The sequence below is a fragment of the Schistocerca americana genome, chromosome 4, assembly GCF_021461395.2.
Source record: "Schistocerca americana isolate TAMUIC-IGC-003095 chromosome 4, iqSchAmer2.1, whole genome shotgun sequence".
NCBI classification, from domain to species: domain Eukaryota; kingdom Metazoa; phylum Arthropoda; class Insecta; order Orthoptera; family Acrididae; genus Schistocerca; species Schistocerca americana.
The window spans coordinates 533,551,352-533,623,440 of NC_060122.1; positions in this window are offsets into that span (position 1 = coordinate 533,551,352).

Below are 72,089 nucleotides of genomic sequence, written 5' to 3' on the forward strand. Positions count from 1 at the left end.
CTAGACGATAGAAATGCGGGCATAAAGCCTACCATGCCAATGTGCTGGTTGGGGATTTAGCGTGCTGCTCGTGACTGCCACAGATGAACAACCAAGGAATTATACTTGGAGATTCGTGACATACTCTGTAGCTGGCATGTGTTGGGCGACGGAATCCTCAACAGGAACCAGTCCTGGCTTGGTCATATTACATTGCCTCTGGAAAGGTGTGCTTTGATCGCGAAAACCGCATCACATAGAGAAGGAAGTTGCAACTATAAATTTATTGTCGCGTACAGCCATGGCTAACCCAGTCTCTGGAGTTTCAGTGAGGTGTAATGAAAACTCGGAGGTCATGTCGTACGGTGCGCACATCACTGTCGTCAATAGCGGCGAGCAGCGAGACATCTCAACGTAACAGGAATTATGTAAGAGTGTTGTACAAGGTAAACAAACAAAAAAAGAGGTACGATATACTAGGATAAGTTAAACTGTAGGATTTAACAATAACTAGATTAATATTGTGGGGGTTTTCTACCACAAGTGTTTGGCGCGCGCCTGTTTGGATGTTATTTTTCAGGTCATCAAATCACAGACCCAAGATGGAGGGACGACCGGCGAGCGAACGTAGAATAGTTGCTTGTTCTTTATAAGCTCAGTAAAACTTCGACCTGCATAATAACATAATTTATTTAAAAGACATAGAATGTAGATCGTTAGCAAATGGTAGTTAATTCTTGAGCATGTCTACTGTCGATCTATATAATTAATAGTAATATTAGTGTAGGCCCGCACATTTAGCTGTTCATCCAGTGTAGCATCACACACCATGTACAGTAGTGAGACCGGTCTCTACACAAATATCAAGATAAATTATTTCCATGTCTAAATTTGATACACCAAGATTTTGTTATAATCATAGCCATAGATTAATAACTATAAAAGTAAAATAAGAGTGTCTGAAATGACAGACCATCAATGTGTCATTATGTAAATTTATTATAACATAGAAGGTCATGGGAAAAAGTTAGGCATAAGATTTTTGTCAGAACTGTGCAGATGACGGATATCGTGGCAATGCAGAGGCCAGCCAGCGCAAAAACAAGAGGTCTTCGGCTACCTGCAGGAAGGCGAGCGTCCGGTCCTGCAAGCTGACAGTCACCGGGCCGTATACCTGAGGGATTAGGCGGGATCCTCGCCGGGCCACAAGCGCAAGTGAGGCTGGCCATTGACACTGACACGCGACCCACACGCGACAGCCTGCTAGCTCTCCGGACGTGGCAGCCGTTTGGAGGGATTCCCTGCAGCAGACCACGTTGTCGTGAGTACATGAAGAAGATCACATATCGTGTCAGAACCTGCGCCTCATGTGCCTCAGGACAGAAAGGGACGCTATATACTCACCTGTTTGGGTTTTTACAACTCACTAGCATTGGCCGATCTACGTACACAAAGCAGTATCGTGCCACACTAACAAATGTATGGTCTCATTTCTAACTTCTCCTCTCTATTAGAGAGCAGTTTTAGCAATCATCGCTCCTAGTTCGATCCTGTATGGATGACTGCACACACTTGTGGAGTCACTCCACGTGCCATCATCCCTCATCGAACTGCAATATTGGGAAACGTAAAGTACTGTCCAGCGAGAGAAGAGACCTAGACTAGTGATGTATCCCAACAAGTAGACCTCAGAGACAATTAATCGACGTGAGGAGAGCCTATCACTGTGTCTTCCTACTGTACTGCCGTGATCATATGCGTGGGACTTGGTGCAATCTCAACAGAGTACTGCAGATGCTCCAGCACACCCTATTGCCGTTGCAACAACGTAGCAACAACACCCTATGTGATGTCAGTACTGTGGAATTTGTGAAGTGCTTCGAGTATTTCTAACAATGTGATTTAGTGCCTCATTCTCAGCACAGTCGTGAACTTTGTGCAATGTGCACGCACAACTTGATGCCCCATGAACCTTGTTTTTTTTTCTTAAATTTCTTTCTCTAGTGTTGTTTTTGTAATTTATGTTATACCTTGTATGTGTTTGTGTTTTACACTGTAATTCTTATTACAAATTACTGTATTGTTCTCCACACCATGTTTTTTTTTGTATTTTGTATTTATTGTTGTGTGTATGCAAACAGTGTGCCTGAAGTCCTCATAAACTGAAGCAGATACCACCACTGTCATTGTGAATGGACCATCAGTTCAGGGAACATTTTGTAAAGGTTATTCTTGCTGCAGGGAGACAGAATGAATCGGAGGTTGTAATTAGATTCTGAAAGCTCAACTTATATAGTATCATGTGTGAGTGAGTTCAGGTTAGTTTAATGATTAAAATTGTTGTAACATCTTGGGCATTTAATTGTGGAGCACTCCAACTCTGATTGTAAAGAATAAATTGCTCCATATTTGGCTCACATGCCCGGGCCATATTGTCTGTGTGAATCGGTGTTTGGAAGGGGCTCCCTGGGTATGGATGTGTGATGTGAGTGTTAGTGTTCCATATTAAGAAGGTGAAGTTGGCTACATCATAAATAATCCTCCCTCTATGAGCTGCATTTTTCAGTTGCAGTGATTTTCTTTATAGAGTGCGGCATGTGCAGCCAGTTTGCGAGATTGTTCTTGGGCGATTGACTCACTACCTTGCTCCTAAGTGAGCCAACCGCTCACCAATTACAATCTAAATTGGCGTAGGGGCTATGAGAGGTGGCATGAGCCCCCTCTCATATTTCTATCTTACGATTTTCCTCTCTAATTACATGCAGTGAAAAGTCGCTATTCCTTCACACGCGGACTTCCCACGCAGCGTCTCTCGTCACCCGGGTGGTCCGGTGACAGGCGGGATCTACTGATCTGGAAAGGATTAAGCCGACGGGTGTGAGGAAGTCGAGTGAATGCTTTTGCAGACGCCGACATGGTCAAAAGACACGCCCGGAGGGGTCTGAAGTAGCGGCTGGGCTAGAGGTTCCGTTACTTCGCAGAAACTTAGCGGAAACACTTTCTGGCGGGCTACCAGCGAGGCGTGGGAATGACTTGTGTACCCAGGCAGTTGTGGCGGGAAAATTCCCGCGCTTTCTGCAAAATAGTAACTGTGATTGGCTTGCTCAGGGCATAGCTCCGTGACGTAGCAAAATCAGCGCAGAAATTGGCGCCAAGAATCTCCATTGGTGGAATGGTAGTGCTCCAGCAATAGAGTGGAATTTTCCGCCGGTTTTCGAGTTGCTGATTGGAACGTTTAACCGCGGCCACTGTCGTGGGGGCGGGAATGTTGTGTGTTCAGCCTGTATGGGTGCTCTAGGTAGTTGGCTCTTGCCTTTCGGTCGAGGACGTCGAAGCAACCAGCCATCGCCTCCGGTATGCCAAATCGTGTTCTTGCAGTTAAGAAGACAGATTGGTAAGGTATGTCCGCAGCACCGGCAGACAGGGATTTTCCTAGGTGATAATCAGAGCTCAGCAGAGCGCGCCTGTTCGTCTTTTTCTAACTTTGTTCTGTCTTGGGTAGCAGCAATTAATGTTGGGTTGGCTATGTGTTTTCTCTTAAGATTTGAGTTGCAAGGAATTGGCTCCACATACCACTTCGTCATAATCCTCACAATCTAGTTTAGGGACAACTTCACATTCACAGCATTTGTTTGAGTATCCAATTTGAGCCAATTTGATGTATTGTAAATGTTTCATGTGTTTTTGTTTATTATTTTGTGTTTAGTCTTAATAAATCATATTGTTATTTTGGACAGAACTTTCATTCTGTTAATCGGTAGAGCAACCCTATCATTCCTCACTATGTTAATGAAACCTTCGTTTATTTAACTTATTTATCAAATTGAATTATTGCAGGTGCCAAACTCTCTTCTACTCCACTGGCAGGGTTGATTAGAGTCAGTTCACGTTTTTTTTTTTTTTTTTTTTTTTTTCGTCCTTGTGCAACAGCAAGTCGGAGTTAGAATAGGGGGGGCTTAGAGCATCATTTACATATGTAGATTCTAGAAGAATTTAGTGTTAAATACACTGCTAGCCCCGGCACTTCGCAACTTATACAAACCTGTCTACTTCGTCCAGAGACTAAAATTTCACCAACAGTTCGTTATTGGTTTCAATTTCTTACGTTTATAATCACGCAGAATATTTGGACTATTTGTTTTCGAATTCCTTGGGCCTGTTCGTGTATCATGTTCCCCTTCCTTTCTGACCCTCAGCAGCCACTCAAACTTCCCTAAAACCTACGCTCCCCCTTTTAAATTCCACGCTCGTTTCTGTCGATGTCTCTGCCTCGCTGCCGCAAGTCAGTGGCGGTATTTCTACTTGGTTGCAAACAATTTTTATTTATCTCCTTAGGTCTTCTTGTGTCAACAGTCAGTCTCGTGTGATGCAATTCGTCATTTCCTTCATTCCTGTGGCACCTCTTCAACTTCAAGAAGCTCTCGCAACCAACGTCCGCGAATATTTATTGAATGTGTTCCAATCTTTCTCCTCCTGAACAGTTCTTAGCCTCTACGTCTGCCTCAAGCCCATGGAAATTATCTTGGCACGCACTTTACGTAACGCGGCGGACGTGTTTTATAATGTCAATCACATTTCCTAATAAGTAATATGGTTTGGAGTCCCAACATTTTGTTACAAACGAATTAAATGATGTCACACGTAACAGAAAACACTCTGTTTCAAAGTGTGTTTTAAAAATATTGGTTCAAATTAGGAAATACGATCTGCTAAGGTTAACCGAGGTGATATCAACGATTTCAGTGAGTTCTAACAACACTTCATTAGCATAATGAATTACGTAACAAAACAGTATTACGAAACTATATACAAACGCATACACAAAAATATAAAAATGCAAAAATTAATTATCAGTATAATAATGGAGATGTTTTGTAGTCAGTCTAGTGCTAAGGAACGATTATGGTAGCGTGGGAACAGTAATTCTTTGAAAATGAATTTGATTTCAATAATTTTAATATATTCATTTGTAGGCAAACCGAAATTCAGATATCTAGCTGCCTTTAAAAAATATTAGGTGTACTTAACTTTACAGAAGTTCGGTGCACTGGTAATGTTCACATCAATTTCGCACTGGCATACCAATGAAAAAATTCTCTCACTTGTCCAACAACAAAAACAGGGTTATTGATTTATGTAGTACAGTTCTCTCTCTCTCTCTCTCTCTCTCTCTCTCTCTCTCTCTCTCTCTCTCTCTCTCTGTCAAATGCTAACCACACTGCTTATAAATGAAAAATGTACTTTACACTACACATTCTACTATTTTCATATTATTCTAACCATTTAATAAAATAATCAAAAACGTTTCACAGAAAAGTAATGGCAGCAATTGTTATTTCGCAAAGCCACGACAAAATCTGAAATAGTTCCACACGCCACTAAGAGACGGCACTGGTTGTTCCCTTCATAAAACATTGGCACATATATTGAAATGTTTCAACGTAAATTATACACTCCTGGAAATTGAAATAAGAACACCGTGAATTCATTGTCCCAGGAAGGGGAAACTTTATTGACACATTCCTGGGGTCAGATACATCACATGATCACACTGACAGAACCACAGGCACATAGACACAGGCAACAGAGCATGCACAATGTCGGCACTAGTACAGTGTATATCCACCTTTCGCAGCAATGCAGGTTGCTATTCTCCCATGGAGACGATCGTAGAGATGCTGGATGTAGTCCTGTGGAACGGCTTGCCATGCCATTTCCACCTGGCGCCTCAGTTGGACCAGCGTTCGTGCTGGACGTGCAGACCGCGAGAGACGACGCTTCATCCAGTCCCAAACATGCTCAATGGGGGACAGATCCGGAGATCTTGCTGGCCAGGGTAGTTGACTTACACCTTCTAGAGCACGTTGGGTGGCACGGGATACATGCGGACGTGCATTGTCCTGTTGGAACAGCAAGTTCCCTTGCCGGTCTAGGAATGGTAGAACGATGGGTTCGATGACGGTTTGGATGTACCGTGCACTATTCAGTGTCCCCTCGACGATCACTAGTGGTGTACGGCCAGTGTAGGAGATCGCTCCCCACACCATGATGCCGGGTGTTGGCCCTGTGTGCCTCGGTCGTATGCAGTCCTGATTGTGGCGCTCACCTGCACGGCGCCAAACACGCATACGACCATCATTGGCACCAAGGCAGAAGCGCTTCTCATCGCTGAAGACAACACGTCTCCATTCGTCCCTCCATTCACGCCTGTCGCGACACCACTGGAGGCGGGCTGCACGATGTTGGGGCGTGAGCAGAAGACGGCCTAACGGTGTGCGGGACCGTAGCCCAGCTTCATGGAGACGGTTGCGAATGGTCCTCGCCGATACCCCAGGAGCAACAGTGTCCCTAATTTGCTGGGAAGTGGCGGTGCGGTCCCCTACGGCACTGCGTAGGATCCTACGGTCTTGGCGTGCATCCGTGCGTCGCTGCGGTCCGGTCCCAGGTCGACGGGCACGTGCACCTTCCGCCGACCACTGGCGACAACATCGATGTACTGTGGAGACCTCACGCCCCACGTGTTGAGCAATTCGGCGGTACGTCCACCCGGCCTCCCGCATGCCCACTATACGCCCTCGCTCAAAGTCCGTCAACTGCACATACGGTTCACGTCCACGCTGTCGCGGCATGCTACCAGTGTTAAAGACTGCGATGGAGCTCCGTATGCCACGGCAAACTGGCTGACACTGACGGCGGCGGTGCACAAATGCTGCGCAGCTAGCGCCATTCGACGGCCAACACCGCGGTTCCTGGTGTGTCCGCTGTGCCGTGCGTGTGATCATTGCTTGTACAGCCCTCTCGCAGTGTCCGGAGCAAGTATGGTGGGTCTGACACACCGGTGTCAATGTGTTCTTTTTTCCATTTCCAGGAGTGTATAATAAAATGGAAACGAAAAGAAAGCGAAATTAAGGTTAGTATTCATGTCTTGAATTTACTGTGTCATTATAGCATCGTCCTTTCCCTCTTCTAATCAGTTGCTTTCCCGATTGATCCTGCGAAGGACCACATTCTTAATTTTTAGCATCCTTCTATAAACCACTGCCATACAGTGATCCAGACATACATTCTCAGGAATTTCTCTCTCAAACTCAGGTCTTTGATACTAGCATGGCAAGCCCTCACTGCCTGTATCAATCTGCGTCTTATATCCTCCTTGCTTCGTTTGTGATGGTTTCAAGGGAGCAGAATTCTTTCACTTCGCCTCCGTAGTGATAATAAGTTTTAGTGTTAAGTTTATCGCTAACGTCATTTCTGCTACACCTCATACTTGCGTCTTTCTTTCGTTGACTCTTAGCCCATATTCTGCGCTCGTTAGACTGATTCTTCGATTAAACAAGCTGCCGTGTTCCTTCCCCACTTTCACTCAGGATAGTAACGTCATCAGCGAATCTTATTATTAATGTCTTTTAGCCCTTAATTTTAATTCGAATAATAAACCTTGCTTTTATTTTCGTTATTACTTCTTCGATGCTCAAGTTGAAATACACGGCAGAAACAATACATCCCCACCATACGTCTCCTTTAATCCCTGTACTCCTTTCATGGTCTTCCACTTTTATGCACATACTGAACATTGTCCACCTTTCTTTACAGCTTATACTTTATTTTCCAATTATAGGTTGACAAATCCTATGAATGTGTGAGGACTTTTCTTACGTATTTCCTCCATTATGAAGGAAACGGACGTAACGTCCTTGGTGCTCTTACTTTTCGTATAGCCAAACTGATCGTCATCTGCAGATCCTCAATTTTCTTCTCCATCCATCTGAATACTGTTCTTGTCAGCAACTTAGATACATGAACTCATGCACTTGCTTGTGTCTGTCTTTGATTTCTTCTTGTAATCAATGGAACGGAATATTGTTGCCATTATAAACAATGTACCAACTTGCAACACATTTGCCAATCGCTGCAACTTGAGAAGTAATCTGTCACAAACACGCACACACATCTACTGACAGGGGAAAATTAACATTACCTTTCTGTCTTTGGAAAAATTTAAACAATGCCTTCGTTGCAGGGAAAAGGGAGCTTCCTAATGTTCGAATGCGTGTGTAATCTTATAAGACTTAACTGCTAAGGTTATCAGTCACTAAGCTTACACACTACTTAACCTAAATTATCCTAGGGACAAACAACACACACACCCATGCCCGAGGGAGGACTCGAACATCCGTCGGGACCAGAGGGAACTTCCGTAGAATTGTAAATTTTATTTCTTTTTTCTTTTCCACATTTCGATTAAATAATTTATTGGCTGCAAGAGATTCATGAAATCTGGGCGCCCTACAGACTTCTTTCCACACAAATTCCTTTCAGTACGATATGGATATTACCTATTTGCATCTAGATCAATAATCTCAGTGGGTTAAAAGGCGCAATTTGCGAGGATTCTGGCGATTATCCCTCTAGGCGAAGAAAGTAACGATTATGTTTAATATGCCAAAAGATATATGAAATGTAGAAATTAAGTGAGATGCCCTTTCTTGTTGTTAAGTGTTGGATTAAGATACCGCAACTCCATTTGTAACACAGTACATCACCTATATACAGTGTGGAGAAAAATTGTCACGAAATTTTAACCCTGGGTAGCTGATGCCAGTAGGAACCAAAATTACTACTGTTGTGCAGGTGCAAAAGGCACAATTTTTTAACTCCGGAATCTTGGTGCCATGCACTGCGATTGGCTGTGGGATTACGCTGTTGCCGTTCGTCGGTTGACGGACAGCACTATGGTTATCGATTCACACATACAAACGTCCCTCCCCCCGTCACTGCCCCAACGTGATACGGACACCTGTCAAATAGGTCTTGCTGTTTGTCTCTACCTCACGTCAGAGGCATTCATACGTAAGATTCGCTTCGGAGCACACATACGTCACCTGCGATTTAGTCATACAGTAAGCATGGCGGCACAGTAGTCGTTTTAAGAATAACAAGATACGGTTATGTTTATGGACTAGCCGACGATAATGCGCATGAAGCTCGACGGTTGTATGAGGAACGGTATCCAGCAAGACGCGACCCACATCCACAAACATTTACAGCAATTCACCGGTGACTTGGCGAAATAGGCTCGTTAGCGGGATATTGTGATGTTGGAAGACCTCGAACACGACGGGATGCTGTATTTCAAGAGACTGTTCTCGAGCGCTTCGAGGAAGCACCTACGACAAGTACTCGAGCGGTTGGACACGACATGGGGGTCACTCATCGGTTAGTCAGGGAGGTTTCGAGGGATGGCGGCCAGAGTTTGCACTCTGTCCAAGAGATAAATCCTGTAACTTCCTGGTAGATTAAACCTATGTGCCGGACCGAGACTCGAATTCAGGACCTTTGCCTTTCGCTGGCAAGTGTTCTACCAACTGAGCTACCCAAGCACGACTCACGTCCCGTCCTCAAAGCTTTACTTCTGCCAGTACCTCGTCTCCTACCTTCCAAACTAGCATAAGCAAAGCTTTGAGGATGGGGCATGAGTCGTGCTTGGGTAGCTCAAATGGTAGAGCACTTGCCCGCGAAAGGCAAAGGTCCCGAGTTTGAGTCTCGGTCCGGCACACAGTTTTAATCTACCAGGAAGTTTCATATCAGCGCACACTCCACTGCAGAGTGAAAATCTCATTCCATAAATCCTGTGGCGGACTATGAACACAGGCTAGGGTTTTGCCGGTGGCTTCTGCGACGTGTTGCACGAGATCCCTACTTCCCCGCCATTGTGTTGTTTACCGACGAATGCACCTTTCATCGGGATGGCCTTTACAACATTCGAAACGTTCATTACGGGGCAAGGGGAAATTCTCACGTCACGTACGTCCACCGACACCAGGAACGATTTTCGTTCAACATGTGGCCAGGAATCGTAGGTGACCATCTGATTGGGCCGGTCCATCTACCTCGTCTACTTACTGGGGCAAATTACCTTCCCTTTTTGCAAGAAACTCTACCCAGCCTGCTGGAAGATGTTCCGCTGGACATACGCGTATGTGATTGCAGCATGATGGGGTGCCCGCACATAACGCTAGTGCTGTGTACAGACATTTAAATGAACTCTTCGACGGCCGGGTAGTTGGCAGAGGTGTTCGTAGGATATATCCCCCGCGATCACCAAACTTCACGCCACCTGTGGGGATTCTTCAAGGTTCTAGTTCACCCATCCAGTAGCGAACCACCTGGAAACGAAGAGGAATCAATGGATTGCATTCAACATTCCGCCAGTCACATCAGGTCAATGCCAGGAATCTTTGAAGGAGTTCGGTAAAACACCGTTCGACGTTACCATGCTTGTGTCGCGTCAGAGGGTCGCCAGTTCGAACACCTGCTTTAAGTAAACAGTGTCCTATCTAAAAAAAAAAAAATAAAAAAAAAATAAGGCCCTTTTTAGGGCCAACACAATTTGTAAAAGTCTTTCTGTACGTGAACTAACAGCTGTTGACGGGTTTGTTCCCGGTAGGTCTCATCGTGAAACTACAGTGGATGTGTTGGGACCCCAGCGGATTCGCTCCAGGCCCCCAGAGTGGAAGGCTGGCGCTCTACCATCAAGCGTGCGGGCCGCCTTGGATACATCGCGATCTCCAGTAGGCAAAGCATTCGCGGTCGTGAGTTGTCCAGAGCATCCGGCAACAGGGCATTCCGCGCCCAATCAGAGCGCGTGGCGTCAAGTTGCCGTAGTTAAAAAACTGTGCGTTGTCGACCTACACAACATTACTAATTTTGGTTCCTACTGGCATCAGCTATCCAGGTTTGCAATTTCGTGACACTGTTTTTCTCCACCCTTAATGTAATGACAGGGCAATTTGTACCACCAGTGAGTGATACACAACAAGTTAAACAGAGCAATACACACGGAGTAAAAATGCAGATGTGTGGAAGAGAACTTTTGCTGACAAAACGTACATTGCCTCACAGGTCACGTAACTTCGTGAGGGCGTAAGGATTGCCGGGCAGCGATCTGCAGATTTGGAACGTCATTACATTGTTAGCACAGAAAGTGCTGCGGTAATTGTGCACGTGGTTCACATAGAAAAAGTGTGTTTGCATATTCTCCTTAAGTCATGTTCCGTGTTGAAAAATTTATTTCTGTCTCGCAGTGTCATCTACTAAGTGAAAGGTAAATGGAACAGCAAGAAAGCAGAGTGAAGAGAACGACTATCATAAAGGGATTCGATGACGTCTTATACACAGTGCTTACACGTTAACCAAATGGTGCTCTCTCTCTCTCTCTCTCTCTCGAACATACACAAACACACACACACACACACACACACACACACACACACACTCAATGTTGCTTTCATGGAATGATCATTATTTATTCCAACGCCTATAAACATCACCTTATCAAAACATTTTCCTGCGAAGTGTTTTGAGTTGACTCTGAAATACAGTATTTTGAGGGATGAATTTTTCTTAATTATATTTTCTCGTACCATATTTAAGTTTCAATCAATATCAGGAAAACTAAAATACCAATTACACAATTATTCACCACAACCAAGGCACGTTATTATGACTTCCTACAATGATCACTTTATTATAAAGTTTAGTAGTTTGGAAATCTGCATAAATCGGAAGAAATGGCTCGGACTGTGTCGTGTTCAAATAAAATCTGTAGATTAACGCTGCCCAAAGTTTATACTTCAGAGGATCGACTGATAGTATGCTCCCACACCACTGAATTTATATCTCTGCAATCTCGTAAATACGTAGTCGTAGAATCACACAAATCAACCTCACAACAAAATAATGGTGATAGACAAAGAATATGCCACTACGCACTCGAATATTCGGTAACTGAGTTAGGAAAACTGGACATGAGAAACAGCATGCGCAGTTAGATTATACAACTGGTTTCAACTGCATTGAACATAATGCACAAGCCATTTCGCATCCCTAAGACACATTTCCGAATTGAAGCAATCACATAAATTCTACAAACTACTTCAAGTAAATCACAGAATAAACTAAATTGAAGGAGAGAGTGATTCAACTGACTGCACAATATTTTCGATTAAACAAGAATACGATTCTCTTACGTGATTCAAGCCTACAAAATTAAAACAGACATGAAACTTCTCCAACTCCACGCGAACTGATACACGGTCATTTCTGCAACTCATAGCATGTTTAGCACACGAAACTATCGAAATACTGAGCCGTCGAATGCACTGCACATATGATTTAATAGGAAACATTGCATGTGAATAGATACCTCTAATAACTCCAATAAATGGACTTTTCTCAGCAATCCTGCTGCCGCCACATCTAACACATGTAATCGTCTAGCAGTCCCAAGCGCACGCAAACAAGTGTGGACTTTAAAGAAGGTATTCGCACGAGTGGTCTCCTAATCGCCCGGAAACTGTTGACAGAAAGCATCCACCAAACGTCACACAAGGAAACATCGCCAATTTGACCTCGTATTCTAAGGAGGAAAAAAGCACACTTGCAAGGCATCAGTTCAGTAAACGATCCCGAGCGAAAATTTGTGGCATAATTCTGATAGCGCGTAGTTGTAACCTTCTGAAAGCTTTTTTTTTTTTTTTTTTTTTTTTTTTTTTTTTTTTTTTTTTTTTGACTCATCAGCCTTGTGACCGGTATCTTTTTTTTTTGACTCATCAGCCTTGTGACCGGTATCATGCGGCTCCGCACGAATTCCTCTCCTGTGCCAACCTCTTCATCTCATTGTAGTACTTGCATCCTACATCATCAATTATTTGCTGGATGTATTCCAATCTCTGCCTTCCTCTACAGTTTTTGCCATCTACAGCTCCCTCTAGTGCCTTGGAAGTCATTAGCTGACGTCTTAACAGACGTTCTATCATACTGCTCTTCTCCTTGTCAGTGTTTTCCCCAAAATTCCTTTCCTCTCCGATTCTGCGCAAAACCTCCTCATTCCTTACCTTATCAGTCCACCTAATTTTCAGCATTCGTCCGTAGCACCACATCTCAAACCCTTCGATTCTCTTCTGTTCCGGTTTTCCCACAGTCTGTGTTTCACTACCATACAATGTTTGCCCCAGACGTACATTCTCACACATTTCTTCCTCAAATTAAGGCCTATGTTTGACACTAGTAGACTTTTCTTGGCCAGGAATGCCCTTTTGGACAGTGCTAGTCTATTTTTGATGTCCTTCCGTCATTGGTTATGTCACGGCCTGCAGAGTAGAATTCATTAACTTCAGCTAGTCCGGGGGCATCAATTCTGATGTAAAGTTTCCCACTGTTCTCATTTCTGCTACTTCTCGTTACTTTCGTGTTTCTTCGATTTACTCCGAGTCCATATTCTGTACTCATTAGACTGTTAATCCATTTAGCGTTGTTGTTGTTGTGGTCTTCAGTCCTGAGACTGGTTTGATGCAGCTCTCCATGCTACTCTATCCTGTGCAAGCTGCTTCATCTCCCAGTACGTACTGCAGCCTACATCCTTCTGAATCTGCTTAGTGTATTCATCTCTTGGTCTCCCTCTACGGTTTTTAGCCTCCACGCTGCCCTCCAATGCTAAATTTGTGCTCCCTTCATGCCTCAGAACATGCCCTACCAACCGGTCCCTTCTTCTAGTCCAATTGTGCTACAAACTCCTCTTCTCCCCTATTCTATTCAATACCTCCTCATTAGTTACGTGATCTACCCATCTAATCTTCAGCATTCTTCTGTAGCACCACATTTCGAGACCTTCTATTCTCTTCTTGTCTAAACTATTTATCGTCCATGTTTCACTTCCATACATGGCTACGCTCCATACAAATACTTTCAGAAACGACTTCCTGACACTTAAATCTATACTCGATGTTAACAAATTTCTCTTCTTCAGAAACGCATTCCTTGCTATTGCCAGTATACACTTTACGAGGTGTGGCTAGAAGAAAACCGGACTAGTACTGGTGAAACAATAAAACGAATGCAATAAGGCTGAAAGTCGCGAGGCCTGTCACGTGACTCTCGCTCCGCCTACTGCTCGAGTTTCATCTGCCTCCTGCACTCAGTCTGCCCGTGGCGTCTGTTTTAAGTAGTTGACGTTTTGTCTGTGCGTCGGAAAATGTTGAGTGTACAGAAAGAACTGCGTGTTAACATCAAATTTTGTTTCAAACTAGGAAAATCTGCAAGTGAAACGTTTGTAATGTTACAACAAGTGTACGGCGATGATTGTTTATCGCGAACACAAGTGTTTGAGTGGTTTAAACGATTTAAAGATGGCCGCGAAGACACCAGTGATGACACTCGCAATGGCAGACCATTGTCAGCAAAAACTGATGCAAACATTGAAAAAATCGGTAAACTTGTTCGACAAGATCGCCGTTTAACAATCAGAGCAGTGTCTGAGTTAGCAGGAGTTGACAGGGAAAGTGTTAGGCAGATTCTTCATGAAAGTTTCAACATGAACAAAGTGTGTTCAAAAATGGTTCCAAAGTGTCTCACAATTGAACAGAAGGAACGCCGGAGAATGATTTGTTCTGACATCCTGGAAAACGTTGAAAGTGATCCCACCTTCTTACAAAATGTTATTACTTGCGATGAATCGTGGTTTTTTACTTACGATCCCGAAACTAAACGCCAATCGATGCATTGGAAAACTCCTGGCTCTCCACGACAAAAAAAGCACGAATGTCAAAATCGAAATTCAAGGCAATGATGATTTTTTTTTTTTTGACATCAAAGGGATTGTGCACATTGATTGGGTACCAGAGGGACAAACAGTGAATCAGCATTACTGCATTAGCGTCCTGGCTACACTACGTGAGCGAGTACGGAGAAAAAGGAACGATTTGTGGAGAAAAAAGTCATGGATCCTTCACCAAGACAATGCCCTAGCTCACAGTGCGTTGTCAGTGAAGACGTTTTTGGCAAAACACAACATTTCCATCTTAGATCATCCACCCTACTCACCTGATTTGGCCCGCTGTGACTTTTTTCTTTTCCCTAAAGTCAAGTCAGCTTTGAAAGGAACTAGATTTGAGACTGTTGAAGCAGTAAAAGAAAAAGCGACGGAAGTAATGTATGGACTTACCGAAAATGATCTGCAGCATTGCTAAGAACAGTGGAAAATTCGTATGGAGCGGTGTAGAGACCGAGGAGGAGAGTACATTGAAGGAGATAACATGAAATTGTAAATAATTGTAAATAAATGTTTTTTCCAGCATCAGTCCGGTTTTTTTCTAGCCGCACCTCGTATATCCTCTCTACTTCGACCATCATCAGTTATTTTGCTCCCCAAACAGTAAAACTCCTTTACTACTTTAAGTGTCTCATTTCCTAAACTAATTCCCTCAGCATCACCCGACTTAATTCGACTACATTCCATTAGCCTCGTTTTGCTTTTGTTGATGTTCATCTTATACCCTCCTTTCAAGACACTGTCCATTCCGTTCAACTGCTCTTCCAAGTCCTTTGCTGTCTCTGTCAGAATTACGATGTCATCGGCGAAGCTTAAAGTTTTTATTTCTTCTCCATGGATTTTAATACCTACTCCGAATTTTTCTTTTGTTTCCTTTACTGCTTGTTCAATATACAGATTGAACAACATCGGGGAGAGGCTATAACCCTGTCTCACTCCGTTCCCAACCACAGCTTCCCTTTCATGTCCCTCTACTCTTATAACAGCCATCTGCTTTCTGTACAAATTGTAAATAGCCTTTCGCTCCCTGTATTTTGCACCTGCCACCTTCAGAATATGAAAGAGAGTATTCCAGTCAACACTGTCAAAAGCTTACTCTAAGTCTACAAAAGCTAGGAACGTAGGTTTGACGTTTCTTAATCTAGATTCTAAAATAAGTCGTAGGGTCAGTATTGCCTCACGCGCTCCCATATTTCTACGGAATCCAAACTGATATTCCCTGAGGTCGGCTTCTACCAGTTTTTCCATTCGTCCGTAAAGAATTCGCGTTACTATTTTGCAGCCGTGACTTATTAAACTGATAGTTCGGTAATTTTCCCATCTATCAACGCCTGCTTTCTTTGCGATTGGAATTATTATATTCTTCTTGAAGTCTGAGGGTATTTCGCCTGTCTCATACATTTTGCTCACCAGTGGTAGAGTATTGTGAGAACTGGCTCTCCCAAGGCTGTCAGTAGTTCTAATGGAATGTTGTCTACTACCGGGGCCTTGTTTCGACTCAGATCTTTCAGTGCTCTGTCAAACTCTTCACGCATTATCGTATCTCTCATTTCATCTTCATCTACATCCTCTTGCATTTCCATAATATTGTCCTCAAGTACATCGCCCTTGTATAGACCCTCTATATACTCCTTCCACCTCTCTGCTTTCCCTTCTTTGCTTAGAACTGGGTTTCCATCTGAGCTCTTGATATTCATACAAGTGGTTCTCTTTTCTCCAAAGGTCTCTTTAATTTTCCTGTAGGCAGTATCTATCTTACCCCTAGTGAGATAAGCCTCTACTTCCTTACATTTGTCCTCTAGCCATCCCTGCCTAGCCATTTTGCACTTCCTGTCAATCTCATTTTTGAGACGTTTGTATTCCTTTTTGCCTGCTTCATTTACTGCATTTTTATATTTTCTCCTTCCGTCAATTAAATTCAATATTTCTTCTGTCACCTAAGGATTTCTACTAGCTCTCGTCTTTTTATCTACTTGATCCTCTGCTGCCTTCACTACTTCATCCCTCAAAGCTACCCATTCTTCTTCTACTGTATTTCTTCCCCCCATTCCTGTCGATTGTTCCCTTATGCTCTCCCTGAAACTCTGTACGACCTCTGGTTTAGTCAGTTTATCCAGGTCCCATCTCCTTAGATTTCCACCTTTTTGCAGTTTCTTCAGTTTTAATCTGCAGTTCATAACCAAGAGATTGTGGTCAGAGTCCACATCTGCCCCTGGAAATGTCTTACAATTTAAAACCTGGTTCCTAAATCTCTGTCTTACCATTATATAATCTACCCGAAACCTGTCAGTATCTCTAGGCTTCTTCCATGTATACAACGTTCTTTTATGATTCTTGAACCAAGTGTTAGCTATGATTAAGTTGTGTTCTGTGCAAAATTCCAGCAGGCGACTTCCTCTTTCATTTCTTAACCCCAATCCATATTCACCTACTACGTTTCCTTCTCTTCCTTTTCCTACTATCGAATTCCAGTCACCCATGACTATTAAATTTTCGTCTCCCTTCACTATCTGAATAATTTCTTTTATCTTATCATACATTTCTTCAATTTCTTCGTCATCTGCAGAGCTAGTTGGCATACAGACTTGTACTACTGTCGTAGGCGTGGGCTTCGTGTCTAATTTGGCCACAACAATGTTTATAACCCTGTATTCACCTGACCAAAAGTCTTGTTCCTCCTGCCACCGAACTTCACTATTTCCCACTATATCCAACTTTAACCTATCCATTTCCCTTTTTAAATTTTCTAACCTACCTGCCCGATTAAGGGATCTGACAATCCACGCTCCGATCCGCAGAACGCCAGTTTTCTTTCTCCTGATAACGACGTCCTCCTGAGTAGTCCCCGCCCGGAGATCCGAATGGGGGACTATTTTACCTCCGGAATATTTTACCCAAGAGGACGCCATCATCATTTATCCATACAGTAAAGCTGCATGCCCTCGGGAAAAAAATTACGGCCGTAGTTTCCCCTTGCTTTCAGCTGTTCGCAGTACCAGCACAGCAAGGCCGTTTTGGTTAGTGTTACAAGGTTAGATCAGTCAATCATCCAGACTGTTGCCCCTGAAACTACTGAAAAGGCTGCTGCCTCTCTTCAGGAACCATACGTTTGTCTGGCCTCTGAGCAGATACCCCTCCGTTGTGGTAGCGCCTACGGTACGGCTCTCTGTATCGCTGAGGTACGCAAGCCTCCCCACCAACGGCAATGTCTATGGTTCATGGGGGGAGGATCCATTTAGCAGATCACGTAATTCTTATTCTATCCTGAGAGAAAGTGAATAAGAATTCCATTTAGCAGATCACGTAATTCTTATTCACTTTCACTCAGGATAGAAATGTCATCAGTGAATTGTACCGTTGATATCCTTTCACCTTGAATTTTAGTCCTTTCACCTTTGAATTTGAATTTCCAGCATTGCATCATTGAACAGTAGGGACGAAAGACTACATTCCTGTCTTAGACCCTTTTTAATTCGAGCGCTTCGTTCTTGGTCGACCACTCTTATTATTCCCTCTTGGTCATATTGTATATTACCCGTCTCTCCCTACAGCTTACCGCTATTTTTCTCAGAATTTCGAATATTTTACACCATATTACATTGTCGAACTCTTTTTTCCAGATCGACAAATCCTATGAACTTGTCTTGGTTTTTCTGTAGTCTTGCTTCGATTATCAATCGCAACGTCAGAATTGCCTCTCTCGTGCCTTTAGCTTTCCTAAAGCCAAACGGATCGTCATCTAACACATTCACAGTTTTCTTTTCCAACTCTTCTGAAAGTACAGCCTTTAAACATTAGCGCGGATTGTTTGTCTGCCATTCGCTCCGCCTCACTGCAGCTGCATAATTCCCGAGCGCGAAGTGGTGTACAATGTAGCGACACCGAGAGCTCTCCTATTCGTGGAAGTGTGAAGGAGAACCAAGACAATAGGGAAAGGTGGACATAACCGATCAAAGCGTTTCGAATTTTGTTCGAGACCACATGTTATTCTACGCGAAAAATAGTAAGTAATATGAGTATGTAACATGTCATGTACATATACGATCAACTTTAACATTATTCCCATATTCATATTCCGCAGTTACATACTCGCTCCAGAATCAAAATGAGTAAACCTAAGCAGCTTAACTATTATTATAAAATGAAGTTAATGAATTTCAATTTACACTTTTATCACACCATTTACTTCGAAGAATAATGTATCTCCTGCAAAAGCTCTTCACTGTAATATTGGCAGCTTTAAAATCCAGAGCAAATAACGCACAATAACGATATTTAAATTTTTTTTGCTGACACACTCGTTCCTTTCATTCATTTACATAGCATTTGTGAATCACAACGTAAGAATGTTCAAAGGAAACATATATCTGGCACCAGTTACAGTTCAGAAATCGCGTACTTTGAAGCAATGAATAAAGCAATTTACCGCGGTCAAAGCAGTAGTTCACAAATCTCTCACTCACTTCTCTGGACAGTACGTCGTGCTCAGACACCGGAGCCTGCAGTGGGGCGGAGAGAGTGACAACCGGTGAGTGCCCACGTTTAAAAGCTGTTCGTTCAGATCTTATCTACGTATTATCAGAATTATGGACCAAATTTTCGAGTGGGCTCCATTCCTGGGATTGATATCTTGCAAGTAAGCTTTTTGTCCTTGAAGTATGAGGTCAACTTGCTATTTCCCTGTCAGACATCTCAAAGATATACAATGTATACAGAGTGTTCGGAAATTCCCGTTAATAGCTTCGATGGCTTGTAGTGGGGACTGAGTACCGTTTCCGTTTTACGGCCGTTATTATTCAGATGTTTAACTCATCCACGTCTTGTAGTGGAAATGAATTAGGCGTGACGCAGTACGATTATTAGTAACAATTCGGAAGGATGTGTAGAGAAACTTCCATCTATCACTTAAGCACATTCGTTTGTATTAACAATTAAACATTATGTGTTTACTACAAAACAAAAAAGAACATAGTATACTGTACATACAGACGAGTACTGAAGCATTAAAACAGCGGCGCTATGTGACGACCACCAGGATTCTTTCAGACACTGTACCTACGAAGCTTGTTCTGGTACACACTCTACGTCCCACCTGGTGTCTCTTCAGTTTCTACTGCAGCGTTAGAACTCGACCCCACAAGAAGTAGTCCATAGGACCAGGATGGAAGCGGCCACGTGGCTGGACCATATCGGCCTGTCCATTTTTCACCATATCATCTGTTGAGATGTCTCCGAACCGCTTGTGACAAATGATGTGGTGAACCATCATACAGAAACCACATTTAGTAACGGACATTCAGTGGCACAACTTCCAAGAACGGGTACAATATGTTTTGTAGGAAGATCAAGTATGTAGCACCAGTTAGCTTGATTGGAAACAGACGTGGACACGTTACACATCTGAACTGAAATCGTCGTAGGACGGAAACGGTGCGTTTCCGGATATAGGTCCCTATTCAAAATACACTACTGGTCATTAAAATTGCTACATCAAGAAGAAATGCCGATGATAAACGGGTATTCATTGGACAAATATATTATACTTGAACTGACATCTACATCTACATCTACATGACTACTCTGCAATTCACATTTAAGTGCTTGGCAGAGGGTTCATCGAACCACAATCATACTTCTCTCTACCATTCTACTCCCGAACAGCGCGCGGGAAAAACGAACACCTAAACCTTTCTGTTCGAGCTCTGATTTCTCTTATTTTATTTTGATGATCATGCCTACCTATGTAGGCTGGGCTCAACAAAATATTTTCGCATTCGGAAGAGAAAGTTGGTGACTGAAATTTCGTAAATAGATCTCGCCGCGACGAAAAACGTCTTTGCTTTAATGACTTCCATCCCAATTCGCGTATCATATCTGCCACACTCTCTCCCCTATTACGTGATAATACAAAACGAGCTGCCCTTTTTTGCACCCTTTCGATGTCCTCCGTCAATCCCATCTGGTAAGGATCCCACACCGCGCAGCAATATTCTAACAAAAGACGAACGAGTGTAGTGTAAGCTGTCTCTTTAGTGGACTTGTTGCATCTTCTAAGTGTCCTGCCAATGAAACGCAACCTTTGGCCCGCCTTCCCCACAATATTATCTATGTGGTCTTTCCATCTGAAGTTGTTCGTAATTTTAACACCCAGGTACTTAGTTGAATTGACAGCCTTGAGAACTGTGCTATTTATCGAGTTATCGAATTCCAACGGATTTATTTTGGAACTCATGTGGATCACCTCACACTTTTCGTTGTTTAGCGTCAACTGCCACCTGCCACACCATACAGCTATCTTTTCTAAATCGCCACCTGCCACACCATACAGCAATCTTTTCTAAATCGCTTTGCAACTGATACTGGTCTTCGGATGACCTTACTAGACGGTAAATTACAGCATCATCTGCGAACAACCTAAGAGAACTGCTCAGATTGTCACCCAGGTCATTTATATAGATCAGGAACAGCAGAGGTCCCAGGACGCTTCCCCGGGGAACACCTGATATCACTTCGTTTTAGTCGATGATTTGCCGTCTATTACTACGAACTGCGACCTTCCTGGCAGGAAATCACGAATCCAGTCGCACAACTGAGACGATATCCCATAGGCTCGCAATTTGATTACAAGTCGCTTGTGACGAACGGTGTCAAAAGCCGAAAATCTAGAAATACGGAATCAACTTGAGATCCCCTGTCGAATTTGCGTGCATACATCCTGAGGAATCAGTACCCAGAACAACCACCTCCGGCCATAATAACGGCCGTGATACGCCTGGGCATTGAGTCAAATAGAGCTTGGATGGCGTGTACAGGTACAGCTGCCCATGCAGCTTCAACACGATACCACAGTTCATCAAGAGTAGTGACTGACGTATTGTGACGAGCCAGTTGCTAGGCCACCATTCAATTGGTGAGAGATCTGGAGAATGGGCTGGCCAGGGCAGCAGTCGAACATTTTCTGTATCCAGAAAGGCCCGTACAGGACCTGCAACATGCGGTCGTGCATTATCCTGCTGAAATGTAGGGTTTCGCAGGGATCGAATGAAGGGTAGAGCCACGGGTCGTAACACATCTGAAACGTAATGTCCACTGTTCAAAGTGCCGTCAATGCGAACAAGAGTGACCGAGACGTGTAACCAATGGCACCCCATACCATCACTCCGGGTGAGACGCCAGTATGGCAATGACGAATACACGCTTCCAATGTGCGTTCACCGCGATGTCGCCAAACACGGATACAACCATCATGATGCTGTAAACAGAACCTGGATTCATCCGAAAAAATGACGTTTTGCCATTCGTGCACCCAGGTTCGTCGTTGAGTACACCATCGCAGGAGCTCCTGTCTGCGATGCAGCGTCAAGGGTAACGGCAGCTGATAGTCCATGCTGCTGGAAACGTCGTTCGTGCAGATGGTTGTTGTCTCGCAAACGTCCCTATCTGTTGGCTCAGGGATCGAGACGTGGCTGCACGATCCGTTGCAGCCATACGGATAGGATGCCTGTCATCTCGACTGGTAGTGATAGGAGGACGTTGGGATCCAGCACGGCGTTCCGTATTAGCCTCCTGAACCCACCGATTCCATATTCTGCTAACAGTCACTGGATCTCGACCAACGCGAACAGCAATGTCGCTATACGATAAACCGCAATCGCGATAGGCTACAATCCGACCTTTATCAAAGTCGGAAACGTGGTGGTACGCATTTCTCGTCCTTACTCGAGGCATCACAACAACGTTTCACCTGGCAAGCCGGTCAACTGCTGTTTGTGTATGAGAAATCGGTTGGAAACTTTCCTTATGTCAGCACGTTGTAGGTGTCGCCACCGGCACCAAGCTTGTGTGAATGCTCTGAAAAGCTAATCATTTGCGTATCACAGCATCTTCTTCCTGTCGGTTAAATTTCGCGTCTGTAGCACGTCATCTTCATAGTGTAGCAATTTTAATGGCCAGTAGTGTATTATGCACTCACTCCCCCCTAATAGACCTAGAAATTTGTAACGGGGATTTCCGAACTTCCTGTTTATCTACGCGTATACCTGTTACAGAAACATCAATTCAAAATATCGGAAAGGACAAGTACGGGAGTCTCTGAACGAAATTTATTGAAAAATTGCAAGAGGTCGTTTAACAGGCGACTTTCAATGTGGTGAATGTGCCGCACGGGCTGCTTGGTGGCGCTACTGCACAGACTGATGGCCCGGCAGCGCTGCACTCCGGCCCTCTAAAGGTCAGCGGCTGCTGGAGCAGCGGGATGACGGGCCGACGTCTCTCGGGAGGACGGAAGCCATTAGCACTTGAGCGGCGACACAGCCGCCGGACTAGTGCGCCCCCCTCCCCCCCCCACCCCACCCCCCGCCATCCCCCACCACTTCTAGCAGCAGTATAGGCAGCTCCTCTGCTGGAAGCGCTACTGCCGAGGCACGTGACACGTCTCAGGCAGCCACCCATTACTGTCTCTACTTAGTAATGAGAGGCGTACAATGATTCTGACGAAAGACAAACTTTCTACTTTCTTTGATATTATGATCACTTACATGACGGGAAAAAACCGCAACACAAGAAATTATTAATGTAGGACAATGAATTTTCTGGAATACATTTGTTTATTATTGTCCAGATAACATATGCAAGTGATTACCATTACAAGGTTACAAGTTAATGTAAGGGCAAGATAGGCCATTGAAAATACGAAATGCTGGCGTACTAATAACCGATGTAACCGCCAGAATGCTGAATGCAAGAATACAAACGTGCGTGCATAGTGCTGCAAAGGTGCCGGATGTCACTTTGTGGGTTGTAGTTCAATGCCCGTGGCACTTGGTCGGTCAATGCAAGGGCGGTTAACGCTGTTTTGTGGATGACGCTGGAGTTGTCGACCAATGAAGTCTCATATATGCTCGATTAGAGACAGATCTGGTGATAGACTAGACCAAGGCAATATGTGGACACTGTCTAGAGTATGTTGGGTTACAATGGTATGTGGGCAAGCTTTATCCTGTTGGAAATCATCCCCTGAAATTCTGTTCATGAATGGCAGCGCAAAAGGTCTAATCATCAGACTGATACACAGATCGGCAATTAGGGAGCATGGGGTAACCACGATAGTGCTCCTGCTGTCATACTAAATCGTACCCCTGATAGTAACTCCAGGTGTAGATCCAGTGTGTCTAGCACGCAGACAGGTTGGTTACAGGCCCAAAACTGGCCTCCTTCTAACCAACTTACGGCCATCACTGGCACCGAAGGAGAACCAGCTTTCATCAGAATACACAACAGGCCTCAACTCGGCCCTGCAGTTAGCTCTCGCTTGACACCACTGAAGTGCAAATGGTGGTGGTTTGGGGTCAGTGGAATGCGAGCTAGAGGACGTCTGGCTCGGAGCTATCTTTGATGTAACCGATTTATAACATTTCTTTGTCACTATTGTGCGAACTGCTGCTCAGATGGCTGCTGCAGATGCAGTACGATGCACCAGAGCCACACGCCGTACACGATGGTCTTCCTTCTCGGTAGTGCCACGAGGTGTCCAGAGCCACGTTTTCTTGAGAGTCCACTGCTTCGAATCCACAGCCGTCTGGCCGTGGAGCGGACTTTTTATCTGCAAGCGTCGGTCCTGCCAGTCACAACGGTGACTGACTCAGGCTGCAGGCCAGGTCGACCTTTGTGTTCCATGGATGGAGAACCGATCTGCCCGTGTGCAAGCCGATCACCTTAGGCGCTGGGCGCCTGTGTCGGCGCTGCTGGGCCAGTACATGTACGGCCTAACCGGATGTATGCAGAGACTGCCACTGGAGCTGTCCGTCGTGTTGTTGCGGAATCTTCCGCCTAAACGTCATCTCGACAACCGACAAAAGCGACATGCAGATTCCTGGGGCCGAGCCTAAACGCAACTTGACTCATCGACAGCGCTGAGGTTTTGTCAGACGTCCACACCCACGCCAGGCTGCGGCGACGCACGGCCGCCAAATCCTCCTGCGGCGAGGCCGCAGCACCGGCTACAGCCAAGGCAGGACCTCTGCTCAGCGAGTTCCTCGCCGGGCTCTAACGTGCCACCTCGTGCTTCCAAACAGTGCTAACTCAGCATGGTCGTTGTTAGACAGCGCCGCGAGGAAGGAGTGATTGTAAAACTCTCGCCAATAAATGACTATTAATTGAATAATGTTTCACTAGCGCCCCGTCACATCTGAGGGATCACTCAATCCTGCTCTCCACTCGACCACCTGATAACAACGCGGCTCCGGTTTAGATGGTAACAGTATTCTGAATCATAGTTATCACGATTTTTTTTAAATTATATCTTGTCCATCATGTTTGAAACAATCATGAGTAGTAACTGAGGTTCCGTGATAAGTCGACTATAACTTTATTTTAAAGCTGAAAAATGCAGTTTGATACTAGGTGGATTCATTTTCAATCTCTCTATTATCTGCAGTACCTGCAATGCAATTTATTACATGTGATATTTGTCTTGTACAGTTCTCATACCAAGTACTTCAAAAGGTTCCAACGGCTCTGAGCACTATGGGACTTAACTTCTGAGGTCATCAGTCCCCTAGAACTTACAACTACTTAAACCTAACTAACCTAAGGACATCACACACATCCATGCCCGAGGCAGGATTCGAACCTGCGATCGTAGCGGTCGCGCGGTTCCAGACTGTAGCGCCTAGAACCGCTCGGCCACACCGGCCGGTCATACCAAGTACTCTTCGATACAACTGTGAGGTGGATTTCTACATTACACTCTGTTACTCCACCACTTTTCAAAACCAGCATCTCTACTCTTGTGGCCAGATGAGCCAGAAGGCTGCCACCACATTTCGGTGTCAGAAGCTGTAAGAAGCCTCTGATATGAAGTAAGTCTCCGTTCTGGCGCCAAAGCCAGTTTTATTACGACAATAGTTGTAAAACTACCGTAAGGTACTATAGACTATCAGAAGTAAGGTTATACTATAGTAGTTTTCCTAGTAGCTTTGGTCAGTTAAGGTTGTATTATTGTTACCTGTATGTTGGGTGTGTTGCTTGTCTCGTAACAAGCTCTTTCTTCACAAACGCGACCAATATCTTAATAGATTCCCCTACATACTGGAAGTGGTAAACCGTCTAGATACTGAGTGACGATATGTAAAGGGCCACGTAACGCATGGAACAAATATTGTTCTACATAATTATACACCCTTACATAAAAATAAACAGTGTTTATAGCAAAATTGAAATTGCCAACGTTTAACTCAGGTTTTATTCGAAAATTTTTAGTTTCTAACGTGAAACAGAGGGCTGTTGTACTAAAAATAAAGAGATTAATACCGATTTATCATAACGCAATTTACTCAACAAATACGCAAAACAACAATATACCAAACATCGCTTCAATACTTCGTCGAAATTACACAAAATCCGCTTCTGTTGTTCATAAGCAAATTTCGCATTTATCGATAAGAACAGAAAACTCTTGAATTTTATAATGATGAAGAACGTTCTATTGAGTGTAAAGTAACAATAATTATACATATTCTTTATGTTTGTGCGTCTAAATTGCACTTGCATCGAAAGTAGTTGCTTTGGTTACATGAAAGCGCAGACGTTACTAGATCAACTAATTTGTATCACTTATAAAATGCAATTTATGTTCTGAATGGATGCGAAATACAATATGGACTAACACTGAATACTGTGTGGCTCTGAACAAAAGAATAAAAACGAAATAGAAGTCGTTGGTTCTCAGTGCTCCTACACATTCATTTACATTTAGTTCCATACCAATGCTACCAATACCACTGGTAACGCCTACTGTTTAGTATGTCATTTCTGTAATGTGCCAAAACTACCGAAACATAGTTCTGGTAGGGCACAAATACAGTTGCCAAACATGTGCCCTGCCACCCGTTACAGGATCTGTAACGCTGTTGACACAGCACAGTACAACATACACGCCACTGCATTGGTGACCTGGGTTACAGCATGCCTGGGCCTGAGGCTGTGCCACTCCCATGGTCTTCATGATCCAAAGTGACGACCTCTCGCAACAGTGCTGGGCTGAGCGACCATAAATACCACCCTCTTCAGCTGTGCAATAACTGCCGCCAACAGCAGCCCGCATCCGGATAGACATCATGCTAGTCGTTGCCCTGATGTGGGCAATCTAGCCATTGAAGTCTTGATCGTTCGCTGGGGTCTCGGTTTGCAGCGCCCTCCACTGCTTCTCACAGTAGGTCCACTGCCAGCCGCTGGCCGGTCGCTGCACTTAGATCTAGGGGCGTGCCAACTTACAATGGAGTTCGCTGCTTGTGTGCACTTGCATATGCAGGCCTGATGCAGCTCTACACCAGCCAAGGTGTTGGCATCGCTTCTTCTGCAGCCGTTTGTCCAGCCAGTGTCTTCATACTGGTGGGCGTCACCTGAGCCAAGTGAGCACCACAGCCTTGAACCACAAGTGCTATGAGGGTGCCGACTACATAAAAAATGACGCTTACAGCTTCTAGCTGCTGTATGAATTCTGTCGAATAAATCTGTTGTTATTTTCACTGTCTGTATTATTCCACCATGGCTGAGGAGCTAGTTCTCCATGCTCACCGCCCTGTCTGTGCGCCCCGATAGCTGATTGGTCAGCGTGACGGATTGCCGTCCCACGGGCCCGGGTTCGATTTCCGGCTGGGTCGGGGATTTTCTCCGCTCAGGGGCTGGGTGTTGTGTTGTCTTCATCGTCATTTCATCCTCATACGGCGCAAAGGTCGCCCAATGTGGCGTATAATGTAATAAGACCTGCACCAAGGCGGCTAGATCTGCCCCGCAAGGGGCCTCCCGGCCAATGACTCCAAACGCCCATTTTCCATTTTACCGCACTGTCTACCGTGCTGCAACGTCATCGTGGCCTGACTCGAGATCATCAACACTCAGCACCCTCCTGACCCCCACTACAGCGTGTTAACCGCGCATTTGTGTAAAAATTATTCCTATAAACTGTATCTGAGAAGTGTTTAATTTCTAAGTGTGATGTTATCAGTGAACTATGTATTGTTGATGAGAAAGGGACTGGATTGGTAAATATGACACCTTGCTGCTGTTTATCATGAAAATGTATTGTAAAGCCATATAACCACGCTTTAGTAGTTACCTGACGGTGAATCAGTGAACGGCCATGAAGTTATTGCATTTCTCTCACCATAATTGTGTTACTGGTAAACTGCGTAAATTTCTTCCCTTCCAGAATTGGTGGCATTTGTGGAGTGGGCTGCACTGAGTGCAGGCATTTACCACTCATCCACAGTATATCTTGCAAGGTGGGTGCCAGTATGTCTGGCAGAACAGGACTGACCATTTTCCAGTCTGAACAGTGATCTGCTGTAATTCATTTCGTGACTTATGTGAGATATCTGAAGTTTGATAACATCTAGCTGGCCTACTTCTGCTACAGAGGAAGCCAATTTAGGCCCCTGCGCCTTTATAGATGTTGGGAGACCTGAAGTTGTGGTAATGTATTTGATAACCTTCTTGTGAAAAGTGGGTAGTTGGTAGTGGAGACTGAAACTGAAGTTGTCACATGTCGAGAGCGTGTTACTTCGGGGCAGACTCTTCTGTATGGTAGCCAGTTGACAGGTCCAGCTGTCAAGCTCTTTTACTCAACATGTCGCTTAACAACTGCAAATAAATGCTCCCTTAGTAAACTAAAAATAGCTCCACTCTATGAACACGATCTTAACAAAGTTATTTTGTCTGTACACGTAAGAAAAATGAACAGGAAATGCTGGGGATGTATAGTCCGCCTATAAACTGTAAAGCAAAACTGCTCGTGGTGGGGGAAGTCGCCTCTCCCGGACGAACGCTACAGCTACTGCACAGGACGACTGTTTCTCCTCTAGCAGTGTACACGAGTGTGCAGAGATTTTCGTAGATTCCGTCCATATGCGATTCTTGGATTAGTAGTATTAGTAACTCATATTTGTGTTCAATGTAATGTTAATGCACTTTGTGACTGTGTGCACTTTGTGTCTGTATACAATGTCGCCAGTAATTCCTAACCTAATTCTCTTAACAATAAACATTAAATTTATACCATTAAAACACGATTTTTAATAATATATTGTCGTCCAAACTCTGCAACTGGGAGACTATTAATCACAAAGAAATGAATAGGATCTTTTCTGTAGAAAATTTAGTGTAGTTAATATTGTAGTGGAATTCACTTTCGCTGGAAGCCACGGTTTCCGAGGTATTCAAGGAAAACACAAAAAAGTGACCTTTAAACGCACCTTCCCAACCCCACTCTCACACTTCACCTGTCGGGTTCGTAGTATATTGTTCATGGCACTCCATCCTATTACTGTACATACACGTACAACTACACGAATGTTTTCCCTATTCGATCTTTCTTGTCAATGCGTAGAATATAAATCGCTCATCCCAAATACAGTAGTATGAACCATTCGTATGTGGAACTGTGTGTCTTTTGAATGATCACCTTTTCGTCGTCTGAGAGAAGAACTATGAAAACGGAAAGAAACAAAATATCGATATAATAGGAGCAAAGACACACGTCACTCTAATACAAAGAAAAAATAGACGCACCATGCAGGAGTTATCCGAATGTGACGGAAATCGGCAGATACAATGAGCATTTACACATAAATGAATTATTACTATTTCAGAAGACTTGGATGATTTATCCAGGGGAAAGAGCTTCACAAATTGCGCAAGTCAATAACGCGTTGCTCCACCTCTGACCCTTATGCAAGCAGTTATTCATGTTGGCAATATTGACAGAGTTGTTGGATGTCCTCTTGAGGCATAGCATGCCAGACTCTGCCCGATCGGCGGGTTAAATTGTCAGCATCACAAGCCGGTTGGAGGACTCCGACGATAAAGCTTCAAACGCTCTCTATTGGAGAGAGATCCGGCGACCTTGCTGCCCAAGGTAGGGTTTGGCAAGCACTAAGACAAGCAGTAGAAACCTTCGCTGTCTTCAGGAGCGCATTATTTTGTTGTAATGTAATCCCAGGTTGGGTTGCCATAAAGGGCAACAAAACGAGGCGTAGAATATCGCCGACGAACCGTACTGCTGTGCTGTAAGCTTGTCTCAGATGACCACCAAAGTGGTCCTGCTACGAAAGGCACCCCAGATGGTCGCTCCTGGTTGTCGGGACGTATGGCGAGCGACAATCTGCTATGGTATCCTACAATTGTATGGGGCGTCTCCAGACACATCTTCGCTGGTCATCGCTAACTTTCTTCTAAATTACCTTTGTTGACTGGAGTATATAAAAACGTCTATGAGCCCTACATTCCACTGGTCGTTTCGTCCTAATGATAAAAACTTCCAATACAAGCTATCAATCCTACGAAAAACTGTGGACACGATTGAAAGTCCAGATGTCTGGCAACTTGCACCTTTTATTATCTCACTTACTAATATCACTGAAATACAACTATAAGTATCTCTGTCCTCTGATAGATCTTTTAGCGCCGACTAAGATTTTTTGTTCACTCAGTCCTGTAAGCATGGCACACTAAATGGGAAATTTCCCCATGAAATTAGAATTCTTCGTTTCATTATGAAGTCAACACTTTCGCAACATAGACTAATGACAATAATGAATACGAGTATAAAAGCATTTGTACCTCCTATATAACATAGACTCAATGATCTACACCAATGTGCAAATGCAGTTAATAGTTCCTCTTTTTACATTATGGGAAAATGGGAATGAATATTTACACTACCCAATATACAGGGAAGCTATGAAAGTCGACGGATACCTATATAAAGATTCAAACCTATCATTCACGCAGAGGAAAATTTCCAAATGTTAGCAGATCGCCCCTGCAATAGCGAATACGAATGCATCATAAGGGGCTGAGCCTTTTGGCAATGCGTTCCAGAAAAAGGACTGCACAGATGGGGCAGCCAGGCGAGTGTTTCATGACGGAGAATGCGGAACGCTGAGTAAGATGCAACCAAAGCAGATCAAAATTTCTTTTATTGCGCTAATGAAACATCAGGCTACATAGGGAAAAAGTTTTGAAAACTGTACTACATGAAACAAGAGGAGTAAGTACTTGATAGTAGATACAGTTGCGAAGCACTGGGGTCCACTCTGCAGTTTATAGGTTGAGTGGACTGTAGACCATTATAGGGATCATTCTAAGGAACACAGGAAAAAGCTTCACTCAAGTGACAAATTACCTTCTAGTACTGCGCACACTTTTGAACAACAGCAACTTTTTGAAAAAACTGGAACTTATTAACACAAGTAAATTAAGTACGAAGCGTCAAACGCTTTCGAAAAAGTTTTACGACACTGTTTAGCGCCGTGCGAGAGCTCCAGCCGTCCAATTGCAGCGATAGCGCCGTCTGCCAAAAATTTCCTGTAACGATTGCAGAATGCCTGTTCGTTATTGCTGATCCAGAGAAAATTATTTCCCTTTACGCACTGGTAATGAACAATACCAGTTTTACTGTCAAATCTCATATATTCAGACATAATGAAAACTACTGAAAACTCTGTGCACGCTACAAATCGATGGCAGCAGTCAACTGTAGCAAACAGACAATACCCTCTGAGTCGAGTAAAGGCGCTGTTTCCTGAGTATACCAAAAGAAATGGAATCTGTATATTCTATTGCCTATTTCCTCTTAACTTGCCGTTTCTGGTGAATATCAGTTCTTCCTTCAATGGCTTTGTTTAATAAGTCACATAACACACTAGGTTAAGTTTCTAATATAATAACTGGACTGAAACTTTACAGCAGCAGATTTTTCATTATGATAAAGCAAAAGAATTACTTTTACAGAAATTTCTGCCTGAGTAAACGTCTTTTATGTTTTAACTTGTAAGTAAGAATCTCTGATTTGTTTGGCGTTTCACAGGTGGAATACAAAAAACTAAGCAGGTGGTAATTATGATAAAATTTAATTGTGCCTAACATCCATATCTAGAAACCACTATGAAATGCATTCCAGATAGAACTTAGAAAGGTACGACATGTTAGGATTTCTTCCCATTCCAATCGCGTAAGGGCAGGCCACAAGTCGCGCATCGGGACCGTCCGACCACTGCGTCATCCTCAGGTGAGGATGCGGATAGGAGGGGCGTGTGGTCAGCACACCGCTCTCCCGGTCGTTAGGATGGTTTTCTTTGACCGGAGTCGCTACTATTCGTTCGAGCAGCTCTTCAATTGGCGTCACGAGGCTGGGTGCACCCCGAAAACTGGCAACAGCGCATGGCGGCCCGGATGGTCGCCCATCCAAGGGCCGGCAATCACGTAAGGAGTGCTGCTGGAATCATCCCTGTGCGTGCCGTATTCAGCATAGCCTTGTCTTCACGTACCCTACGGGTGGAATATGCAGAATGACAAGGAATATCTCTAGTTTCTTCTACAGGTCCCTAAAGCCCTGTGAGCAGGTTTCCGCAGGATAATTGACGTCTTTCTTCAAAGGTCTATCAATCCATGTTATTCAACACTTCTGTGATCTTCTCCTTTGAGGCAAACAAATAATATAAGGAGATATCAAATGAAAACTAGACAGATATAAAGAAGTTAGTAAACTGTTTATTATTTTAAGTCATCGCTGTTATTGTTAATATATTTATCCTGCAAGAGAAGGCGATCAGTATCTTCCTGGAAAAATGTTTGCAGTTTCCTACGAATTTTTTTCTTCCGAAGCCAATCCACAGTCATGAATGTCTTTCTTCCGGGATCCAGCTGTCCAAATGGACATTTTGGAGAAACTGAAGCACGCCATTAAGTCCAAACGCCAAGGGATGCTGACGGATAACATCATTCTGCTTTCTCAGATGTTGCCAAGGTTGTTTCGACGACGCTGCAGAAGTTTCGCTGGGTAGCCCTTACACGTTCTCCACACAGTCCAGTTCTCTCTCATGCGATTTCCATATTTTTGGAGCCTTGGAGAAAGACATTCGAGGCCGTAAAATGAAATTAATTTATAAAAATACCCGGAAATGAAGGCGCAGCGGTCCTAATCCCCAAATGAATATACCCTATGACAATTTTATTAATACCCAAATATAAAAGTATTGCAAGTCAGGCCAGAATCCGTTGCATGCATGATGTAACACTTAATTGTATGCAATAACAGAACAAAAGTGCTTTTGATCTGTGATATTTCATTGTAACATATTGTGTAAACGAACAGACATCTGTGTCACTATGTGATATAAAAAACCAGTAATCATGTAATACAATTGTATCAAAGTCATGCTGTAAGCAATACTAACAGGAACTATAATAGTGTGTTGGTATTCGCAGAGGAAGTGTGAACTTTGAGAACTGTATTAGTGATCAACTTGGGCAGTGAACACTTATGTGCTCTAGCACTGAAAAGAAAACGCGAGGTACAAACATTAACAAAACATATCTGTGTGCAGTGACCGAAAACACAAAACTGTGATCGGTGTGTGTTCGAAACTGTACAGACAACATTATTAGTTTGGACGCTACCTCCTGTGCGCCAACAATTAATATGACGTCACGCACCACGTAGTAGGACGTTACTGCAATGGCAGCTACGGTGGAATGCCGTCAAACAAAAATTGTGAAACATAAATTTTCCATACGAAGTTATGACAACAGGGATGTGCAGTGCTTACTTCAGCATCATATCTCCTGCATCATTCAGCACCAGTACGTGCAAACGAACACGAAAATACCAAGTAACTGAGCCTGTGTCTCCATGATGCAATAATGTTGACTAATCAATTCTTACCCACAGCCATAACATCTAACAAAATCCGTTCTATAACATAATGTGCATTTGTTTCGTGATCTGCACGAGTCAACATCCTCTCCCGTGTTGAAAACTTTAGCGAGCGGTGCGCAACAATGCAGACGCACCACGCAGACAAAATAACGTCGTTCCGTACTCCACATCCTGACCGCCGGCTACGGACAAGAAAGAAGACAACAGTTTCCAGCCGACGCTCCATGGCAACGGGCACGAGGAATCGCGGTAGCTACATACAGCGTCATCCACACCACACTCAAAATATTACCAACACAATATAAAGAAATTTGGTGAACACTTTTATATAAAAACTATATGTTTGTTTCTTTTTCAGAAAATTTTATATTTGATGTAAATACTTCTAATACCAAAACATATAGAACCAACTAACGTAAGTAACACAAAGGGTTAAATCTATCAGCTCTGCCGAGGTTTTTCTGGGGTTTCCCTGCGGCCTTCGTCCAAATGGAAGAGCTTGTTATATTGTAACTGTCGCCAGTCATGTTATGTAAAAAGACTCAAAATGAATGTGTACCCATGACCTAATACACGGTAAAGTGAACTGAAAGTGACCAACGAACGAAAGAAAAGTGACACTCGTGGTCTACAAGAACCAAACATTAAGTAGTGTGTTCTTTGTAGCCCAGGGGGCCGTGTAGTGTCCCTTTTGCAATATTCACCATTATCGAGGTGGAACATAAATAAAAATGACTGTATGTGACTCAAAATGAATTGCAACCATTGATTTATCTGCGAAAGGTAATAACACTAACTGTAAAAATAAACAATATAGATCGATAAATGCAGAAAAGACATTATTTTTATTGTATGAGATTATAATGTGATTATCTTTGTAAGAGTATAAAATACAATGCAATGCGCATTCTTCTGTCTAGTCTGTTTTGTTCTGTTCGTTCTGGTGTTAGCTGGAATAAGCTACGCAAGCTATTGTGCTGCGCTAGCATTTGTTTCTGTCGTAAAGTAACTGCAAATATTTAATGGTGTAAACTGTGTCCTAGTAAGAATATATTAGTATAAAGTGATCTCCGTGTGTTATTTCAAGAACCTACGCCACATTTATCTTATGAAAAGAATATTTAACGAAAATTATTTAGCATGTTTCCAGTTGCTGCGGAGCGAGTAACAGTGATCTCTGATTGTTAACAATTAGCAGCCATTACGCGGTACATTTAAAAATATTTTTTCACAGCACAATGTCTGATAGCCGGAGCGGAAGAAATTATGTAAAAATATTCAGTGAGATTAAATGAAGTAATCCAGTGAAATAATTTTATTAAAACTTGTCTATTTTCTGTGATAGTGAACTGGAACTGAGTAATACTACGCTATTGCATTTACAGTAATTTGTAGGGAGCCTGGCGCTCGATAAAACCAGATATCATACGTAATTGGCAACCTACGAAATTCATTATTTTGCTTATTATATCTCTTTTGTATTTTGTTGAAAGCTAAACGTAACAACTAACTTCACTAAAAATCAGTAACACATCACGATAAATCAAAGGACAAACAAATTTACTAGAAGAGTGTTTCCTCTAAATAAATAGTATACATTTTTTTAAGAGATATATTACACACCGGTCTTCCGGCCATTTGTTTTTACATAAATTACAACTCAATATGTTACTGATCTACTGCAAGATATGATTATAAACTGTTATATGAAACTAAATAAAAACTACAACTACTTTTCAGTTACACTTCTTGTCTCTAGGGCGTTCTGGTATCAGCAGGCCCCGATAAGTCCCTGATCAGTCACAACTGTATTTCTCCAATTCACCACATTGTCCATCACTGCTTCCCTGATACATAAAAAATGTTAATCTACATTAACTAGTTATATCTAATACCTAACTTCTAATAACCCAGTAACCATCATAAAATTTTTCTCATCATGTGATCTGTCCATTTTTAATCCCATTTACAAATGTGCAGTCACGGTGGTAAATTACTTTCAATCCTTATCACTAATATAGAAGTTTTTTATCAACCGTACATGTGTACCATATGTTATCACTGCAAGAAACGTGTAACCTCAGAGCAAACCTACTCCACATCTCCTGCGAGTTGCTCACTCGATGTGATACTGTTGTTGTGATCTTCAGTCTTGAGACTGATTTGATGCAGCTCTCCATGCTACCCTATCCTGTGCAAGCTTCTTCATCTCCCAGTACTTACTGTAACCCACATCCTTCTGAATCTGCTTAGTCTATTCATCTCTTGGTCTTTTACCCTCCACGCTGCCCTCCAATGCTAAATTTGTTATCCCTTGATGCCTCTGAACATGTACTACTAACCGGTCCTTCTTTTTTCAAGTTGTGCCACATACTCCACTTCTCCCCAACTCTATTCAATACTTCATCATTAGTTATGTGATCTACCCATCTAATCTTCAGCATTCTTCTGTAGCACCACATTTCGAAAGCTTCTATTCTCTTCTTGTCCAAACTATTTATCGTCCATGTTTCACTTCCATACATGGCTACACTCCATACAAATACTTTCAGAAACGACTTCCTGACACTTAAATCTATACTCGATGTTAACAAATTTTTCTTCTTCAGAAACGCTTTCCTTGCCATTGCCAGTCTACATTTTATATCTTCTCTACTTCGACCATCATCAGTTATTTTGCTCCACAAATAGCAAAACTCCTTTACTACTTTAAGTGTCTCATTTCCTAATCTAATTCCCTCAGCATCACCCGACTTAATTCGACTACATTCCATTAGCCTCGATTTGTTTTTGTTGATGTTCATCTTATATCCTCCTTCCAAGACACTGTCCATTCCGTTCAACTGCTCTTCCAAGTCCTTTGCTGTCTCTGATAGAATTACAATGTCATCGGCGAATCTCAAAGTTTTTATTTCTTCTCCGTGGATTTTAATACCTACTCCGAATTTTTCTTTTGTTTCCTTTACTGCTTGCTCAATATACAGATTGAATAACATCGGGGAGAGGCTACAACCCTGTCTAACTCCCTTCCCAACCACTGCTTCCCTGTCATGCCCCTCGACTATTATAACTGCCATCTGGTTCCAGTACAAATTGTAAATAGCCTTTCGTTCCCTGTATTTTACACCTGCCACCTTTAGAATTTGAAAGAGAGTATTCCAGTCAACATTGTCAAAAGCTTTCTCTAAGTCTACAAATGCTAGAAACGTAGGTTTGCGTTTCCTTAATCTTTCTTCTAAAATAAGTCGTAAGGTCAGTATTGCCTCACGTGTTCCAATATTTCTAAGGAATCCAAACTGATCTTCCCCGCGGTCGGCTTCTACCAGTTTTTCCATTCGTCTGTAAAGAATTCGCGTTAGTAACTTGCAGCCGTGACTTATTAAACTGATGGTTCGGTAATTTTCACATCTGTCAACACCTGCTTTCTTTGGGATTGGAATTATTATATTCTTCTTGAAGTCTGAGGGTATTTCGCATGTCTCATACATCTTGCTCACCAGATGGTAGAGTTTTGTCAGGAATGACTCTCCCAAGGCCATCAGTAGTTCTAATGGAATGTTGTCTACTCCCGGGGCCTTGTTTCGACTTAGGTATTTCAGTGCTCCGTCAAACTCTTCACGCAGTATCGTATCTCCCATTTCATCTTCAACTACATCCTCTTCCATTTCCATAATATTGTCCTCAAGTACATCGCCCTTGTATAGACCCTCTATATACTCCTTCCACCTTTCTGTTTTACCTTCTTTGCTTAGAACTGGGTTTCCATCTGAGCTCTTGATATACATACAAGTGGCTCTCTTCCCTCCAAAGGTCTCTGTAATTTTCCTGTAGGCAGTATCTATCTTACCCCTAGTGAGATAAGCCTCTACATCCTTACATTTGTCCTCTAGCCATCCCTGCTTAGCCATTCTGCACTTCCTGTCGATCTCATTTTTGAGACGTCTGTATTCCTTTGTGCCTGCTTCACTTGCTGCATTTTTGTATTTTCTCCTTTCATCAATTAAGTTCAATATTTCTTCTGTTACCCAAGGATTTCTACTAGCCCTTGTATTTTTACCTACTTGATCCTCTGCTGCCTTCACTACTTCATCCCTCAGAGCTACCCATTCTTCTTCTACTGTATTTCTTTCCCCCATTCCTGTCAATTGTTCCCTTTTGCTCTCCCTGAATCTCTGTACAAACCTCTGGTTCTTTCAGTTTATCCAGGTCCCATCTCCTTAAATTGCCACCTTTTTGCAGTTTCTTCAGTTTCAATCTGCAGTTCATAACCAATAGATTGTGATCAGAATCCACATTTGCCCCTGGAAATGTCTTACAATTTAAAACCTGGTTCCTAAATCTCTGTCTTACCATTATATAATCTATCTGATACCTTCTAGTATCTCCAGGATTCTTCCATGTATACAACCTTCTTTCATGATTCTTGAAACAAGTGTTGGCTATGATTAAGTTATGCTCTCTGCAAAATTCTACCAGGCTGCTTCCTCTTTCATTTCTTAGCCCCAATCCATATTCACCTACTATGTTTCCTTCCCTCCCTTTTCCTACTCTCGAATTCCAGTCACCCATGACTATTAAATTTTCGTCTCCCTTCACTATCTGAATAATATCTTTTATCTCATCATACATTTCTTCAATTTCTTCGTCTTCTGCAGAGCTAGTTGGCATATCAACTTGTACTACTGTAGTAGGCGTGGGCTTCGTGTCTATCTTGGCCATAATAATGCGTTCACTATGCTTTTTGTAGTAGCTTACCGGCAGTCCTAATTTTTAATTCATTATTAAACCTAGTCCTGCATTACCCCTATTTGATTTTGTGTTTATAACCCTGTATTCACCTGACCAAAAGTCTTGTTCCTCCTGCCACCGAGCTTCACTAATTCCCACTATATCCAACTTTAACCTATCCGTTTCCCTTTTTAAATTTTCTAATCTACCTGCCCGGTTGAGGGATCTGACATTCCACGTTCCGATCCCTAGAACGCCAGTTTTCTTTTTCCTGATAACGACATCCTCTTGAGTGGTCCCCTCCCGGAGATCCGAATGGGGGACTATTTTACCTCCGGAATATTTTACCCAAGAGGATGCCATCATCATTTATCCATACAGTAAAGCTGCATGCCCTCGGGAAAAATTACGGCCATAGTTTCCCCTCGCTTTCAGCCGTTCGCAGTACCAGCATAGCAAGGCCGTTTTGGTTAATGTTGCAAGGCCAGGTCAGTCAATCATCCAGACTGTTGCCCCTGCAACTACTGAAAAGGCTGCTGCCCCTCTTCAGGAACCACACGTTTGTCTGACCTCTCAACAGATACCCCTCCGTCGTGGTTGCACCTACGGTACGGCCATCTGCATCGCTGAGGCACGCAAGCCTCCCCACCAACGGCAAGGTCCTGGTTCATGGGGAAGGATGTGACACTACCAAAAAATATTTTTCAGGTGACTTAACAGTTCGTAGAACAAAATGTGGTTACTTCAGTTTGTTTCTGGCGGTAGCACGGCGCGTCCCACAAAAGAAGTCACCTCTCTTTATTCAAATCACTCACTCGCCTCAATAAATTTCTATTAACTATGCATACTGTTTAGTGAATTAATGTACTTTAGGTCTTTCTACAATGTTCAACCGACTTACATAACTACTGTTGTAAGATATCATTATAATCTCTAATCTGTTCCCCTCGTGCTACATATTATAAACACCCACAGAACCGCGAGATGTTCTCGTGTTAGTGGTCTTGTATGGCCTCTCATTGTATCTTCAAACGTACACTCCTGGAAATTGAAATAAGAACACCGTGAATTCATTGTCCCAGGAAGGGGAAACTTTATTGACACATTCCTGGGGTCAGATACATCACATGATCACACTGACAGAACCACAGGCACATAGACACAGGCAACAGAGCATGCACAATGTCGGCACTAGTACAGTGTATATCCACCTTTCGCAGCAATGCAGGCTGCTATTCTCCCATGGAGACAATCGTAGAGATGCTGGATGTAGTCCTGTGGAACGGCTTGCCATGCCATTTCCACCTGGCGCCTCAGTTGGACCAGCGTTCGTGCTGGACGTGCAGACCGCGTGAGACGACGCTTCATCCAGTCCCAAACATGCTCGATGGGGGACAGATCCGGAGATCTTGCTGGCCAGGGTAGTTGACTTACACCTTCTAGAGCACGTTGGCTGGCACGGGACACATGCGGACGTGCATTGTCCTGTTGGAACAGCAAGTTCCCTTGCCGGTCTAGGAATGGTAGAACGATGGGTTCGATGACGGTTTGGATGTACCGTGCACTATTCAGTGTCCCCTCGACGATCACCAGTGGTGTACGGCCAGTGTAGGAGATCGCTCCCCACACCATGATGCCGGGTGTTGGCCCTGTGTGCCTCGGTCGTATGCAGTCCTGATTGTGGCGCTCACCTGCACGGCGCCAAACACGCATACGACCATCATTGGCACCAAGGCAGAAGCGACTCTCATTGCTGAAGACGACACGTCTCCATTCGTCCCTCCATTCACGCCTGTCGCGACACCACGGGAGGCGGGCTGCACGATGTTGGGGCGTGAGCGGAAGACGGCCTAACGGTGTGCGGGACCGTAGCCCAGCTTCCTGGAGACGGTTGCGAATGGTCCTCGCCGATACCCCAGGAGCAACAGTGTCCCTAATTTGCTGGGAAGTGGCGGTGCGGTCCCCTACGGCACTGCGTAGGATCCTACGGTCTTGGCGTGCATCCGTGCGTCGCTGCGGCCCGGTCCCAGGTCGACGGGCACGTGCACCTTCCGCCGACCACTGGCGACAACATCGATGTACTGTGGAGACCTCACGCCCCACGTGTTGAGCAATTCGGCGGTACGTCCACCCGACCTCCCGCGTGCCCACTATACGCCCTCGCTCAAAGTCCGTCAACTGCACATACGGTTCACGTCCACGCTGTCACGGCATGCTACCAGTGTTAAAGACTGCGATGGAGCTCCGTATGCCACGGCAAACTGGCTGACACTGACGGCGGCGGTGCACAAATGCTGCGCAGCTAGCGCCATTCGACGGCCAACACCGCGGTTCCTGGTGTGTCCGCTGTGCCGTGCGTGTGATCATTGCTTGTACAGCGCTCTCGCAGTGTCCGGAGCAAGTATGGTGGGTCTGACACACCGGTATCAATATGTTCTTTTTTCCATCTCCAGGAGTGTATTTTTACCACTTTCTATCAGTTCCTGTCTTCTTTCCTCTCCTCCTTTCCCGTCAGTTACACCTCTAGCTTCGATATGTTAAATTTCCCTGTCTCCCTGACAGATGCAGTTTTCAATCGTGTGATGACATGTTCTGACTCATTTTCTTCAGCACAGTCTCCCATCTCTGACTCTCATGTATGCTTTTGTCCCTCGGTGTGCCCCTTTCTTCATCTATTGATTATCTGTGCATCACACATTCCATGATGATATGATCTGGCAATCCAAGCTGTCGACAGTCTCATACATAACTATTTCGTTTTTCAATCATTTACTGGCACGTTATGTACAAAGGGGATCAGTCCTTGAATATCGCCCATCACAAATCTTTCGTCGTTTTTAATACATATTTCGGAAACAAGTTTTCCAGTGTCACTGCTATCCCACGTTTCCTACGACTCTCTCATTATCTTCTTTCGTATTTCTAACATGTCATAGGACCTTCTCACCGTGACATAAACGGAGCCATCTCCTGTATATCTAACAATACGGGCAAATGGCCACATTCCTAAAACTACCGTGAAGGCCATCGTAGCACCTTTCCAATTGCTGCCACCACCAGTATATGAACCCTAACGCTATTTCCGTGCACTATGATGCTGCCAACGAAAATGTATTCGTGATATATTCTGGTGTGACGTCCTCCGGTGCCCGGTAGATGAAAGCCCTGTGTCACCGGTTGCATAAGCAGCAGGCGCGGCCGTTCGGCGCGGCTTACAGTGACGGCTGCATCAAGAACGCATGGTAGCGTACGGAACTACTTTGGCACGCCCTCAAGCCAGTCACCCGTCACATCACATCACGTTATATGAAGAACCAACGAGCAAGCAGGGCGTCGTCCCGGCGAGCGGCAACCACTCAAGAGATTCAGTGTACTCACCCGCGTGATAATGTAACCAACTCCACAGGGCGTCTTCAGTCAGTCCATAGCGAGTTCACGGCACTTCAATTCACGGCCGGCCGGAGGTAGCGCTAAGAAGCCAGCGAGCTACCGTCTACGACAGTCATCAGTGAGAGGTATCGCCGCCAGTACAGAGGACCCACAGGAAGTCATCTCGGAATTTAAGTAGGCAGATACGGACTTGTAAGAGGAACAATCAGACCTGCACTCCCTGCACTCTGTGTCGGTTTGCGTGCTTAGTTACTGCACATTACTTGTACCAGGAAGTCTGTTTGTATTTAGCTATCCAGAGTTCTATATTCCACTGATTGTTCTAACGAATGCAGCTATTTTACTTGAATTATTTATTTATGTATTTGTCTCTGGCACTACGCTGACGCAGTTGTTAATTGTGACGTTTCCATTATCAACAGACAACCTTGACTACAACAGAGGACTGACAGGTTATGTCGATAGCAGATGGTCATTCTGATAGACATGCCAACAAACTAAGCAGTGCCACCGTTGACATATAGACAACATATAGTTAGCTGTAAAGGCAATCTAAATCGATTTCGGGCTATTTTCATGATTTCTTCATTATGACTGAGGGCTGGTGCTAGTATTTTAACTTCAGGTAGGAAGTTCTCTTTTTCGTCTAACACGATGCCGAAATGCTTGGTTCCTACGGTCCTAATCGTAAGATTCGCAGACACCGGTGACACTGATACAGTCTCTGGCAGAATGGCGAAGGGATGACGTACGCCGACCATTCGGCTGTAAAAGTCCATCATGTCTGGAACCATAGCAATGGTAATAAATACAGACGGTGGAGGCTGTTGTAGCGAGCGACACACAAAGCGAGGCAGTTTACTCGCTCCCGCATCCGGCGGCACCACATGGGCGCAGCATTTACATCTCTATCTACATGGATACTCTACAAATCACATTTAAGTGTCTGGCAGCGGGTTCATCGAACCACCTTCATAATTCTCTATTATTCCAATCTCGTACAGCGCGAGGAAAGAACGAAAACCTTGAAACCTTCCCGTCTTCTCTAAATCTCTTTTGTTACGCAACCTTCCCTTCTACAATAACCTATGACACCTTCCCTTAGAATTTCTATCTCTTGCTTAATAATAGCAAATGAAATCTTCCCTTTGAAATTAATTCTCTTTCTCAATAATAATAAGTGCAATCTTCGCATACAAATTTAAATGCTGCTTATTAAAAGTGATTTGCTGATTATTTCGACGAAACATAGAATGTGTCGTCGTCGTGGCCCTCAGTCGTTACCTGCAATAACCCAAAACTGTTCCTTACCTTTTTTACTGTTACTGGATCGCCAACTGACTGCTACGTCGAACTGCGACATGAATATACTTGCTCTGTTTTACTATACTCTATTAGCTGCTGGTGGGCTGTCATTATAAGTGGCTGTATTTATTACCGAAGCTGACGTTATTCTTTAATTAATTTGACTGAAGTTACGTAATTCATAGTTTAACCTTTTCTTGACAACAATAAAATTTTGTAAGGTTTTAGGTTGATGGTTTTTGGGATGGATTATAATCAGTAATGCAACATTGTTGGCAAAAATTAATTATATTCTGAAAACGTTTCTTCAAATATTTACTGCTTGTAATGAAATGATTTTACAAACGTTCAAATGGGACTTTCTTTTTACACTAATCTTACAACTAGCATTGCGCAAACATACCTTCAGTAGCCTAGAGTTTCTCAAAAAAAAAATTCAATAATATTAGTTCTTCTTATGATAATAATTAGCTGATATCTCTGTACATCCGTTTATAATCTCTTGTAAATCATAGCTGGTGGCTGGCAGGCACACCGCTCCTCTCAACCTCTCGCTTCAGACCTGCTACCGACTCACTTCACATCTCGCCTACTACTGACTTCCTACGAACGCTAAAGTGCGATCTCTCCCACCAACAATGATTTCTGGTGCAGACAATCCCTGCTACCATTAAAAAATGTATCAATGCGCGGTCTTTCCCGAATTTTTCTTAAAATGTATCCATTCGTGGTTTCTCCCGCCCTTTTTAAAACTACATCAATGGGCGGTCTCTCCCGTCAACAATACTTTGGTGCAGACATTCCCTGCTACCACATTTTTTCCCAAAATGACAAATATTAATTATTCCTATTTAATCCTATTAATAAAATATAAACATCTTTCATAAATCGTGGTTTGACAACAGACAATATAAATATACACGTCTTACGACCTATATTTTTCCATACGAGCTTTGATTTCCCTTATTTTATCGTGTTGATCGTTCCCTATATAGGTCGGTGTCAACAAAATATTTTCAAATTCGGAGGAGAAAGCTGGTGATTAGAATTTCGTGAGAAGATTCCGTCGCAACGAAAAACGCCTTTCTTTTCATGATGTCCATCCCAAATCCTGTTTCATTTCAGTGACACCCTCTCCCATATTTCACGATGATACAAAACGTGCTGCCCTTCTTTGAACATTTTCGATGTACTCCGTCAATCCTATCTGGTAAGGATCCCACACCACGCAGCAGTATTCTAAAAGAGGACGGACAAGCATAGTGCAGACAGTGACCTTAGTAGATCTGTCACATTTTCTAAGTGTCCTGCCAATAAAATACAGTCTTCGGTTAGTCTTCCACACAACATTTTCTATGTGTTCCTTCCAATTTAAGTTGTTCGTAATTGTAATTCATAGGTATTTAGTTCAATTTACAGCCATTAGATTTGACTGATTTATCGTGTAACCGAAGTTTAACGAATTGCTTTTAGCACTCATGTGGATACCCTCACACTTTTCGTTATTTTTGGTCAACTGCCAATTTTCGCACCATTCACATATCCTTTCTAAATCGTTTTGTAATTTGTTTTGATCTTCGAATGACTTTATTAGTTGATTAACGGCAGCCTCATATGCAAACAACCTAAGACAACTGCTTAGATAGTCTCCCAAATCGCTTATATAGATAAGGAACAGCAAAGAGCCTATAACACTACCTTGGGAACCCCAGAAATCACTTCTGTTTTACTCGATAACTTTCCGTCAATTACTACGAACTGTGACCTCTCTGACATGAAGTCACAAATCCAGTCACACAACTGATACGATATTTCATATGCACGCAATTTTACTACAAGCAGTTTGTGTAGTACAGTGTCAAAAGCCTTCGGGAAATTCAGAAATACGGAATCGATCTGAAATCCCTTGTCAACAGCACTCAACACTTCATACGAAAAAAGAGCTAGCTGTGTTTCGCAAGAACGATGTTTTCTAAACCCATGTCGACTGCGTGGCAATAGACCGTTTTCTTCGAGGTCATTCTGTATGTTCGAAGACAATATATGTTCCAGAATCCTGCTGCATATCGACGTTAATGATATGGGCCTGTAATTAAGTGGATTACTCTTACTACAGTTCTTGAACATTGGTGTGACCTGTGCAACTTTCCAGTCTTTGGGTACGGATCTTTCGTCGAGCGAACGGTTGTATATGATTGTTAAGTATGGAGCTAATGCATCAGCATACTCTGCAAAGAACCTGATTGGTATACAGTCTGGACCAGAAGACATGCTTTTATTAAGTGATTTAAGTTGCTTCACTACTCCGAGGACGTTTACTTCTACGTTACGTTGGCAGCTCTTCTTGATCAGAATTCTGGAGTATTTATTTCGTCTTCTTTTGTGAGGGCATTTCGGAAGACTGTGTTTAGCAATTCTGCTTTGGCAGCACTGTCTTCGATAGTACCTCCATTGTTATAGCGCAGAGAAGACATTGATTGTTTCTTGCCGCTAACATACTTCACATACGATCAGAATCTCTTTTGATTTTCTGCCAGGTTTCGAGACAAAGTTTCGCTGTGGAAACTGTTAAAAGCATCTCGCATTGAAGTCCACGCTAAATTTCGATGCTTCTGTAAAAGATCGCCAACCTTGGAGATTTTGTGTGTTTAAATTTGACATGTTTGCTTAGTTGTCTCTGCAACAGTGTTCTGACCCGTTTTATGTACCAAGGAAGATCAGCTCCGTCGTTTGTTAATTTATTTGGTATAAATCTCTCAATTGCAGCCGATACTATTTCTTTGAGTTCAGTCCACATCTGGTGTATACTTATGTTATTAATTTGGAAGGAATGGAGATTGTCTTTCAGGAAGGCGTCACGTGAATTTTTATCTGCTTTTTTGAAAATGTATATTTTTCATTTAAGCTACGGCAATTTACAACTGTTATACCGATGGTTCCTGTATCTTCGTTCTTCCTGTGATCGGCTTGCATCCTTTGTGACTGAAGTCCTTCTTGTTCTTTCCCGAGAACCTCTAACCTAAAAAACCGCCCAGTCATCGCCACACAGCCGCTGCTATCCGTGTAGCCGCCTCCTTCGTATAGTGGACACCTGACTTATTCAGCGGAACCCGAAACCCAAACATCCTTTGGCGAAAGTCGAGGAATGTGCAGCTTAGACGGTCGCAGAACCGTCTGAGCCTCTGATTCAGACTCTCCGCTCAGCTCTGTACCAGAGGTCCGCAATCGGTCCTGTCGACTATGCTGCAAATGGCAGCTCTGCTTTCATCTTGGAAGCAAGACTGGCTGCCTTTACCACTTCTGTTAGCAGCTCGAAACAAGAGAGGATCTCTTCTGATCCAAAGTGGCACATATCATTGGTAGCGACATGAGTAACCCCCTGCAGCTGGCTGCATCCTGTGCTCTTCATGGCATCTGGGAGGACCCGTTCCACATCTGGAATGACTCCAACCGTGCATACACGGAGTGCGCATTGATTTTCTTTCCCTTCTTGGCATCCACGTCCCTAAGGGGCCCCATAACGTGCCCAAGGGGTTGGAGCTCCCAACTATCAATAATCCCACCCTCTATGATTGTCCGGATCCTGCAGCCTGAGAGATTTCCTCTGAAACAGGACAGGCGACAGCATCTGGCTCAGCGACAGTGTCAGCCACAGACAGCACCTGGAACCCGTTTGTCATACAAACCGGGGAGGCCTTACGTGCAGCCGCCTGGGAAGTCTTTCGCCGCCTTCTATGCCCCTGGGCGACCTCCCACTCGACCATAGGTGAGGGATCAACCTCAGTGCAGGCAGTAACTGGGCTGGCCACCGGTGAGGACCGATCGGAGGACTCTGACGTGCTGGACGTCCGTTGGACCCCCACGGCCGGCCCACAACACTTGTGCCCATCCACCGCAGCCGCAAGCTGTGTAACCGAAGCCTTCACAGCCTGAAGCTGAGTGCGAAGTGTCACCAACAATCGCACACAACAATCGCAGTCGCTGTCCACACTGAAGACCGTGGAAAGCTAAACTATGCATATATACCGACTATAGGCACGTGCTGCGCAACTCTACTATAGACCCTGACGAAAACGTAGGAACTATGACTAATAAATTAGATTAATACGCAGAGATTCAAAAACTTAACTACCGAAGCACTCGAGTGAAACTAAATAATTCGCCGCTGATTAGGAACTTTTAATATGTCACAAAATCGGTTTACTTTCCGACGCAAGCGAAAACGCTAGAACTGTGGCTACTAGATATTACATAAACACGCAGAAACTCAAGAAAATAAACTATTAGAGCACACAGATGATATTATAAACTTCGCTCTATAAAGGCACATTTGCATGCCGAGCGTGAGTTTCCGCGGAAACGCGAAATACTAATTAAATAAATAATCAGTGACAAATAAATAAAGCCTATGGCACACAACTGCAGCGCTGTGTCGCTGATAAAACAAAAGCACAATTACGTTACTCTTATGTTTGATTAAAAAAAGAGAGCTCTGGTAGAAGTGGTGCGAGAAGCACGTATTTTATTTTATTTGTCTGGCACACCGCCATATTTCATGTTATAGAAGAATACTGCGAGTTGCAACCACACTAGGCACTCGATTCTGTAAAGAATTATATTTATAAAAGTAAGTAGGATTATGAACTGTAGGCTTATTCATTGAATATATCTGATTTAACTAACTGTGTAATTTTTTTATGTTTAGTAGACAATCACCTCTGTACGACGTATTGGCATGGCTGGCAAATTATTGTAATATTGAGATTTAGATTATGAGTCCGCACCTACCGCAGCAGTCTTTGGAAACGATTTAATTACGAAGTCCGATTATTCAATTTTATTTCACGGTCAACTACGAGTAACATTGCCTTTACGAAAAAGCCATTGTCACGCGTCTGATATCGAATAATTAAACGTCCACGTTCCAGATATGCAAATACAATTGCAATCACAATCACCATCATACAGATAGAATAATCAATATCTAAATAACAATATATTTTTATTTATTTATTTTATTTATTTTATATTGGCGACTGCGTGTCGGACTTGTTATTTTGTCATTTGTTACATTGTTCTCTTTGTTTCATGTAAAAAATCAACTTTCTGGACCTGGACGTCAATGTATGAGAGATTACAAAATCTGAAGATATTTTCCAATTCTGAAATTTTGCGGGAAGACGCAATGAAACGTCCAGCAAAATAAGGTAAGACGCAGCATCTTTGCATTGGTAGGCTTGACCAGACGTATAATTCAGTGTATTAGCTTTTCAGTAAATTCTGTAGTGTTTCTTTTCCGCATAACAGTTTCAGTGATAAATTTCATTCTCAGTACTTTTCCCTAAACAATAGCGTATGCAACAATACCAATACACGAGTGTACAATATGGCCGACTTCTGTACGATATCATGTAACATGGCCAGCAGCCATTACCAATAATCTCAAATTCAGTTTATATTTTTAAATTAACAGACAGCCATTGTTGCTACGAGCGATTCATGCTCAACTACATTTTATTTTAACATCAGTGTCAAAAATTTTCTTGAAACATATATCACGTGTGGCATGGTAATAACTAGAAAACAATACGCAAAAATGGAACAGCAAGGACGTACTATTCAGACGCAATCCGACTCGGACGTGAGACAAGTGTTAGAAAATGACTTTACGACAGCAACCGGTAGTGACGATTCATCAAACATTGACGCAAGTGTTGACGAAAATTTTGACGATGGGCCGTCCACTACAAAAATGTCAAAATCTCAATCAGAGCCCATGTTAATGCATGACGTCACGTCTAATGACGCGGCGGGGGCAGAGACCTTGCAAACGGTAAACATTGCCGACATGTTACAAATGCTAGTGAAACAAAACGCAGAAAATATGGCAACCATAAGGAAACAGAACGCCGAAAACATGGCAACCTTAAAGGCACAATTAGAGACACAAAATGAACAGTTAAAAACACAAAATGACGAAATCAAATCTGATCTCATAGCAATCAAGATAGGTAATGACACTTTGTGTAAACGTGTGGAACTTATAGACGCCACACTGACCAAACAGATGACCGAACTCAGTACTAAATTTTCCCAGCTCAATACGAGACAAGAAAAGACTACAACTGACGTAGCACTTTTACAGACACAAGTAAAAAACCTTAATGTCATGTGTGAAGTTCTTACTGAACAAATTCAAACATATCCTTCAGTACATGACAGCCTTGAAAAACGAATTACTGACGTACAGAATAAATTTGACAATGTTGAACAACACCTGACTGACATCTTACAATCAGATGCCACAGCTCATTTTCAAAATATTAATAAAGAATTTCATGATTGGGTTGAGAACAAAGACAAACATTTTGATAGATGCTTACGTGAAAATTTACCAACAATTGTGCACGACTCCGTAGCGCAATACATTACTAATAACAAACAGCTGATCAGTGACGCAGTACAATCCGTCACTGCACCCATGAGACAATTCACCGATCAACTACAGTCTGAATGTAACGAAAATATCAGTCAAAATGTACAGTTCAGAAACCAATATACACTCGAGTATGATACACACATTCCGCACACGACGAATACACAAGAACAAAACACACCACGACTACAGCACATACCACGATGTGGAAACACAAACACAAGCTATTATCATGGTAAACCACAGCAACATTATCGTAATTACTCGCCAGCTGAACATACCAGTAATTACAGTGGAATAAATCCATATCACAATGCGAAGGAAGATGAAAGCTTAATGAAACACAGGCAATTTCAGATTTTTATCCCAGAAAAACGAACCATTCATCCGGTGATTTTTCTTAAATCTTTTAGTAACGCATTTCCACGCACTTGGAGTGACCGGAAAAAGATTTCATATATTGTCGGTTACATCCAAGGCGATGCAGCTGTCTGGGCATACAGTCAAGCTGACGTATGTACCACGTACAGTGAGTTTGAGCGTGCTTTTCTGAACAAATTCTGGTCGCAATCCGTCCAGGAGCGACTCAGAAGACAAATTTTAGAACCTGAAACTTTTAACAGTAAAAATGGTAACTTACGCAGATATTTTGAAAAATACTTGAACATGGGACATTTTTTAGACGAACCAGTCGCAACGCGTGATATACTCCGTGCGTTGAAGGCCAAATTGCCTTTCAACATTAAAGAAAAACTCCTACATATCCCGGATGACGATTCAGATTATTTTTTAACAGCTTTAGATTCGGTTGACATGTTACTTGAAGATCAGCGCTTCGCGCGGCAAAACAGCAGCCACAATGTTTACACTAGTGGTATGCAAAACATGCAGGCTTGCCAACTCAATTCTGGCGCGCCCACAGTTGGATACGCGGTACAGCAAAAACAGCAAACTCACATGCCGTCTCAATACGGAAATCAAAATCAACACGCGTATTCCAATACAAACAATAGTTACAACAGTAATAACATTTCATGCGGCAATCCATACAAAAGGCACCGCGGTAATAACTACAACGGTAACAACGGAAACAAAGGTAATAACAAAAACACAAACAGAAATAGAAATAATAGTAACTACGAGCCAAGACAGCATCAAGGTTGGACTCGTAACGATCAGTACTTTCATTCAAACTCTGCTTTACCACAGCAGCCACCAGGTCAAAATTGGAGCATACCTTACGACCGACAGGTAAGTTATAATGCACAACAGCAACAACAACCGCAAAAGTTTGGAGATCATAATAGGCAATATCCGAATGTGAATATAATAGAAATGACACCTGATGCACAACCTCAATCTGTGTCAGTACCTAGTACAAATGCTAATCCAACAAACTAGAAACAGTCACTACTTTGCCCCAGGTCGTGGCTGAAGAATTCTTGGGGGGCGACTTCAATGTTAATCAGTTATTTGACACCACACTTGAACAACAGAATAATGATATGCCGAGTAATTCTAAACAAAAACTACCTGTTTTATTTATAAGATACAACCACAATAACAATATATCAGATGAACTTTTACAAGACAGTACACAATGTCGTTTAAACACAAATGAAATTGTTTTAGCATCTACTACTGGTGTAGTAGGTGGGATTCCAACTACTATTATCCTAGATACAGGTGCAGCTGTGAGCGTTTTGTCTTTTAATTTCTATAAAAAGATGTGTGAATTGGAACCTGTGCCTGAGTTTCCTGCCCAAAACTGTAAAATAACTACTGCACTAGGTAATAAGTCATGTAGGGTTACGAAGCAAGTTTTTGTAAACGTTAAAATAGGTAATGGAACCGTACAATGGCCATTCCTGGTTGTACAAAACCTTGTGACAAATTGCATATTAGGAATAGATATTATGAGCGAGAAGGACTGCATTATAGACTTCTCCAAAAGTAAATGTATTTTAAATGATAAAGGCAGTGCAATTATTATTAATTTGGACAGGAGAACTCTAAAGCATGACAAACACTGTACAGGGTACAAGGTTCAGTTAGTACTTGACAAAGACATTCAAGACATGCAAACACACTCATCTGACACAGAGATAATGGACTTGAAAACATTGCTTGATCATAAGATAAGTGAAGCTACAGCTCTCAGTGTACATGAACGTATAAAACTACAGGAAGTGTTATCCAAATATTTACAAGTTTTTACCAAACGATTAGGTGTTATCAACACGTATGTGTACAAGATTGAAGTTAAGCCTCACAAGATCTTCTACCATAAGACATATAACGTACCGTTATCTCAACGACCTGCTGTGTGGCAAGAATTAAAACAAATGTTAGACTGGAAGGTCATTGAACCATCCACCTCACCTTATTGTAGTCCTCTACTTGTTGTCAAAAAATCAAATGGAAGCATTAGGTTAGTGTTAGACGCACGAGCTATTAATGAAATAATTTTACCGGTTCACACAAAACCTGAAAATTTAGAAGAGCAATTACAGAAATTTCTAGATGCAAAATATTTTTCCACAATAGATCTCGCTAATTCGTTTTGGCAGGTGGGTATCACTCCTGATTCTCGGAAATATACTGCATTTATGTTCGGGGGACGAACCTATCAGTTTTGTGTTCTACCCTTCGGACTGAATGTCAGCTCGGGGGTATTCATTACAGCCCTGGATACCGTGCTTGGCGACGATTTAGTTGAGACAGTCACACACTATGTAGATGATATACTGATAGCTACACAATCTTGGAATGAACACGTTGACACTCTTCAAAGAATTTTAGAAAAATTTGCACAAGCTGGAGTCACAGCCAACCTAAGAAAATCAAAATTTGGTTGCAGTGAGATAAAGTATTTAGGACATATCATTAATTCACAGGGCATACGTCCGGATCCCAGTAAATTAGATGCTATCAGAAACTTTCCTAGCCCTCGAACTAAAAAGCAGTTAAAATCATTCCTTGGGCTATGTTCATTTTTCAGACGTTTTTTGCCACAACCACTTTTGAACAGTAAACATCTGCTAAATCTACTCAGAAAGAATCAAGTTTGGATCTGGTCGGAACAGTGCCAGAATGACTTTAATACAATTAAACATGCTTTAGTGGGTGCTAACATATTGAGCCATCCAGATTTCAATTTAGATTTTTGTATGACTTGTGACGCTTCACGTACTGGCTTGGGCTGTTGCTTATTTCAAGTTGTAAAGAATAAAGAGGAGGAACAGATAAGAATTATTGGGTTTGCGAGTCGCACTCTAACTGAATGTGAGCGTACATACTCCACTACTGAGTTAGAAACACTTTCCATAGTATGGGCATTCAAGAAATTCAATTATTATTTATTTGGAAAACATACGGTAATTTACACCGATCACCAGGCCCTGACATTTTTGTTAACTTGTAAACTTGTACATCCTAGACTATCACGATGGGCAGTTACACTTCAGAACTACTCTTTTGAAATTAAGTACATAAGAGGTAAGGACAACACCATTGCAGACACTTTGTCTAGACTTCCACAAGGTATCAATGATACCAACAGTGACTTAGAAAATATAAATGACTACAGGATTCTCTTAATGCAAGACAAGCAGTATCACCAATATTATATTGATATGTGCAGAAACATGGCTGAATTACAAAAATCTGATCCTCACTGGTATAAGATAATAACATTACTGGTAGAAAAACACAATCATCCTTTGACTAAGTATTACAAGTTACACAATGATGTGTTATTTTACCGCCGACATCCAAATGCTACTAACTGGTGTGTATGCATTCCCAAAGAGTCTGAACGTAATCTAATTTGGCACACACACTTAGTTTGGGGTCATTATGGGACGAAAAAGTGTTTGGCAAAGCTCAGCACATACTGTTATTTTAGCAATATGAGAAGAAAAATTTACAGGGAACTAAAAACATGTGTCATATGTCAAAAATCAAAACCTCAGAATTTATCCACAAAAACAGATTTACATTCTATTTTACCCAGTAAACCCCTGGAAATTCTGTGTACTGACATCAGTGGACCGCATCCAGCAAGCTCTGGAGGCGTCAAATATATCTTAGCTTTTTACGATATATTTTCTAAACATGTAAAACTTTATGCTTTAAAATCCGCCACTGCAAATGCTATAATACGAAGATTCTCAAGTGATTACCTGACGCACGTGGGAAAACCTAAAGCAATTCTATCAGATAATGCAGCATACTACTCTGGGTACAAATGGAGCAGCAGCCCTCCTGCCTCCACGGACATTCCTCACGTTCCTGAAGTTGAATTACACACTGAAGAGCGGAGCAATAGGAGAGCAAAAGCATAGGGAGGGCGGGAAATGGAAGGGAGGCTACTGCGTTCTTTCACCTGACAACAAAAAGGTTCGCGCTCAATTCAGAATAGTTGAGGGTTACCCATTTTGAAACGGTCGCGGCCATGAGAATCGTCGAATAGATAATGACACGCACACCTGATGCCCCTGACGAAAATATGGACACGGAAGAATCTTCGCGATTCCAGTCTGTACATCCTCATGGGCAGAAGCCGACACAAGGCCGTGGGGTAGCCATCGTCTTCCGATACAGAGTCGGACATACAACATACCCACCATAAATGTTAATAGGATTGCTAGTGACCAGAAGATCCGCTCTCTCGCAGATTTTCTCTACAGAACATCTTAATAGAGCAAACAGTGCCCTCTGATCACTGGGTGAGATTCGATTTTCGGTCTCCAATCCAAGACCAGAGCAGAATTTTAATAAATATTCCGAATTTCAAACCCGTGCAAGCGGCTTTCAGATGTTTGGTATTTGGGTAAGTATATGCGAAAACAGCTTCGCTTTCACCTGCTTCTCTCACTAACCGTCAAGTGGGCTCGATAAGTCTCTCCTGCTCTTCAGCCACAGGTAATGAGTGATCACATACTCCCCGTCAGCTTCTCTGATCGCTGTGCATATATGCCTGTTTCATCAGCGTCAGCCAGCATCTCGTGGTTCCTGCTACTATAAAATAAATGTTAGTCTCCTACAGGACTATGACCTCAAAACAGAAATAACACAGAGGTGGGGAAAAATCCTTGCGCACTGGCGGGGTTTTTCTGATGCCTTGATATGGTGGCCAAACCATGCAGAACCCAGACTTCAATCTGCTGTCGAGCGTTACATCAGACAGAAACGGCTCTGAAACAAAGGTTTAATGAATTTTATTGTCAGTGTATCAGAGAGAATACCGAGGAACCATTGTCATCGACGTTGTCGACTACGCAAAAATAAAATTCTTCAAGTTTAGAACTACTGAGGTTTGGCGACAACACTTCAGTGGAGTCTTAGCGCAGTCCCAAGCGAAGTACTTAGCAACAGAGGGACGTGTATCCTTATTCCGTGTGTTGTGCACTCCACGTCGCGCGAAACAAAGCGGATCACTGCAATCGTGAATGACGTCCGTCACTGAATAAACTTACAGCGAGGGGTTCTGGACTGCGGCTACTCCCACCATAGCAATATATTTGCCAGTCACTAAGTCGATGGCCAGAACTGTAACACAATGTTATGCGTTCCGCGACGGCATGTGCAGGAGGTGAACAGTCACGGTCTAAAAGCTATCTCTACCTTAGAAGAAATACGGAAAACCATTTTTTGTGCAGCTAAAGAGAAATCCCCAAGGTCTGATGGGCTGGTGGCAGAATTACTTATGGCATATGGCGAGGTGTTAGTGTGACCGCAACGCTGAAAGATGCATTATAGTCCTTCTTCCTAACACTGGTGTAGGAATTCATGTGAGTAACCTCCGTCCCATTACGGTGCTCAATGTAATTTTTTAAAAATTACGCGATCAATTGAAATTCGGTAGTAACTGCTCCTGCAGATGATACTGGAACAATAACAACAACGAGCAGTTTCTCGCCGAAGTATTCTATCGATGCTTTCGAACGCGTCAGCTATGATTTCTTGGTGGATTTGCTCATGCACATTGGATACGGAGACAATTTCACAGCCATTCTTCGTGGTATTATAACAGGGGGTGTCCTACAAAATTCCACTTAATGGACACTTGCCCATTTGGCCCAAGGGTTCGCCAAGGTTGCCCGCTTTACTTCACACTATATGCTATAGTCGTGACCACAGCCGGCCGGGGTGGCCAAGCGGTTAAAGGCGCTACAGTCTGGAACCGCGTGACCGCTACGGTCGCAGGTTCGAATCCTGCCTCGGGCATGGATGTGTGTGATGTCCTTGGGTTAGTTAGGTTTAAGTAGTTCTAAGTTCTAGGGGACTGATGACCTTAGAAGTTAAGTCCCATAGTGCTCAGAACCATTTGAACCATTTTTTTTCGTGATCACAACGGCCATTGCCTATCTGATCGAGCAAAAGGAAACTCAGTCAATTTTTCGGTCTCGTGCAGAAACATACATGAAACATTTTACGCATCACGCGTCCGATCGTTGTAGTGCTTAATAGTGAATCACAAGCTGTGAAATAGTCACGAACACAAAATAGTGATCTAAGAAGTGCAGAATTCGTTTCTTCTATTCCAGTTTACGAAAACAAAATAAAATTTGGCCTCACATTATCGATTTCGGTCAGCAGCGACCATCTTCAGACCTGTTTAAAACATATCCTAATACGATATTATATTATGATGCTGTAAACAGATCTGAAGATTATATATTATGCTACGAGACCAAGACGCTGCTGTGTTCTATTACATTTTTTATTAACATGGGCCTATTTCGGGGTGATTGCCATCTTCAGTTATCTGTGGAAGTACATAGTTGGGTACAATATCTCAGAATTTGGAAATAGATAACTTAACGTATTATAGAATTATGCTTTGTTACATTCACTATGTGATCAAAAGTATCCGGACACCCTCCAACACATACTTTTTTCAAATTAGATGCAGTGTGCTGCCACATACTGACAGGAACTCCATATCAACGACCTCAGTACTCATTAGACATCGTGAGAGAGCAGAATGGGGCTCTCCGCGGATCTCACGGACTTCAAGTGTGATCAGGTGATTGGGTGTCACTTGTGTCATGCGTCTGTAGGCGAAATTTCCACACTCCTAAACATCCATAGGTCCACTGTTTCCGATATGATAGTGAAGTGGAAACGTGAAGGGACACGTACAGCACAAAAGCGTGCAGGCGGACCTCGTCTGTCGACTGACAGAGACCGCCGACAGTTGAAGAGGGTCGTGATGTGTAATTGACAGACACCTATCCAGACCATCACACAGGACTTCCAAACTGCATCAGGATCCACTGCAAGTACTATGACACTTAGGCGGGAGGTGAGAAAAAGGATTTCAAGGCCGAGCGGCTGCTCATAAGTCACGCATCACGGCGGTAAATGCCAAACGACGCCTCGCTTGGTGTACGGAGCGTAAAATTTGGACCATTGAACAGTGGAGAAACGTTGTGTGGAGCGACAAATCACGGTACACAAAGTGGCGATCCGATGGCAGGGCGTGGGTATGGCGGATGCCCGGTGAACTTCATCTGCCAGCGTGTGTAGTGCCAACAGTAAAATTTGGAGGCGGTGGTGTTTTCGGATGTGGTCGTGTTTCTCATGGAGGGGGCTTGCACTCCTTGTTGTTTTGCGTGGCACTATCACAGCACAGGCGTACATTGATGTTTTAAGCACCTTCTTGCTTCCCACTGCTGAAGAGCAATTCGGGGATAGCGATTGCATCTTTCAACAGGATCGAGCACCTGTTCATAATGCATGGCCTGTGGCGAAGTGGTTATATGACAATTCCATCTCTGTAATGGACTGGCCAGCACAGAGTTCTGACCTGAAACCTACAGAAAACCTTTGGGATGTTTTGGACCGCCGACTTCGTGCCAGGGCTCAGCGACCGACATCGATACCTCTTCTCAGTGCAGCAGTCCGTGAAGAAGGGCTGCCATTCCCCAAGAAAGCTTCTAGTACCTGACTGAAGATATACCTGCGAGTGTGGAAGCTGTCATCAAAACTAAAGGTGGGCCAACACCATACTAAATTCCAGCATTACCGATGGAGGGCACTGCGAGCTTGTAAGACATTTTCAGCTAGGTGTCCGGATACTTTTGATCACATAGTGAACTTCAGGTGGTCTTGATTTCGATATGGTATCGCTGTCTTAGTTGTTGTCACTACTATGTAAGTTTGCTCCTTTGATGTTGGTGGAGCTACAGTAGTTGTTAAACTGTAGCTGGAGCAGTTATACAGTTATATAATCGAAAACAGCAGCATCTTGATCTCATAGCATAAAATATGACATATACCACGCGGAGAGCCCAGATGAGTACTGATCTGAAGATGGTCAACTATGACCGAAATTGCTAATCTGAAGGCAAAAATGTTTTGTGGCTATAGGCTGGAACAAAGGAAATAAATTCTTAATTGAAAATGATAAAATTTCCACCAATGAGCAAACTTCAAAACATTCATCTAGTGGCCAATATCACTAGTAGAATACGTGGAAACATTCATTCGTTATTACATAGATTCTTCTGTGGAACAGCATTAGCAATCTGTAAGTTTCATAGCCACCGGTTGTCAATCATCGACCGAATGAATCCACGAGTTCTCAGAATAAGAGAATAGCTTAGGCCCAACAGTATCTCATGTCCACGTACAAAATATAATTGTTCCCTTTTGATGCTGGGTTACACTGCCACCCATGTAACAGCAAATCAAAAAGCTCCACTCGTTGAATATCCATTCTATATTGCGTGCAGATTTTGGCGGATTACAGCTTTAAGTAAGCACAGAACAATACTGGCAATGTATTACATATCACGGTCAAGGAATCATCGTCTGCACGATCCCTCGAACAATACTCATGTCAATAAATACAATAGTGAAAAAGTACAAACTAACTTCAGCATTGGGACAGATCCTGACGGTATGAAATACATGACACCTGTGAAAACGCAGTTAATGTGAACGCTTGCAACAACAAAGTTTTGTTTCACTCAAATTATATGTACGAGGACTCACTGAAAAGTAATGCCTCCACCTTCGTAAATCTTCAATAGTTGGCAGCATTGGTATGTGGCAGGTACTGACTTTCCGTAGCCTCTTCTCTACAACTCCAGTTGGCGGGAAGCCTTAGCATTCAACGGTTGTGTTGTTACAGTGTAACGTATGGAACCCTGCGCAGACGGTCGGTCAATGCGATTTAAGCAGTGTACAGTAATTGAATTCTTGACAGGAGGAGGTGTCACCCCAAAGGAGATTCATCAGAGAATGAAAGCAGTTTATGGTGGTTGTATTGATGAGAGTACTATGCATCGCTGGGCGAGTGTGTTTAAAGACCTTGAGGCGGGAATAGGTGACCTCCGTGCAAACAAAGAGTTGGACGTCCTATGACAGCAACCACTGGATTTCACAAGCAAAATGTTGACAGATTGATTCAGGACGATCGTCGTATCACTTAGAGAGAAATTGCAACCACAATCGCCATTTCAAAAGAACGTGTGGGCCACATTATTGCTTTGCTTGGCTATCGGAAGATCTATGCATGATGAGTACCCCGGATGCTGACTTCTGAAATGAAAGTGCACAGACTTTAAATTTGACAGGAACTCCTCTGGCGTTACAAGAATGAAGACGCACAGTACTCACATCAACACAATCACCATAAACCTGCTTTCATTTTCTGATGAATCTCCTTTAGGGTGACCGACGGTCTGAGCAGGGTTCCATACTTTACACTGTAACAACACAACCGTTCAATGCTAAGGCTTCCCACCAACTAGAGCTGTAGAGAAGAGGCTACGGAACAAGCCAGTACCTGCCGCATACCAATGCTGCTAACTATTGAAGAGTTACGAACGTGGAAGCATTACTTTTCAGTCAACCCTCGTAGTTAGTTACTTCAAAGTTTATAGTATGAATTCTGCTCAGATGGAACTGGAAGAGGAAATATCAAGAGCGAAGAAAACAAATGAAAGGTGTGACAAGATGTTCCCCACTTTTATGGTCAGAGGAACAGTCCTCTGCCCAATAAACGAACGTAGTTCAACGTAAGTTTTCTAGGACAAGGAGATGCCATTGGAAGACACAATTTTATGCAGTTTTGATTGCGGCTGCATTGTTTTATATGTGAGACGCAAGTAGGTAGAATCAAGTTGTGTATTCACGCGCACTGTAGTCCGATGTGTTCCTCCTATCTTCAGTACTTTGTCTACTCTGAGTGCCTCATGGTGTGGATGCCGCTCTTAGCACACGAAAGATTCTTTGAGGCGTGTGGCATCCGTTTTTAAGGTAAGTGTTAAATTCCGTTGCTATTTTCGCTTACCTATGTTATATAAGGAATTATATCTAACAACCATTCCATGATAATTTCTATAAAAAAAGTATAATATGACTAGATCCTACTGCATGTATCTCATGCAGTTTCGCCCACTCGATTGTCTTGCAGTATCGGGCAGAAGTAATTTCCAATTTAAAATTATATTTTCTTCTTCTTGCTTCTTTTCAGATCAAAGTGGCGAAAAATCTTAGAAAGAAAGAGGAAAAATGAAATGAAAGGTACATGAATGGTTGTGAGCAAGGTTATGTCCAATGAAAAGACGACGAGAGCGGCAGATGAGGCGTATTCAACAATTAGTAAAAAAAAAAAGATAGCCACTGAAGAGATTAAAAGCAGTAATAAAACGTGTTTAAAAAAGCTGAACCTAAGTCAGTTGTCCCAAAATAAAATAAACACACGAGGGGTGCCCATGAAAAGCCAATTACGAAGCGTTGAATAAAACTGTAATTTACTGGAAACAATGGGTCAATAGAAGAGACTGAATAGTGCATTATGTGTTTAAACTCATTTAAAGAAGAATTAGTGCTATGTGCCAAGTGCAGAGGCTGGCACATGATGGATGTGTTTATGAGGACATATTTGTATTTTATTTGCGATTTCTACAAAACAGAGAGATAAACATTTATGATCTGAGCTGAAATGCTAACAATCAGTTCCCTTGATGATGTGTTCTATTATTACTCAATAAGTATCATTGCAATGTATCACTGACAACCGGACAATGGCCGATACTGCAAGACACAGTCTACAAACCTTGTAATTGTTTCTCTTTCGATGCAATTAAGTACTATAAATAAAAAATAAAAATTATTACGCTGTTCTGTCCACAGAATATGTCCTCAAGTGATAGAATATAATATTAATATTTCGATTAAACGCCACAGTTCCATAGATCAGTCAAAAAACTTCAGCCGGCCGATACTGTACGACTATCTCCCCTAATAAGATCAACTGACGATTTTACTGAGGTGCCTGCATCGATTTTACGTCTCATATCAAACTCGTGTGTTACGTAACAGTGGTCACAGATCCTTAAACTCCCTAAAGAACCCAGAGAGAATGAATATCTTGTTGTTTGTGATTTTGCAAAGAATTACTCATTCATCATTTAGATTGAAGTACTGGGATTTCGTTGAAATAATTCACAGGCTATGATTTACTCGTTATAGCATACTACAGTGCCTCAAATAGTAATGAAATTCGCCATGCATCACATGCGAAAATATCTGCCTTCTGCGTGATACTTGCTGTGTTTATTCTTGCCGGTACAATTTCATCAATTTATTAAAATGTCACTTTCCAGCTGGATGTGCAGCCCAGTACAAAAACAGAAAGAATTTCATTACTCCGTCCTACCATCAGAAAGATTTTCATGTTACACCCGAATGGCATTTTTTTTTTTTTTTTTTTTGCTGTAGCATATGGTAAAGGAACTTGTGATGGCGTTGTAGGGATTATAAAGAGTTTATCCACACTTGTCAGCGTCAAGCAACTCACGAAAACCATCTTTTGACGCAACGACAGTTGTTAATGTGGTGCAAAGGAAATATTCCTTCATGTGAATCCACTATACGTCAGCTTCCCATCTTGATTAAGACATTGCCAAGCTATTGACAAAAGTATACTAAAAACAAAGACACATTCTGCTTCTTTAGTGAAAAAAGAAGACTCACTGACTGTTATGGTGAATGACATGATATTAACAGACACACATAGATTTGTTGCCTGTATGTATGGACGTCGTTGATGGGTCGTACATGTCTTACTAACTTATGAAGAAATAGGCGAAGTACAGGCCAGCTTCTTACATCCATGTAGATCATTTTGGGTTATCAAAATATTTGACATTCTCACAAGACTTGATCCAGTGACACCAACTAGAAGATCACACACACTCCCTGCATAAGATCTGGTGAACATTAACTTGTTATTTAGTTTGAGACTTGTGAAACGAGCTGTAACCACTCTTCATTGCTTTTTCATTGAAGCTCCATTGAAAATGGTTCATAATATCACTAAAATAATATAAGCCATATTTCTGTACATTACTTGTGAAATGCATTTTCAGTCATTTGTGTTTCACATTTATGGGATACCTTCTGTAATTTCATTGTGTGCTAATGCTGACAAAATAAATTTGTGGGACCATATTGATATTTACCAAGTTTATATTTGAGCAATACAATATTTTTAAAAAAAAGTTTGAAGACGGTGTGTTTTTAGCTATTCAAGTTCAAAGATTAAAGTCAATGACCTTGAATGTTAAGATTCATAGAAACCCGCCATGTTGTATATCAGAACAAAGTTCTACTCATTAGCTTTTCAATTATACAAGGTTCGTTGGTGCACTTGGATTAGAACTAGAAGTATAGTCATTAATGTTCAGACAGCTCCTTGTAAATTACAATTTCCAAACTTTGCAGACCTGTAACTTTCTTCACAATTGTCAAATATCTCTGCAAATTGGTAGTTTCCCATCTCTTACCTGCATCACTGGATACACAAAATTTGAAAGTAATCTGAGATGGTCGGATTGAAAATGTTATTTTTCTGCATTCAACTGACACTAAATTGCCTCATAATCATTCTTTCCTTTTTCCTCCGTAGTACGTGATATCATCTTTATCTGCAGAGACTAATAGAAATTATGAATAATCACTAACTTTTTAACGACCAAAAACGATATGGTCTCAAGGCTAAAGGTTCGATTTTAAGGTCCACTCGACGAACAAAAATGGTTCAAATGGCTCTGAGCACTATAGGACTTAGCATCTGAGGTCATCAGTCTCCTAGAACTTAGAACTACTTAAACCTAACTAACCTAAGGACATCACACACATCCATGGCCGAGGCAAGATTCGAACCTGCGACCGTAGCGGTCACGTGGTTCCAGACTGAAGCGCCTAGCACCGCTCGGCCACATCGGCCGGCGCACAGAATTAGATATGGACCACAAGCTCTTATGGGGAAATATAGGGTAGGAAATAGTACGTGTCCTTTCAAAAGAAAAATGTCGGAATTTTCCTTAGGCGATTTAGGGAAACCATGGGAATTCTATATCTGTATGTCCAGAAGGGTATTCGAACCATTATCCTATGAATACACGTCCAGCGTCTTAGCGTTGCACACTTCCCTCCGTACGTCTTCAGAGTTAATCAGATGACTGCATCAACATAAAACTGTTTACGATATTCTACTTTCAATAGCGACAGTCACGAAGTGATGGTCACGAAGTAGATCAAGTTAAAGAGTTCTGCTACATAGACAGCAAAGTATCCAACGACGGACGGAGTGAGGAGGACATCAAAAGCAGACTAGGACTGGAAAAAAGGGCATTCCTCGCCAAGAGAAGTCTACTAGTATCAAACACAGGCCTTATTTGTGGAAGAAATTTCTGAGAATGTACGTTTCGAGCACAGCATTGGATGGTAGTGAAACATGGACTGTGCGAAAAGCGGAAGAGAAGAGAATCGAAGTATTTGAGATATGGTGCTACAGACAAATGTTGAAGATTAGATGAACTGATAAGGTAAGAAATGAGGAGGTCCCGCTCAGAATCGAAGAGGAAAGGGTTATGTGAAAAACGCTGACAAGTGGAAGGTACAGGATGATATGACATCTGTTAAGACATCAGCGAATGACTTCCATGATATTAGAAAGACCCGTAGATTGCAAAAACTGTAGAGGAAGGCAGAGACTGGAATACATCCAGCAAATAATTGAGGACGTAGGTTGCAAGTGCTACTCTGAGATGAATAGGTTGACATTGGAGATGATTCTTGGCGGGCCGCATCAAACCAGTCAGAAGACTGATGGCTCAAAAAAAATATATTAGCGACAGGAGAATCACGTAAATGTGTAAAGGGTAACCAGCATATAACTGCCTTTCCACAGCGTCAGTCGCAGTGCCAAAGACCAACTGTCGCTGGTCTCGCTGTGCGCCAGTGTTAGCAGTGAGCAGGCCGCAGATTTACATGCCATTAGCATCCAAACGACTCGCTGGGCCTACTTGAGCCGTCAAAGTAGCGACCTGCCTACAGGCCTGTGGCGTAGCTCCAGACTCCTTAACATCGACGAAGCTCCACTACCAAGCCCAGCGAATTCATGCAGTCAGTTGCTCGGTTGCTACCACCTCTTATCCAGTTGACAAAGAACAGTGTAGTCTACTCTAGGGTATAATCTCACAGATTTCAACTAATTTTCGTAAAGGAGGAACGAAGATGGTATTTGCGGAAACACTCAGGAGGTAAGCAGTTTATTTGTCGTACAAGAAACTAACTCGTGCAAAAAAGATGATGATCTTTATTAGCGTTGTAATCACAGTTGTTGCATTCGATGTTGAAGAAAACATATAAATATCCCAAATACAATTACGTGACCAAAATCACGGGATAGTGATTCGCACGTACACACATGGCCGCAGTATCGCGTACATAAGGTATAAAAGGGCAGTGCATTGGCGGAGCTGTCGTTTGTGCTCAGATAATTCATGTGAAAAGGTTTCCGACGGAGTTGAAATGAAATGAGCTTATGGCATCGTTGGCCGGCAGGCCTCTTCCGGGGAAGTTCGGCGGCCAAGTGCAAATCTTATTTCAGTCGGCGCCACATTGGGCGACCCGGCCCGGTGATGAGAATGAAATGATGATGAGGACGACACAACACCCAGTCTCCGAGCGGAGAAAATCGCCCACATGGCGAAGAGTCGAACCCGGGCCCGGTTGCATGGGAGACGAGCACGTTACCACCCAGGTAAGGAGGCGGACTCCGACTGTGTTATGGCCGCACGACGGGAATTAATAGACTTTGTAAGTAGGCTGTTTATGTTTTCTTATTGGCAACGTTTCGTAGCACTCTGTATGAAAATCACTGTCTGTGCTGTGTGCAGTCTGTGGCTAGTTTGCATTGTTGTCTGCCATTGTAGTGTTGGGCAGCCGGATGTGAACAGCGCGTAGCGTTGCGCAGTTGGAGGCGGGCCGCCAGCAGTGGTGGATGTGGGGAAGTGAGATGGCGGATTTTTGAGAATGGATAATCTGGAGGTGTGTCCATCAGAAACAGTACATTTGTACGAATGGATGTTATGAACTGCTATATATATTATGACTATTAAGGTAAATACATTGTTTGTTCTCTATTAAAATCTTTCATTTGCTAACTATGCCTATCAGTAGTTAGTGTCTTCCGTAGTTTGAATCTTTTATTTAGCTGGCAGTAGTGGCGCTCGCTGTATTGCAGTAGTTCGAGTAACGAAGATTTTTGTGAGGTAAGTGATTTGTGAAAGGTGTAGGTTAATGTTAGTCAGGGCCATTCTTTCGTTGGGATTTTTGAAAGTCAGATTGCGTTGCGTTAAAAATATTGTGTGTCAGTTTAAACACAGTCATGTATAATTTTTCTAAGGGGATGTTTCATATGTCGACCCTTAGCCGAGGATACCTCACTGGAATCTTCTGATTTTTTCTTGTAGTTTGTGTAATTAGCGTAGCTATTGTTTATTGCTAGCGCGTAATTGTAGAGAGAATCTCCTTTGTAGTTGCAGTCTTTCATTGTTGTTGTGGCATGCATGTAGATTTGCACCAAGTATTTCGCAGCTGCGCTTGCAATTAACTAGATATTATTTTCAGTGTTATGTTAATGTGTTTTCTTATTTTTCTCTTCAAATTGTGCTTTTCTGTGTTGTCGTGTGAAATATTGTGATAATAATGGCGTATGAAAAACGTAATACTAGGCTCCTAAGTAAACTGAGAAATGACAGTGAAGACGAAAGCAGTGTGTTATCGCCGCCGAGTAATGAATTAACTAATGTTCAAAGTAGTAATTTGGTAATTGTGCTTAGGGAAATGGAGGGGGCTGCAAATAATGGTGTAGGTAGTGAAACAATTAGTGAACAGGGAAACATTATCGATCGATCGGTCGGCAACAGCTCGCCTCAGGAATCCGAAATGACAGGACACAATCTTGCAAATACTGTAGATTCAAGTTTTGCATCCTCACCGTTTTCTCAAATAAGTCAAGACACATTTTCTGCTTGTCAAAATGTGAATGTTGCCGGTGCAAATTCACTGCCGAAAAGCACTGAGGAACATGTTTCAGACACCAGTGCATTGTTATTACAATTAATACAACAAATGGGACAAACACAGCAAAAGCTTCAAAAGTTAGACACAATGGGACAAAATCTTCGAAAGTTAGACACAGTGGAACAAAATCAGAGACAAACACAGCAAAAGCTTCAAAAGTTAGACACAATGGAACAAAATCTTCAAAAGTTACACACAATGGAATAACACCACAGACAAACACAGCAACAGTTAGACACAATGGAACAAAATCTTCGGAAGTTAGACACCACACTTGAACAAACACGTGAAGATTTAACTACTGAGTTACATAACATTGAATCGAAATGTCAAAAAGCCTGTAATGACGTAAAAACACAAATTTGTGAGCATTTCCAACCTATTTTTTCGCGTCATGAAAATGCATTACAGAATCACGAAGCAGCCATAAAAGAACTGCAAACTATTGTTCATGAAAATCACGACACCTTGCAAGCTAAAATTGACTCAGTTGCATCTACCGATTCGGTTATGCAACTTGCAAAAACTCAGGAAAACTTAAAGGACACAGTAGATACGATTTCAACACAAATGGACACTCTGAAACGTGGTTCAGAAAAACACACAGAGGAAATAATTTCACTATCGGATAAAGTAGCCGAACTTTCAGATCAGTTCACTAATTTATTTACAAAGGTAGATGATGATCTGAATGACACAAGACCTGTAGCCTTCACGGACACTGAAGAGTATGAACAAATTAGAAAATTCAAACAAAATCAAAATCAAATCAATACACAGTACAAAAGAGAAATCTGGGAAGAACAAGATCAGTTGGCACAAGTAATACAAGAATTACATATTTCAGCGACACTCGCGCTCCAGTACGGGAAGAGGGACATAGAAATACGGAACAGCCACAAAATAATAACACAGCTCATTTCGGAAATTATGAAAGAAATTGGCAAAGTGCACCGAATTTTGAAATGGAACCGCCGAAACGACGTAACAGTGACCGATATGCGACTCGCCGACATGATGATTTTGACTGTAAGCTGTTCATTACTACATGTAAATTTAAAACATTTAAGAATTCTGGCAACGACATTCATCCACAAGCATGGCTCCATCAATTCTCTCATTGTTTTCCTCCCAACTGGTCCTTAGAGCACAGATTAGAATTTATGTGTGGCTATTTAGAGAATGAACCAGCTGTAAGAATGAGATCGGTCATTCACGATTGTCACAGTGAAGGACAATTTTACCATGCCTTCCTCTCAGCATATTGGTCTCAAGCTACACAAGACCGAGTAAAACATAGCATCATAATGATGAAACATTTAGAACAATCTGAATTTTCCAGTCTTGTGAAATATTTTGAAGACATGTTTCACAAGAATCAGTACCTGTCAAACCCATACAGCCCCTCAGAACTCATCCCCATTTGCTTAATCAAATTACCTGAACATTTACGACATATTATTTTGGCAGGACGTTGCAAAGACGACATTGAAGCTTTTCAGGGACTCTTACAAGAACTGGAAATTGACACTGACAATCGCGGGTCGCGAAAACAGAAACACAACAATTGCAGGTCACATCTGTCACAATTCCGCGATGAAAGAAATAATAACTGGACACGACAAGACTATTCTTACAACGCAAATCGTGAACAAAACAGACACCTCCCATATGACAACCACTGGCAGAGTAATAGTTACAGAGAAAGACCGCATTTCCGTAGTAGTGAATATGACACAGACAATCATAGAAACAGGCAATATGGCAACCAGAACTATTATTATCACGGGAGACAGAATAACTTCAGACGCAACGGTCCACCATGCAGTGATAATTCAGGGAGAAATTCTCCACCACATTATCGACAAACAAGAAACTATGTAAACTACCGACAAAACGACAGACTTGAATTCCATCAGAACTGGCGAGCTTCAAACAGGGCAGGGCCTTCTCGTCAAGGTGAAATTGTAGAAGTTAGGTCTCCTAATCCTAATGACGACGTGCGCCAACAAAGAGACAGACAATGACTCGTACCGCAGGCAGCCACGTGCGCGGGCTGGCTCAGCGAAAAATAACAGACGCTAACCGTGAAAAAAATTTTAGCATTCCTTACCGACGTATACAACATGATAATTGCTTTGAAGTTTAAACTCTGTCCACTAGGAAGAGTAAAATATTGCCCCACATTTCCCATGTAAAATCGTTTATTGAAAGATAATCTGCTTTTTAACTTTGTCTTTGCCATAAAACTTTTCACTTTACATTGCTAGTATGCTTTGTCAGACTTAGAATCTGTTAACATGCAACAATGTTTGAAGTTAAATATCCAGTGAAGAACCAAGAGAACTTCTTTAAACAGAAATTACGAATGCATTGTTATTGTGAACAGACGACACAGTGTTATTGTGTGTGTACATTCTTGCTTGTTAGCTGCATGATTACGTAACGACTATAAGGCTCACATACTTAGAACATTTACCAGTACTGCTAATGAGATTTTAATGCAACATTTTGGTTTACTTGAAAATACATTCTGGATTTAAAGTACTTTCTGTGAGATACCAGATGAAACAGTGGTTAGTTTATGCGACAGCTACACGATTTTATCACGACGCTTCTAATGAGTGACAATTTACAATGTTGCTTTTGCGGTGTATCTGTTTTATATCTGCACAGTTTTTCTGAATTCTTCTGTAAAGTAAAACATGTTTTAGTAGTAACTTTTGTTGTATAGCTACAAGGAGACAGCCTTTTCCATAGGACAACAATACGTTACAGCACAGTACTTTCTTCACGATGGCAATAAGCGTAATAACTAAGATATCTATACGCTAAGCATTTCACTTTTATTTATCATGAGGTAAGTACATTGACTTTTGCGGAACTTAGCTTTTGGAGGACGATAACTATTACACATCCACAGAGATTATCTTACAACAAGATGCACAGTTTAGCGCTACAGTACACGCATTTGAGTGATTAATTTTGTACTTAAAACATTTATTTTTAAAGATTTTTGAATTACAATGATACAAAGGTTTTCCGTGATACATTTCATTCCATTGCTGTAATCTGTAACACCTGAGGGTATAATTACATTAATCCTCAGGGGGTTACACGCTTACTTTGTGTACCATGTGTTTGGCAAACACAAGGAGCCCTAGCTAATATGGTATTTGCTTATACAACTTTACACATCGGTACCATATTTCTCTAACACACTATCTGATCATTTAACTGAGAGATAAACATTTTTTTTTACTACATCAGTGACACATGTTTACGCAATTACACAGTTGGGTAACTTCACACTTATGAAATTGTATTTTGTCTGTACTTTGTGAACTGTTCATATTTTTTTAGAACCATTGTGATACTATGAGAGCTTTGAATGATGTATTTGGTAAGGGAGCATGATTTTAAAGTACGTTTGAGGTAGATGACACTATTGACATAGGCAGAGAATTTTTTTTAGGTTTTGACATTATTGCAGAAAGCTACGACGTTTTTGAGATTTGACTGAGTTGTTATGATGTTATTTTTACGACGACGATGTGTATTATGCTGTTGAGGTATGTTTATGATCAATAAGCTGATGTTATATGAGGAATTTGATTATGCTACGTATTTATTAAGATGAGATATTGAAAAAGTGTCGACGAATATGTATATGTGTAATAAGGTAAGGAATAATGAGTAGTGGTTAGGGACTCTGACTTGTGAAAAAGGATGTTGGAAACCAAGAATCGTACTTTAAGAGTTATGAAATGTGTGTAAATGCATGAATGTATCACAATGCAGGCGAAAATTTTTTGCATACTGTTATATTCATAGGATTTTGTTTCTACACATTTGCAACGCAAATTCTCGACCTGTGAAATTTTTAATGTGAGACTGTCACTGTAATGCAAACTGGTGTCGTAAATATTTCAGTAAGAGGGTTAAGTGACCATCTTCACGTAATGAGTCGTGGGCACCCAGCTGCGCGACAGTCACCTGGAAAAAAGCCACTAGTGTGTGCCTTTCAGAGGCACAGGTGGAGAAAAAAAAGGGGCCATTATCCTCGCTATTGACATTCCTTTGTAGAAAGCATCGCAAATCCGACATGCTCAAACTTGAAAACATATGATTACACTGTGGAGTTCTTAATTTATGATATTTACTAAAATGCCTAATGAAATGATGAGAAACATTTTACATCTATTGTCTTTCTAGTTGAGAGAATTTTTTTGCCTTTGGAGACGCCATTTGCCTAGTGAATGACGTTTCATATGTTGCTTTATATATATATTTGCTCATTTTGTTTAATATCAAGTTTCTAGCTTCGCTGCAGCACTGGTTAAAATAAAATTTAATAGATGTACTAATATCACTATTTTCTGTCTACAGACCAAGTAAAGAAAAATTTTATGATGTACTTTCGTAGAAAAGAGAGCACAAATAGACATTTCCCTTCACAGGAATTGCATAAATAATTTTTTTAATGACTTGGTAACTTTCTTGCAGAGTAAGTTTTTGTGAATCATCACTCTAGTGTTAAGATGTGACATAGGTACTAGACATGGCCATCTTTAGTGTAATATTTTTTCTGCTTGAGCTTTGTCATGTTTAGGTATAGGTCATAGCATTTGCTGCTGTTGTTTGCCAGGCATAGTTCTACTGAATTTTACCTTGTGTTAAGCCAGTTTTACTACTGATTTATTTTTCTTGTTTGCTGCACATTGCCTTATATTGGTTGTAATATTGCATTTGCTTTGCTAATTTATGCTGCTTGCTTTGCCTGTTTCCATTTTTTTGGTATTGCTGTTTGTGTAAATTTGTTATGTGCTGCTGCATTGCCTCGTCCCTTAGTTTGGCATCTGAGCTCAGTAGATTTAAGTTAGCTTAAGATGAGGTAGGCTATATAAGACAACAAGCTATGATGAATTGGAAGAAATGCATTGAGAAGCTATAAGAAAATGGTTTGGCCAAAGAAGTATTTTGAAAGAGGGTATGAACAAAAAAAGTAGGGTTTAGGGACAACAGGTTTAGGTAGGATCTTCTTGGAAATAAATGATGAGGTAAGATAATGGAAAATAAATAATGAGGTAAGAAATGTGTGAACATATAAATACAGAAAGCATGATTGGATAGAATTTCTTTGGTGGAAACAAATGTTGAAATAAGAGGAAAGATATATGGAATGAAGTTTTGGGGTGGACTGCAGTACCAAATGTCATACTGAAAACAAACCCTGTCCTGTATTTTTGTGTTATTACACTATGTGAATTTGTGTTTTTCCTGTCTTAATGTGATTAGCTAATAAGAGTTATGTTGTAGAATTTTTCTGATAATATGTTATTTTCTTTGTAAAGGTGTTTAGACATTATTTATTCTGTTCTGTTTTAATGCTCATGTGTGAAGTTGAGGTTTCGAAAGTTATTCTTATCTTTTATGTATGTACTCATGTCATAATTCCTGTAACACTGATGTATATGTTATTTCGAATCTTTTGTAAAGCCTGTACTACAAATGTTACCTGTATTGTTATGTTCTTTAATAATGTATTTTGTACCTTTGTTATTGTATTCTCATGTTATAAAATTGTAATTGACACCAGTTCATCAAATTTATGATGGTCGTAGTATATGCAAAATATGTGAGAAGTTGGGACTGTTAGTGTTTGGACGTGTGTTAATAATTCAGCAAGGGACTGATTAACATCATTGCTGGTTCTAAGGGCAATTCCAGAAGCTTTGTGAGTGCACAAGTGGTGGTTTATGAACTTGCTATATTCTCTGCAAGACTCTTTGATGGTGATTGTGCACCTGCACAGTCGCAACGGATGGCGGCTAGCAATCTCTACAAGGACTACAGTGGGTCTACTACACCTTTGATGACTCACCAACACCATTATTTCTACAAGGACTGCAGTGGGTCTGCACCTCTGGTGGCCCACCAATACCATAATCTCTACTAGGACTACAGTGGGTCTGCTCTGTGATGAACTACCTACCAGTATTCTTTAAAACTTCGACTGACTCTGCTGTGGGTTTCCTCTGTTGTGGCCCATTACCTGTCTGCATGTCGAGAGTCAGCACTGTCTTTCCGTTGGGAGGACAACATTACTTCTACAAGACCACATGGAAATCCACTACTTCCGTGTGCATTTTCTTTTACTGCTCAGCCTTTGAGAAAAACACTGCAATTTTACTGTGATGAATGATCAGGACTGTCTTTATGGACTGTGAGAAAATTTTAGCTTTTGATCAACATTGTATCAATAAGTGTGTGCATTTGATATCTTTGTTATTGTAATCATGAAAAATTTTATCAAATCATTATTGGCCACTGCCCAAAACAATTCGTAAAATTTTTTGTGGGGAGCATGGGGGCTACGTAAGTAGGCTGTTTATGTTTTCTTATTGGCAACGTTACGTAGCGCTCTGTATGAAAATCACTGTCTGTGCTGTGTGCAGTCTGTGGCTAGTTTGCATTGTTGACTGCCATTGTAGTGTTGGGCAGCTGGATGTGAACAGCGCGTAGCG